We start from the raw sequence: 62275 nt of genomic DNA, 5'->3' as shown, positions 1-62275 counted from the left end.
CAGCAAACAATGAGAGTTTGACCTTTTCTTTTCCGATTTGTATCCCCTTGATCTCCTTTTGCTGTCTTATAGTTTTAACTAGGATCTCAAGAACTATATTGAGTAGATGTGAAGATAGTGGAAAACTTTTTATTGTTCCTGATTTCAGTGAAACTGCTGGGAGTTTTTCTCCATTTAGTTTGATGTTGGCTGTTGGCTTACTGTAAATTTCCTTTATTATGTTTAGGTATTTTCCTTTTAGTAATGTTTTTCTGTGGTTTGTGTATCAGGGTCATTGTAGCCTCAAAAATTAGTTTTTCAGGGTTCCTTCTGTTCCCATTGTGTGGAATAATTTGAAGAGTATTGATATTATTTCTTCTTTGAAAGTCTTATAGAATTCTAAGCTGAAACCATCTGGTCCTGGGCCTTTTTTTTTGGTTAGGAGACTTTTAATGACTGTTTCTATTTCTTCAGCAGTTATATGTCTGTTTAATTTGCTTATATGGTCTTGATTTAATTTTGGTAAGTGATATTTATATAGAAAGTTGTCCATTTCCTTTGAGTTTTCCTCAGGTCTCTAAAAGAGACTGGTCCCAGGCAGGGAGCATGTGGTTAGAGAGAGACAGAGACCTGGATAGACATGTTATGCAGAGTGAGGTTGAATATTTATTTAGTGGGTTATGGAAGGGAAGTAGAGTGGGGTAAGGAAAGAAGGTGGTAGAGCAGAGAGAAACAGAGAGTGGGGAGGAAGGGGAGAATGAAGTGAGGCAGAATGTGCATCTTCAGGGAAGAGGACTGAGGCTGGAAGCTGACAATCAGCTTGCCTCTGTAGACAGGAAAGGAAATGGGCAGGGTTTTTCTCTTAAAGGGACAGGACAGATCATTACATTCTCATCTTTTTTTTTATAATGAAAAAGAATTGAGTTTAGGTACAACAGGTTAAATAACTGGGGTGACAGAATATCAAGACTGCTTCCTGCTTATTTGTGGGTTTCATCTTCATGGGGGGGGGACACCTGAGAAAGCTGGTGCTGGTGACATTCTAGCATAACTGGTCTGTTTGTTCTCGTCTGGTGTTTGTGGTATGGAAATGTCTTGTGTCTCTTACAACTGTTTAAGATATTGGCAAACCAGAGTACAAAGTTAAGTTTAGAAAAAAAACTTTAGGACCATGGAATTGTGGGGTGTATCTGACCTGTTTAAGGTGGATCCTTCAATTTGGCTCCCTGGAACTAACAAGATTTTTTTATGAGTTCATGAATATAGAACTTTTAGATCTATACATTGTATAAACAGCATATTTATGTCAGAATGATGGTGACAGATTTTTTTTTGCACAATGAAACATATTTTTAAGGCTATGGAAAACAGTGTGAGAAAGACATTTGATAACTTGTATTTGTCCTCACACCTTTATAACTTGTAGGTCTTATATTGGTATTTTACAGAAATTTATTTGGTGAAGGTGTTCTTTTAAACTGACAAAACCTCTCAGCTGTCAAACTGCATCAGAGAGATCTTTGAAAAGGATATAATTTATTTGAGTTAATGATTAAAAAATAAGAGATAACTTACTTGGTTGGCACCTAGAGCTACTCTTCAGGGTTCTCCATTGTTGATGAAGGTTGTATTTGCCTTTTTCTGTTTAGTTCAGGGCCTGCCAGTTTCCAGAAGATCCTATGGGCTAAGAAATCTGTAGGAAGACAAGTCTACCTTGACCTGAGCAGCTAGGCTGTTGATTTCAGTGATTCTGTCCACGATTGGAGATCTTCAGTTTAGATGAAAGGCAGTTTTGCCCAGTTGTCAGTGCTTGGTAGTTGAACATTGTTCTGTGCCCATTTGTCTTCTGTCTTCTTTAGAGGAAATATAGTGATGTTGCTAGGAGCCAATCTGTCTCTTTTTGTTATGAAAAAATTTTTAATAATTAAATATTTAAATGCCATATTCCCCAGATCTCTGAGCAGTTGAAGGCTGTTTATCTGATGTAACTACAGTGTAGAATCTACCTGGAGGACTGGGTCTGAGCTTGACTGTACTGGGTCTTGTCTTAACAGATAAGATTTATACTCATAAAAAGACAGAAAGAAGAAAAAACTGCTTGCAATAGAAGATTAACGGCAGAATTGATAATAGTAGAGAACATCCTAATATACTTTAAATGAGGGTCGGATTAAATATAAAGTATTTTTGTAAGAGACTTAAATGGACATAAACATGAGAATTATTGCTTTATAGTCTAGAATGAGATGCAATGAATGGATAATTATAACATTTGAAAATAAACATAGATACATTTAAGTTACATTTATGGACACATACACACAAAGTGAATAGGAATTGAGTGAAGTGGATGCTGGTGGTGGGCCCTAACAAAGACATGCACCTGTGCAAAACACACATGAAACAGAATCAACAAGAGGAATTTAGAGACAAAAACATAAGCAAATGTGGAGATCAGGCAGGGTATACCTCAGTAATAAAGGTGGAACTAGATCACCTGATCTGGCTTTCAGTTAAGATGGTGACAAAGTCACCTGATCTCAGTTAAGATGGTGGTAAGGTCACCCATGTAAAAGAGTTAACACTGGGGAACCAAGTAGGGAATACCTCAGTAAAGATGGTGGAACTTGGTCACCTGATCTGGCTCTCAGTCAAGATGGTGGCAAAGTCACCTGGCCTCAGTCAAAATGGCAGTGGTAACATGTTGTACAGAAAAGCCACTCAATAAAGATGGCGGTAAAGTCACCTGACCTCAGTTAAGATGGTGGTAAAAAGGCATACACAGAACCGGCGAATGCCACCACTGCTCAGTATCAGGCACCTCTGAGGGTAGGCCTAGAAGGCTACAGGAGCACCACGAGGATTGAGACCAAGATGCATGCACACACCCAGTCAGGAAGGGCACAATAGCCAGCCCTTACCCTGCTCAGAGGGAGGCTCAGAGGGAGGAAGGCCAAATGGACCACACATGGGCAGAGTGAAATGCATGAGATTACAACGGAGCCCCTGATGTGCCTCACAGGAACCCCCATGGACCACAGCAGGGGTGGGAGGGGTTGACAGGGATTAGACTGGATAACCACACCTCTGTCTTCCACACACTACCAGTATCTGTGGGTAGGCTGGAGAGGTTGTGCAGGAAAAGCGAGCACTTCTGCGTTGCTGGTGGGAAGCTGGTACAGCCGCTGTGGATGTCAGTGTGGTGATTTCTCAGAAAATTAGGAAACCATCTTCCTAAAGACCCAATAATACCACTTTTCTTTTATTTTCTTCAGGTTCACCTTCTTTTTTTTAAAAATTTTATTTATTTTTTATTAATTAATTTATTTGTTTATAAAAATTTCCACTTCCTCCCCTCCTCTCCATACCCTCCCATTCTCCCCACTCCCTCTCCTCCCCCCCATTCCCTCCACTCCTTCCTCTCCAGTCCAAAGAACAGTCAGGGTTTCCTGCCCTGTGGGAAGTTAAGTTCCTCTCCTCTCCCTCCAGGTCTAGGAAGGTGAGCATCAAAACAGACTAGGATCCCAGAAAGCTAGTACATGCAGACAAAACAAGACCCAGTGCCATTGACAATGGCTTCTCAGTCAGCCCCCATGTCAGACATATTTAGAGACTCCGGTTTGATCACATGCTCGTTCAGTCCCAGTCCAGCTGGCCTTGGTGAGCTCTCATTAGATCAGTCCCCTTGTATCCGAGGGTGAACGCATCCAACACGGTTCTGAATTCCTTTTTCATGATCTCTCTTTCTGCTCCTCATTTGGACCTTGGGGGCTCAGTCCAGTGCTCCAATGTGGGTCTCCGTCTCTATCTCCATCTATCGTCAGATGAAGGTTCCCTCTAGTCCTGCCTTTCTTGCTCACGTTCTCCCTCCTTCTGCTTCTCATTTGGACCTAAGTCCAAATGAGAAGCATTAAAATTAATTTTGAGAATTTCTATAATACATTCAAATCAATTCACTCCCTTCTCAAACATCCCAAGATGCTCTCTGTCTCTACCTATACAATTTTAGTGTCCTCAGTTTTGTTTTAAACTCACATAATCTAATTTGCGTTGTCTATATATTTTTGAGTGTGTGGGAACCCACTGGAATATGGATTGGCTACAAGTCACACCACTCTTCCAGAGCCTATCATTTTGCACCAGTGCTTCAGTTAAAAATGTGATCTCATGCCCACGTTTCTTCATGCACATACTTTGTCTGGCTTGAGATTTTGGTTGTCCTATGCACACTGTTTTCAACTGCAGTGAATTCATATGTGCATCTTCCCTGTTGTTTCTGGAAAACACTTTTTTTTTACTGTTGTCCATTGTCTCTGTTTCTTTCTACCCCATCTTCTGTGATATTTCCGTTTGACTTATGGCCTGCTTCACATGATGAAACTCACAAAGGCATCATTGTCAGGATAAAGAACCTGTGGATAGACAGGATGTTTTGATTTCCTGTTGATACAAATTATTATCAACATACAATACAGTATTATGAATTGTGGACACTATGTTCCAGAGATAAGCTCTGAACTCATTCTTTCTATCTCACTAAAAGTTTGTATGGTTGACCAACATCCCTTTAATCCTTTCTTCCCATACTTAAACATTATATTTTCAATATGATCGCTTTTGCTTCATTAATATATTTTATTTTGTCTCATTTAGTTATCTTTTAGAAGCCTGTTCTTTTGTAATAATATCTACTATACAGAGAAAAACATCTTGAATACAGAGGGACAAGTAAAGGTGGGGGAATGGGAGTTGTGTAATGGGGAGAAACAATAATCAAATATATTGTATGAGAAAGGAATCTAGTTCCAATAAAAGCAAAAGATAAAATTCTGCCATCTACTCCTATGAGTTCAAATATTTTAAATTTTGCTTATAAGTGAGATCTTGCATTATTTGATAATCTGTGCCTTGTTAATTTCAGTTAACATATCTTTAAAGTTAAAAATTTTGCTGAAGATGACAGCTTTTATTTTTTTAAAGATTGAATAACATAATTCACTGCATATCATAGCACATAATTTTTAAAGTTTCATTCTTTTCTAAACATTTGCTGTAATATGTACCTTAAATAAGTAAGAATAATGCTACAATGAATATTTAAGTGCTATCATTGACAATATGGCTTGTCTATTCTGTTTTTGATAAAATCAACTAAGTAATGTTTTGGTTTGCATTTCTCTTATGAGTAATGGATCAACTATTTCTATATATCTCTAGGACATTTATATTATTTTTTGAATATATTTATATTATTTTTCAATATAAATGTCTAATCAGGGTTTTCTCCCTTTTACAATTAAGTTGTTTCCTTGTTCTTAAGATAAGTTCTTGATATATTTGGTATAGCATCCTCAGTAAGATAAATGATTTGCAGATATTTTCTCCCATTTGTTAAGCTGAAAATCAATTTACTTCAAGATCTAGTCCGTCACTCATTGCAACATGCTCAATGAATTCTACATCTTACTCTAGAAATACTTGACAATCATACATGGTCACTGCTGTACTATTCATAATAGCCAGAAATGGAAAACAGCCTAGATGTTTATCAGATGACGAGTAGACAATGAAAACATGACACATTTATACAATATAGTATTATTCAGCTCTCAAGAAAAAAGAAATGTGCAGCTGAATGGATGGAGTTAGAAACCATCATTCTGAACAAGGTAACCCAGGCCCATAGGATAATCATCACATATTTTATCTTATATGTGGATGTTTGACGTTAAGCTTTAGATGTGCATGCTTCATCTGAAAAGCCACAGAGATTAGGTAATTAAAAAGGGATCAGGCAGGAGGATACAATCTTCCAAAGAAAAGATATACAGTTTCATAATGAGATAAAAGGAAAACAGAAAAGTAGGTTTAAGTGGGAGAGAGGATGGTGGGCAGAATAAAGGTGAGATTAAGGGGAGTGATAACTGACACTAAAGACTTTTTGAAAAAGTCATGTGGAAACCTATTACTATAGAGACTATATATATATATATATATATTCTTTTATTGTAGAAAGACCTTTTATCATACACTATTTCAAGATTATAGTCTCCCCTTTCTCTTCTCCTCCCATTCTTAACTACTTCCCTTCCCTGGATAATCCACTCCCTTTCTGTCATTCATTAGAAAGGAAAGTCTTCTAAGAGATAATAACTAAACATGACAAGAATAAGATATAATAAGGTAAAGGAAAGACTATCATTTTGAAGTTGGACATGGAAAACAAACAATAGGAAAAGACTACCAAGCACAGGTATAAGAATCATAGACCCACTTCTCTCACAATGAGGAGTACTGTAATATATTAAACTAATAGTTATAACTTATATGAAGAGGACTTGTTCCTGGCCACTGTAGGCCAGGTGATTGCTGTTTCAGTCTCTATGAACTCATATGTGCTTGTTTAGTTGATTCAGAAGTTCTTGGTCTTCTAGTGTCCTCTCTCTCCTCTGTCACTAAGACCTTTCTGCCAGCCTGGTGGTGGTGGCACATGCCTTTAATTTCAGCAGTCAGGAGGCAGATTCAGACAGATGTCTATGAGGTCAAGACCAGCATGGTCTACAGAATGATTTATATGATAGCCAAAGCTACACAGAAAAGCTCTGTTTAAAAAAACAAAACAAAACAAAAAAGAAACTGAGGAATTATGGAAAGAAATTAAAAGCCATAATTATTAAGATACAAAGCACCACTGAGAACACAAATTAACAACATAAGGTTAACAATTGTCAAGTGTTACTTTGCTGTGAGAAATCCTTCAGTCAATAGCCTTTAAGATATCAACCCAGATGTGGCCTCTTATACTATTAGTACAGCTGTGAATCTTGTGCTCCCTTTTTTCCAGCTGCTTGATTTAGTTCTTTTTCCCCATTCTTGCAGAGGACAATGATCTATGAGACTATCCCTGAATAAAAGACCTTTTATTATACTCACATTTGAGCTAGTGTGGGCTTAATTTATAATATATATCTTCATTTGGCACCCACATGAATACTGGTGTAGGAGGTCTTCTGTGTTTGTGTTGCTTTCATTGGTTGAATAAAGAAAACTGCCTTGGCCTTTTGATAGGGCTGAAAATTAGGTAGGCAGAGAAGATAGAACTGAATTCTGGAAGGAGGCAGGCAGAGTGGGCCACCCATCATGAAGCTGCCAGGCCAGACATTCTGAATCTTTCCAGGTAAGCCACGATTTCGTGGTGACATACAGATTATTAGAAATGGGTTGAGTAAAGATGTGCAAGTTAGCCAAGAAGAGAGTGGAACTAATGAGCCAGGCAGTAATTTAATTAATATAATTTTCATGTGGTTATTTTGGATTTAAGCTAGCTGGGTTGCTGTGAGCTGGGTGGTACGAAAAGCAGGCCCACTCACCTTTTACTATAGGATGGTGCCCAACATGGATAACTGCATCCACATAAAGCCTGCAACAGCTTGGAAAGTAACTCTAGAACAGAACAGCATCATTACTCATGGTTTCTTGGTGGCAGCAATTTCTTGGGTCTGCTCTGCTTGCTAGAGGCAAGCAAGTGCTCTCATCTAAGAGAGGCTTCATGACTTAACTTTAGCTGTTAAACTTTGCAGCTCTCTTAAGAAGTCCTGCCATGAACACTTAAATAGTGTTTATAAAAAGCTGACCACATGCTTTTCAATTTTCAGCTGTAGCAGGAAAAAAGCTGCACCATTATAAAATGCTGGCTTTGTGGGCTGACCTGCCAGGGCAAACTTTGACTCTTTCAGGCAGTTGGTTCAACTATGGAGCATCTGAGTGTGATTTCTGAGCACACTACTGCAGCTTGCTTGCTGGCACAGACCTTGAAATGCCATAGATTTGGGCAGAGAACATGACTCTGGCTGGTACCTTCACCATGAATCTCAGGGAGCTAAGAAATGGCCTGGATCTTTCCATCAAAGCAAGGGCTTTAATCCTCTCCATACTGCTTAGCAAATTAAAGACTCATGTAGTCAGAAAATGAGGAAGATATAGTAAAGAGAGATTCAAAGACAAAGAAAACCTCTAAATGGTTTACAGTGTGTTAAAAATATGTGCAGGCTAAAGTTTAAAGTTCTTAAAGTAAAAAAGAAAGAAAGAGAGTAGTTGCCTGTGGTAGTACACACCTTTAATCTGAACACTTGGGAGGCAGAGGGTGATTGACCTCTGAGATTTCCAGGGGCAGAGGTAGATTGACCTCTGTGACTTCAAGGTGTGTTAGTACACACCTGTAATCCCAATGCCTGGGAGGCAGAGACTGACAGATCTCTGTGAGTTCAAGGGCAGCCTGGTTTACAGAAAGAGTTCTAGGACAAAGATACACAGAGAACCTGTCTCAAAAACTAGAAATTTAAAAGAAAAATTAAAACAAATAGAAGTTAATGTAAATCCACGTAAAGATGAAAAATTCACAGAGAAACTGTATGTTTTTTATGCTCAATTTGAATTGTTTGAATGCTGAGGAATGAGCAACAGCTGCCAAATGATATTTGCTTATAAATCCTGCTGAATTAATACAAGATAGATATTTTGAACATACTTTAACTTCAAAGTTGAAGTCAAAATGTACGTTATTTTGGAGAAGAGGTTTTGCTTTTTTTTTCCACAGGAAGTGAGAGGCTTTGGATTCATTCTGAGATAAAAAAAATCTGGTTTGATCAAGGAAGACCACCTGAGAAATCTCTGATAGGAACAGATGTCCCAGATGTCTGAGATGATCAAAACTCACAGGATATTCCAGTCAGGACTTTATTATAATTCTAAATTTTTTTTACGTCCCCATAAGATTACCAGCACCCTCAATCAGCAGTAAGTAGCCTGGAATACTACACTCACATTCCCCCAAAATGGACTATGGATATTTTCTTTTGTTTAAAAAAAAAGAGGGGAACTGGTGCGGGAAAACTGTCTATATTCTGTCAATCATGTTTTAAATAAATGCTGATTGGCCGGGCAGGATGTATAGGTGGGACAGCCAGACAAGAAGTAAAGGTGGAGCAAGGAGAATAGGAGAATTATGGGAATCGGGAAGCTCCCAGCACTGTTCTGCTCAGACCAGTAGAGAGGCAAAATGTAAACTGCCCTGCTGAGAAAGGTATTGAGCTGTGTGGCTAACACAGATAAAAATAATGGGCTAGCATAAGTTATAAGAGCTAATAAGTAGCCTGAGCTCAGGGCCAATCAGTTTATAATCTTATAGAATCCTTTGTGTGATTTTCTTTGGGGCTTGTCAGCTGTGGGGTGCCGGGTAGGACAGATGCCCCAACAAGTAGGCCCCTTCATGTTACAGAATGGCATCCACATGGATGGCTGCTTCCACATAAAGCCTGAGATAGGCTCATTTACTTTTGGGAGTCCAAGCCTTCAGGAGTTTTCGTTTCAAAATGTCAAATAATTTCTGCCTTTCTTTAGTCTAGGTGAAGTCACCCTTGGTGACTTTATACAGAGGTTTAACTCTTTCAGCGAACCCAGGGATCCAGAAGCCACAGAACTGAGCAGTTATAAACCTTATAAGGAGAACTGCTTAAATTCTACTCCACATTGTGCATGACACACAAAATACTGGAGCCCATAATTCTATATGAAAGCAAAAGCAAATCAGGAAAGGGAGGTTACTAAATGGAAGATTTGTCCAAAAGGCAGAATTATATGCTGTTCTCATAATATTAAGAGATTTTAAAGAATATCTCAGTATAGTTGCAGATTCACAATATGCAGAAATAGTTGTCTTGCATATTGAAATTTCTGAATTTATACTAGATGATACATATTTGATTTCATTATTCATTCAGGTTCAAGATATATTCAGGAATAGGTTTTGTCCCATATACATAACACACATTCGATACCATATGGGTTTTCCAGGTCTTCTAGCACAAGGTAAGGCAGAAATTGATTACTGATTGGAAATGTGCTGAATGGTTCAGAATTTCATAAAAAACATCACGTCAATAACAAAGGTTTAAAGAAAGAGTTTTCTATTATATGGCAACAAGCTAAGGAGATTATAAAGAGATGTCCTACTTGTTTTTTCCATAGCCAAATACTGTTGTCTACATGGAATAACCAAAATGGTACTCAAAGGAGTAAAATTTGACAGTTATATAAGTACCACTTTATAGAATTTTGAAAATTAAAATATGTACACCACACCATTGACACTTATTCAGGATTCCAATGGGCAAATGTCATGAGCTATGAAAAGGCTGATTCAGTAATTACACACTTACTAGAAGTTATGGCCATCATCTGTATACCTGCATCAATGAAAATGGATAGTCGTCTAGCATATGACACTAAGAAAAATGAAACATTTTTTTTCTTATTATACTATAAAACATATTATAGGCATACCAAGCAATTCTACAGGTCAGGCAGTTTTAGAAAGAACAAACCATACTATAAAGGATATGTTAAACAAACAGAAAGGGATGGAAAAAACCCCATAAATAGATTATATAATAGTTTTTATTCATGCTAATGAGAAATGAACACTAGCATCAGAGAGACATTGGATAATAGAAAAAAACTTTTGAATTAATTCAGCCAGTGTATTTAAATGGTGTGTTGACCGCACAATGAAACCAGGGAATGTGCTCCATTGGGCAAAGGGTTTTATTCTTGTTTCTACAGGAGAACAAAATCTATGGGTATCATTAAAACTAATATTGATTTGTGTTTGAAAAAGAGAAACATCTAGAGAAAGAGAAATGAAAACTCATCTACAGAGGTGACAAATATACAGGTGGTAAGGAAACCTTATAGGGTTTGGGGCAGGGTTCTGTTATGTTGTTTGCAGAAAATATTCATCTTCAAAAATTTGAGAGATTTTGGACATCTTCATGCCAAAGAAGAAAAGATAGCTATCTTTTTCTTTTTTTAAAGATAGCCATCCTTAAAGAATCTCTAAGCAAAGCAAAATCTGACTTGGTAATTGATATTGTTGGCATGGTAAAATTTGATTATCTGAACATGTATATATCTCTGTTTAAAAATCAAAGCTGGGTTTAGAGTTGGATAATGACTATCCTTCTCTAAATCCAAGCATGTTGTTAAAAGAAAAATTCAGAGTTTCTGTCTCATGGCAGGAGTCATTTTGTATGGGACAGAAAGAAAATGTAATTAGGAAAAAATTTCATTCTCCATACCCATTTTTTGTCTCTATCATACCTTCTTTTAACATATATTTATATAAATGATTCTAAAGTTTTCTACAATGAATGATTTATTTTTTGGTAGTAATCTTTGAAGTTTCCAGGAAGAAGATGGAACCCCATAACACTCCACCTGGTTGATATGGCATCATGGTGCTGATAGTGTTACTTTAAGACCAGTTTTATACCAGCTACTCAAGGTGGTTTCAACTTGGTCAGCTTAAATGATGTACGTTTTTACAACATTCTGGCCAGAACTTCAAATAGGAACCTCAGGAAAACCCTATTGACTATTGAGAGACTATTTTCAATCAAAGAGAGAGTAATCTTGATACTTTTTTTTACTTATTTTTATTTTATTTTATTTTTTTATTGTAACATTGTCTATATTTTTAAAATTTTATTTAAAAAACTATCATTTCTCATACCAATCCCAGTTCCCACTCCCTCTACCTCTCTCTCCCAGTTCACCGCCCACTCACTCCTCAGAGAGGGTAATGCACATTGCTTCAAGGTCCTCCCTACTATATCTATGCTGGTCAAGGTATCCCTCCAAAGAGAATGAGCTCCAAAAAGGAAGTACAAGCAGTAGTAATAAATCCTGGTCCCACTGCCAGAGGCCCTGCAGCCTGACCCAGTCATACAACTGTCACCCACAGTCAGAGGTCCTAATTTGGTCCTCTGCTGATACCATCCCTGTCTGGCTGGAGTTAGTGAGCTCCCATTAGCCCATGTAAACTGTTTCAGTGGGAATCCCAATAGGGTCTCTGCCTCTGTTTCCACCAGTTTCTGGATGAGGGTTCTATGGTGATATTTAAGATAGTCATCAATCTGACTTCAGGACAAGGCCAGTTCAGACACTATCTCTACTATTCTTAGGGTCTTAGCTGGGATCATCCTTGCAAGTTCCTGGGAATTTCTCTAGTCCCATGTGTCTTGCTAGCCCCATAAAAGCTCCTTCAATCAAGATATTTCTTTCCTTGCTCTCTGTCTCTGTCCTTCCCCGTCTCAACTATTCCATTCCCTCAAGTTTACTTCTTCCTCCCCTTCTCCCCTTCAGTTCTTCCTTCTTGCCCCTACCCCATACTCCCAATTGTTTTATTAACTGTCTGAAATTTATTAAATTATAAATGTTTCCATTTCTGCCCCTCCTCCTAACACAACTTGGTATTGGCATAAGAACAGAGAAGTCGACCTATGGAATCGAATAGAAGACCCGGATATTAACCCACAAACCTATGAACACCTAATTTTCGACAAGGGAGCTAAAAGTATACAATGGAAGAAGGATAGCATCTTTAACAAATGGTGCTGGCATAACTGAATGTCAACCATTAGAAGAATGAAAGTAGATCCATATCTATCACCATGCACAAAACTCAAGTCCAAATGGATTAAAGACATCAACATTAATCTGTCCACTTTGAACCTGATAGAAGAGAAAGTGGGAAGTAGTCTACAAGATATAGGCACAGGAGGCCACTTCCTAAGGAGGACCCCAGTAGCACAGACAATAAGAGAAACAACAAATAAATGGGATCTACTGAAACTGAGAAGCTTCTGTAAAGCAAAGGACACTGTCAGTAAGACAAAAAGGCTGCCTTCTGACTGGGAGAAGATCTTCACCAACCCCTCATCAGACAAAGGTCTGATCTCCAAAATATACAAAGAACTCAAGAAACGAGACACTAAAACTCTAAATAACCCAATTAAAAAATGGAGTACTGAACTGAACAGAGAATTCACAACAGATGAACTTCGAATGGCCAGAAGACACTTAAGGTCATGCTCAACCTCCTTTGCGATCAGGGAAATGCAAATCAAAACCACTATGAGATACCATCTTACACCTGTCAGAATAGCTAAACTCAAAAACACCAATGATAGCCTATGCTGGAGAGGATGTGGAGTCAGGGGAACATTCATCCATTGTTGGTGGGAATGCAAACTTGTGCAGCCACTGTGGAAATCAGTGTGGCAGTTTCTCAGGAAACTGGGAGTCAACCTCCCTCAGGACCCAGCAATTCCACTCTTGGGAATATACCCAAGAGATGCCCTATCATACTACAAAAGTATTTGTTCAACTATGTTCATAGCTGCACTATTTGTAATAGCCAGAACCTGGAAACAATCTAGGTGCCCCTCAATAGAAGAATGGTTAAAAAAGGTATGGAACATATACACATTAGAGTTTTACTCAGTGGTAAAAAACAATGACATCTTGAATTTTGCATGCAAATGGATGGACATAGAAAACACTTTACTGAGTGAGGTAAGCCAGACCCCAAAAGAGGAATATGGTATGTATTCACTCATCAGTAGATTCTAGCCATAATTAAAGGTCTTTGAGTCTATTATTCGTGATCCTAGAGAAGCTAAATAAGAAGGTGAACCTGAAAAAAATCATGTAGTTATCCTCCTGGAGATTGGAAATTTACTGATTTTTATTGATCTCTACATTTTTCTCTGCTCCCCTCCCTGCCTTTTTCTTCCCCCCTTCAACTCTCCCCTAAGGAGATTAGGAAACAATCTTCCTCAAGACCCAATAATACCACTTTTGAGTATATATCCAAAGGATGCTCAATCATGCCACAAGGACATATGCTCAACTGTGTTAATAGTAGCATTGTTTGTCATAGCCAGAACCTGAAAACAACCTAAATGCCCCTCAACTGAAGAATGGATAAGGAAAATATGGTACATTTACACAATGAAGTACGACAAAGCAAAAAAAAAAAAACCAGAAAAACAAAAACAAAAACAACAAAATAAAACAAAAAAGGAAAAACTAAAGCTTGAATTTTGGAGGAAAATGGATGAAACTAAGAAACATTATTTTGAGTGAGGTAAGCCAAACACAGAAAGACAATTATCACATGTACTCACTCATATGTGGTTTTTAAACATAAAGCAAAGAAAACCAGCCTATAAACCGCAATCTCAGAGAACTTAGACAACAATGAGGACACCAAGAGAGACTTACATAGATCTATTCTACATGGAAAGTAGAAAATGGCAAGATCTTCCGAGTAAATTTGGAGTATGGGGACCTTAGCAGAGGGTTGGAGGGGGGGAGAGGAGAGACAGGGAGGAGAGCAGTGAATACAAAAGTAGAGCTCAATAAAAATCAATTAAAAAAAGAAATGAAAAAAAAATGATGGTGGTAAGTCCACCTGACCTCAGTCAAAATGGCAGTGGTCACATAGTGTAAAGAGAAGTCACAATTTTTGAGACCAGGAATTTTAAGTTTAATAATAAGAGAGACCTAGAGGCATGATCTGTCCTGTCCCTTAGCCACCATGCCAAAAGCTGCAGCAGGTAGCAAAAGGCTGGAATTGCAAACAGCTACCTCGTGGATCCAACCAAACTTGTTGGCGACAGTTGCGATGGCAGGGGCAGTTTGAGGAAACTCCTTCCATTTGCCTGTGCACTGACAGTAGTTAGAAAGCTCCCATAAAAGTGAAGCCAGTGGGAAACTGGCAGAGTGAGGATAGGAGCTGAAGAAGCAGAACATTAAGGCCTGGAGATTTAGTTATCCATCCTAGGGGGAGGCTGGATTGACAGACATGGATGGCTTGCTACCTATAGCTGAAAGCGTGAAAAGCCACTTATAATGGTGACACCACAAGGTCTTTAATGGGATGCCTCCCCCTACCGGCAGGACAAAATAGAAAGAAAAATCTGTGGGATCCTGGGTTCCCAATTGTGGCAGGACCAGCCCCAGGCTGTCCGAACACAATTTTAGCTAAGGGAAACAATCCAGAGATGAATGCCAATGAAGGGCTCACCCATAGCCTTAAAGACCATGGTTGGGGGCTCTTCCCCCCATTTCTAGGAACTCCAGAAAATTTCTAGGAGCTCAATGGTCAATTTCTTGGGTTTGGAGAAATGGTTAAGCTGACCAGAATGGGGGAAACTCACCAACTGAAGTCTGTGGTGTGCATAGAAATCATGCTCAGGCATATGGAACATGTGGTTGTTGTGAAAAAAAAATACTTGGTTTCAGATCCTGACCCAAGAAGAGGGGCTTGGGATGGGAGAGCCTCCCAAGTCTAATAGCACCAATGAAATAGTAAAGTATAAACACTGCAGATCCCCAAACTGTGGCAGTGAGCAGCAGGTCCCAAGAGCAGCCAGTCTGCCCCAGGCAAGGAGCTGCGTGGTGGGTAAGAAACTTTGATTGGGCAACCAGTCCCACAAGGAGAGGTAGACAGATTGGTATGCCACGAGACCACGTCACAGGTCTCCAAAGGTGATTGGTCCCAGGCAGGAAACCACGTGGCAGGCAAGAGACAAAGACATGGATAGGCATGCCATGCAGAGTGAGGTTGGATATCTATTTAGTGTGGTGTGGAAGGGAGGAGGAGAAAGGGTAAGGGGAAAAGGGGGAAGAGCAGAGAGAATCAGAGAGAGAGAGAGAGAGAGAGAGACAGAGAGAGACAGTGAGAGTTAAGGAGGAGGAGAATGGCTCAAGGCAGAAGTTGTCTCTTCACGGGAAAGGACTCAGGCTTGAAACTTCAAACACCACTTCACTAATCAGTAAATTCCTAACTGCACTCTGAGGAATTTTTCTTGTACCCACAGGTAAGTGTAATTCTGACCCTTTAACAAGGAAAGTTTTCTTTGCAACACAAAAAGCCCATTACAGAAGTCTACAGTCAATTAAAATGTAGAGTTATGGATCCTGTACTCAATGGAAATACCTATCAAAAATTCCAGAACCCAAGGTTCAGAAAACATTTCAAAAGAGTTGGTGGAAAGATTTTAAGAGCCTGTGGATCAAGTGGTTTATGAGAGACTGTGTCTTCTAGTAATGTCAGAATTTACATCTACAGTCTTACTTACATGATGGCCAAAACATGAGTTGAACTAGGACAATAACAATGGACATGCTAAAGTGGAAAGGCAAAAGCCTAAGGTACCACATTTTACATGTGGAAGCTCCATAAAATAGAGATTTTAAAAGTAGCAGTAATTTCCAAAGATTTCCAGTGTTTACTTTGTAATAAGATTCTTCTTTAGTGCCAGGTACAAAATGTCCACAAAATGAAACTTAACTTCAGTATATGAACAGGTGTTTGTCCACACTGGGAAGTGCCAACAAAGGTATTAAGTCTAAAGGTCACATTTAATGGATGTCCTAAGGAGCCATGGTGGTATTTATTTGACATGAGGAAGGAAAGGTGATGGCATTGATGACAGAATTAAGCAACCAAATCTGATGAGGAGATCTGTGAATTTAATAATTAGTCATGTACACGTCTTGGATAAACACTTTCCATTGAGAAACCCTTGTTTCAAGTAGCCACCCAGATGGTATAATAAGCCATTCACGGCCTGCTTGAGCAGTATTGAAGGCACCATGGCCAAGCTCATTCTTGTCGCTGGTGAGTGAGTCTGTAGCCTCACTTTGTGTCTGTCTTTCTCGGGATCTCGCAACTATTAAACAGTCATTCCACTACATCTCTATACTTTTCCTTCCTTTCTTCTTACTGCAAGCATTCTTCCTTCATGCAATCAGTCTTTCTCTTGTTCTCAAAGCATAGCCACAAAAGCAAGTCTCACTGTCTTTCAATACTTGTCTTTCTCTTTCCTGTCCCATCCAGTCATTCTTTTCTCTGCACTTATTTTCCTGCAAATTTGTCTTAAATGATACTATGTTCATTTATTTCTTCATGCTCTAGAACTAACTCCTTTGGAGGTAAAATCCACAGGAATGTACATAGAGCCATGCAAGTTGTGTTTGCTCTGCTTTCTGCAGGATTATTTCTTATCTATCCTTTATAGTCCTGGTTAGGTGATGATGACATACGTGTCCCTCTGAGACATTCAATCCAATTGGTGCATTATATAGTTGTTTAGGTCCAGCTCACATCTAAAAGTTGCTATCTTCTTCACATTTGTGCTTTAGAAACTTTTATTTTTCTTCAAAAACTTTTCAAAGGGATACTGAAGCTCAACATATAAAGAAGCAGTGGCCCACTTCTCTTGACAGTGTTCAAGCTTGTGGTTTCAGTATTCAGGTGACATAGGCAGGAGGTTCTCCATGTCAATGCCAGATTGGGCTGTAGGGTGAGATGATCCTAAAAGAATGTGCTCTACTGAAGCAAGGAGCAGCTTCTCGAGCCTTGCATCACACATTCTCTAGCAAAACTTCTCTGAAGATGCTGCTAACATTTTCCTGATGCACGACTCACTGCTGTGGAGGATGTCTTATCTGTTGATGTCCTGAGGTCATATCAACTCTGGAAATGAGACACATTTGATGAATGTTCACTGAGTGCAGTGAATATGGAGCATTTTCAGTCAGCCCTGCTTCATAGATAATAGACTTCATACTTCCAAAATTTATGACCCAGAATTGAACAAAGGTAAAGGTTTTTTTTTTTGACAAACTGTAAAGTGTAGATCAAAGAATGTTTAGTGAAAAGCTTGCCTTTTTACACAAGTCACAACACATGGCAAATGGACTGAACCATAAGGCTCTTGAGTTATATTTTGAGAGGATTCAGACAGCTGGTTCAGAACAAATGTGTATTTTCTCTCACTAGGTCTGGCCCTTCTGCTGAATGCTTATCTGGGTAAGTCACAATTCCATGTTTCATTGGTTACAAAATGATTACATACCATAAAACTCAAACACCCAAATTTACATAAAACAATTGTCTGGTTAATATAATTAAAAATATACCCAGGTAAAGTCAGATTTCTGTCTCTGTGTGACAACCAGCTCTTCATTACTGACACTGAGTCTTATTATTAATTATGGGAGCCTGGCTTTTAGCTTAGGCCTGTTACCAACTAATTCTATAACTAAAATTAATCTGCTTTCATTAATCTACATTCTACTATGTGGCTTTTACCTGTCTCCCCTGCTGTATGCCTGACCCATTCCTCGACTCACCGGCGTCACTCTTGCAGGTAGATTCTAACTGCCTGAGTTTATCCTTCTGCCCAAAATTCCTGTCTTTTCTCTCCTGTCTAGTTTTTGGCCATTCAGATATTTTTTATTAATACAATCACAGTGACACAACTTCAGACAGTGTACAAATATCCAGCATCACCTCAGTGTTACTCTATTTGGAAAATAAAACAAGACATAAAACAAAGTAGAAAGAGAGTGATGGGTTTGTTTTGTGGAGGAGTAGACATTTAGCTCAGTCATTACTACTATCCTCTATAGCCTGAGCTTCTAAGGGTTCTTAAATTCTCATTCACTGAGTTTCATGGGACCACTGGACTCGAAGAACTATGAGTATTCTGTCTTAGAAGAAGTCTAAGATTTTCCAACCACTCAAAGAGAATATATACAATTTCTTAACTCATCTGTAGACGTACTCAACTGGTCACCTCCAGCTGGAGATCAGGCTTATGAGATGGGTGGGTGGGGGCATAAGCAAAGCCCAAATGTTCATCATAGTTCAGTGATATCTATACTGGACCATCATCTCTATTTTTGACCACCACAGGGTCTGCCTACAAACTGGTATGCTACTTCTCCAACTGGGCCCAGTATCGGCCAGGCCTAGGGCGTTTCACACCTGATAACATCGACCCTTGCCTGTGTACTCACCTGATCTATGCCTTTGCTGGGATGCAGAACAATGAGATCACCACCATAGAATGGAATGATGTTGAGCTCTACAAAGCTTTCAATGGCCTCAAAAACAGGTAAAAGACGGGTAAACATCTAAATTAGTATCATTTGAACAAGTTGTTGCCAAGACCTAGTTCCTTTGAAGATATTACAAGTCAATGTTTATTATCTATCTATCTTTCTATCTTTCTATCTATCTATCTATCTATCTATCTATCTATCTATCTATCTATCTATCTATCTATCATTTTTACTATTAAAAATATAATTTTTAGAATTTGTCTAATGTTTTCAAATCATGTTACTACCTTCTCAACATTCCTCAGATGCTCTCTTTTTTTCTACCTTTTCAACTTTATTGTCCTCATCTTTGTTTTAAACTCACATAGTCTAATTTGTGCTGTCTCTATATTTTTGAGTGTGTGGGAATTTCTGGAATAATGTTTGCCTACAAGGAATCATACCACTCTCCCAGTGCTTCTGTTAGAGACGTGACCTTATGCCCACCCTCTCTTTCCATGATGGTATTTAGTCTGGCTTGAGATCTTGGCAGTGAAGTGTATTCATATGTGCAACTTCCCTGTTGTTTCTGAAAAACCATGTATTGTAGTAGACCATCTCTTCTACTTTCTACCCCTTCTTCTGTGATATTTCCTTGTTTGATTTATGGCCTGATCCATATGATAAAAGTCATAAAGGCATTATTGTCAGGACCAAGAACCTGTGGACAGACAGGTTCTTTTGATTTTTCGTTGATACAAAGGGTTTTCAAAATATGATACAATGCTATGAATTGTAGATAAGCTCTGAACTCATTCTATCTCACTCAAAGTTTGTATTGCTGACCGACAACTCTTTAATCCTTTTTTTCTCTGCTTAAACATTATAACTTTAATATGATCATTTTTGCTTCATTTTATTATGTCATGTTTAGCTATCTTTTAGAAGCCTATTGTTTTCTAATAATAGTAGAAGAAACTGATTGAATACAGAGAGAAGAGTAAAGGTGAAAGAGTGGGAGTTGTTGATGGGGGAGAAATAATAATCAGGGTATATTGTATGAAATGGAATCTATTTTCAAGGAAAGCAAAAAAATAAAATTCTGCCATCTTCTCTGAGTTCACATATGTTAGATTCTGCTTATAAGTTAGATGTTGTATTATTTGTTAATCTATGCCTTTAATTTTTAATTTCAGCTAACATATCTTCAAAATTAAAAATTTTGTTCCAAACGGCAGATTTTATTCTTTTAAATATTGAATAACATATTTAATTGCATATCATAGCACATGGTTTTTAAAGTTTCATTTTTTTCTAGACATTTCCAGTGATTATGTACCTTAAATAACTAAGAATAATGTTACAATAAATATTGAAGAGCTATCATTGGCAATATGGCTTATCTATTCTGTTTTTGATGAAATCCACTCTCAATAATGTTTTAGTTTACATTTTTTTCTGATGAGTAATGGGCCAACTATTTTTATATTTCTTTAGGACATTTAAATTATTTTTTGAAAACATCTATTCAAGGTCTTCTCCCTTTCACAATTAGGTTGTTTCCTTGAAATTGAGATGAGTTCTTCATATATTTGGGATAGCATACCTAGCAAGAAATTAGTTTGCAGATGTTTTCTCCTCTTTATTAAGGTGAAAATCAATCTACTTCATGATCCAGTTGTGGGTATATACTCAGTGAATTCTACATCTTACTATAGAGATACTTGCTTATCCATGGTCATTGCTGTACTATTCATAATAGCCAGAAATGGGAAACAGCCTAATTAGCTGATGAGTAGATAACGAAAACATGACACATTTATACAATATAGTATTATTCAACTGTCAAGAAAAATGAAATTTGCAGGTAAATGGATGGAATTAGAAGCTATCATCCTGAGCAAGGTAACCCGGACCCAAAGGATAATCATCACGTATTTTTTCGTATATGTGGATGTTTGACTTTAAGCTTTGCATATGTGTGCTTTATCTGTATAACCACAGAGAGTAGGTAATTAAGAAGGGATCAGGCAGGAGGATACACTCTTCTAAAACAGAAAACAAAATATAGTTTTATAAAGAGATAAAAGGAAAATAGAATAGGAAGATTAAGTCGGGGAGGGGTTGGTGTGCTGAATAAAGGAGAGAATAAGGGGAGTGACAACCTACACTAAAGACTTTTTGATGAATTATATGGAAACCTACTACTATAGAGATTATATATATATATGTATATATTAGATTACATATTATATAAAAAGATATTTTTCTTTTATTGAAGATAGATTCTCTTATCATACAATATGTCAAGATTACAATTTCCCATTCCTTTTCTCCTCCCATTCTTCCCTACTTCCCTTTCCTGAAATATCTACTCCTTTTCTGTCTTTCATTAGAAAAGACTTCTAAGAAATAATAATTAAACATGGCAAGAATAAGATAAAACTACCATATTTAAGTTGGACATGGAAAACCAACAGTAGGTAAAGAGTATGAAGCACAGTCTCAAGAATCACAGCTCCATTTGCTTTTACAGTGAAGAGTACCATAATATACTAAACTAATAGTTATAATATATATGAAGAGAACTTGTTCCTGACCACTGTAGACCATGTGATTGCTTTTTCAGACCCTATGAGCTCACATATACTTGTTTAGTTGATTCAGAGTTTTTAGTCTTCTGGTGTTCTCTATCTCCTCTTGATCTTAGAACCTGTCTGCCAGCCTGGTGGTGATGGCACATGTCTTTAATCCCAGCAGTCAGCAGGCAGACTCAGGTAGATCTCTGTGAGGTCAAGACCAGCATGGACTACAGAATGAATACAGGATAGCCAAAGCTACACAGAAAAACTCTGTTTAAAAAACAAAACAAAGTAAAATGAATCTGCCTCTCATTTGGTAAACATTCCCTGAGCTCAGAGGGGAAGGACTTGATGGAGACCTCTCAGGTACACTCTCTCAATGTATAATGTCTGACTGTGTCTCTGACTTTGTTTCCATCTGCTGCCAGAAGAAGTCTTTTTGATGATGATTGGATAAGCTCTATGACTATAGCAGAATACTATTGGGAGTAATTTTATTTGTATTTATTTCTTTATAGATCTGTAGTGTTTTGTTTCACCCTAGTTTTTCAAACTATCTATTCTCGGGTTCTTCCCCACCCTAGAAGTGTCAGGTATGAGTTCCTTTTTGTGGAGTGGGCCTTAGGTCAAATCAGACATTGGTTGGCTTCTCACAGAAATTCTGTGCCACCATTGTCCTAACATATTTTATAGCAGGACAGATTGTAGGTTGAAGATTTTGTGCCTGGGTTGGTGTCCATGTTTGTGTTTCAGTAGCCTGCAAAGTCCTTTCCCACACCAAAGAGAATAGGAACACAGGGTTGAAGTCTACCTAGGGGTACCAGCTCATCTTCTCCAAGTTCAATGAGATGTGTGGATGTTTTCCTTGGCAATGGGTTCTCACTGTTATCTTGTTGAGTGTGGCCTTTTGTTTTAACAACATCCTGGGGGCATTTGGGGATTTTCATGGGATACCCTTGGCCAATAACTCAATGAATGTAACTGGTCCTAAAACTGAATATCTTACCTGGCTAAAAGTGGTGAACGGTCGAGATATCATATTCCCCATTATTAGTAATGCTCATGAGGGCCACCTTTATAGATTTGAGGAAATTTCCATTTTATTAGGTTTCTACTCAGCAACCCCAAATTCCCCTCCCCATTCTAACTGTGTAGTTGGGACTTTTTCTTTTCTACCAGTCATGTCCTAATGCAGGACATGGAGACTTTCCTAATTATGCAAGTTCAGTCAATAGCTTAGGCTGGTATTTAACTAGCTCCTAGATCCTAAACTAACCCATTTCTATCAATTTGCATGTTGCCACATGGCTCTTTGCCATATTTAAAGCAAACTCTATGTGGAGTTTCTTTGATGTCATTTTTCTTTTCTCAAGGAAACTGGTGCTTCCAGGAGCAGATGTGCCTCACTGTCATGAGAGGTACTATGTTAACAAAATATTTTAAATTCTGTATGCTGTAGGTCTTTGAAGTGTTTAAGGACCATCTATCTCTTTAAAACTTTTTTTTGCTTTGAAAGCATACTTTACATGGCTACATGGTTGATTGTTACAGGTGACTAACTATTAACCTGCATTTGTTTATTTACCTAAATAATTGGTCATCATAAGTTTCAAGGACTATAAATTTACATTAGGTTGTAAAATGATCTGCATAGCCATTATATCTTAAAGAGGAGGAGAAACATATGTGTGGCATATATCAAGAAAAATGACTTTAGATTTGTATCTATGTAAAAAATCCATACCAATGTGAAATATTGAAAGTGGGGTGTTCAAAAATAGATTCAACAAACCACCCTTCTATTTATTAGTTTTATTGTATAAATCCCCTTTTTCTCTTCATAAAGAGATTTCTGAGTCTAATCTCCCCTTTTTCAGTTTTTTTCCTATGACCAATCACAATATTTAACCAATACTTCTAAACAATGACAAACATTCATAATCCACAGAATGACAAGAATACACCAACCCCATTACTTACTCTGAAAACATACAAAGTTTTAAAGTTAACATACATATCTACATTACCAAAGTACGGACTGTGAATTATACACAAGCCAGTCAAAGATGATGCTTTTGTTCATGTCTGAGCAGGTAAAATATATGTCACCTGTCTTCTTATTTTAGGTTTATTTCTTTATGTCTCTAACTAAAACTTTCAGGGGTTCTTTCCTGATCAAATCTGATCTATACCAACCTTGAATGATCCTACACCCTTTCATTTTTTTTGTGGATACAAAAACATAGCCTCTTCTTCAATGTAACATATAATTTGGACTTTTATTTTGTAGTTAATGCATTTTTAGAATATATACATGAGTTTAATTTAGCAGTTTTTATAATCAATGTCTCTCAACAGGTATTATTTACCCATCATCAATCAAAAAGTTTAATGTCAATACATTACCATACTGGATTCAAAATCCCTGTGAATTTGCCATCTCTATGTGGATTAATGTTTTTGATTATTTATAAACAACTTCCCTTTTCTATGACTGTCTATACCCATTTTCTTTTCTTTCTTAACTCTATGCATATTTTATAACACACTGTAACCTGTTTTGAGGTTTTTCTGTAAGAATCTGCTTTACTCTGTATCTATAACCTTTTTGTCTGCATGAGCAAAATTTTAAACTGTCACACAGCTTAGTTCATGGCAAGCTGGGAGTTCAAGGCCACAGGCTATGGCCAGGAGATGCATCTTATATGAGAGACTGTGGGACTACAAAACCATGTTTGTCTCTATTTCTTTTGTGTGTGTGTATGTTTTGAACCTATTTTTAAAGCTTTATTAGGTTTTATGTGTAAATACATGCCCAAACATTGGGATCCATCTGTAATTTGACTTTTGTGTCTCAATAGCCAGCTCTTCATGGTCAAAACTGAAACTTATTAATTATCAAACTTGACCAAAAGCTTAGGCTTGTTTCTAACTAGCTCTTAGAACTTAAGCTAACCAGTTCTTTTAATTTATTCTCTGTCACATAGCTCATGGCTTGTTACCTCATCTCCCTCATCACCTGCTTCCTCTGTGTCTGACTGGCAACTCCACCCTTCTTCTTTCCAGCATTCTCTCTGCCCTGACAATCATACTTAGTTATTGGTCACATAGCTTTATATTAAACCAGTCACAGTGACATATCTTTCCACAGAGTAATCAACTATCTTGCAACACATTTGTCTCTATTCACATGCTCACTCTCTATCCCACCTCTCTCTTACATGATTTCTCCCCTCCCATCTTCAACCTTAACCTGTCCACAAAACCTATTCTGTTTCCCCTCCAGGCAGATGCCTGCATCTACCATAGAATCCTTTTCTTTACATAGCCTCTGTGGGTCTATGGGCTGTAGCATGGTTATCATTTATTTAATTGTTAATATTCCTTTCTAAGTAAATAAATTCGATATTTGTCTTTGTGGGTCCGGGTTACCTAACTCAGTATGATTTTTCTAGCTCCATCCATACGATGCACATGTTGTGTCCTTTTCCTAATTCCTTTATTCCCTTGTAATGGAGTAGCTTTAACTTTATGTAACTCTCGTGTTCATATTGCAGTTCCTACCCATGCAGCAGTCACAATGTAGCTATTCCAGTCATAAGAACTCCTCACTCCCCAACCACAAAGAGATTACTGCTTAGTGAATCTATCATGGACCCCTATCCATGTTCCCTATATTTCTTCTAATAGTTTTATAGTATGAGTCTTATATTTAGTTCATCAATGCACTTTAAGTATTTTTTTAATATGGTAGTGGGGAGGAGTCAAATAACTTCTGTTTGTGGACAATACTACATCTTTTAAGCTCTGGTACATTAGGGTGATGCTTCTAGTCCAGGAGCCTCACTTCAAGTATCAAGAATGTAGATAACTTTTCATATTGTCTATTGAAGTCAGCAATAATATATATGTATTACATTAAAATATTAAATTCTTTTAAATAAAATAAAATTAAGTTAAATTAATAAAAAATTAAAAATGCGTGTTTGATGATTTACTTTATTTTTCTGTCTTTGTGTAATGACCCAGGAATGTGAAAGATCATCTTGACACCCTGCAAGAAGAAGCAAGGAACAGAATATTTTAAAATTAGAAATGTTTGAGGCCAAGAATAGATGGGTTTGCTATACTTTGAAAGCATTCTCTTTGTTTTCTTTGAAGTTTTCATTTTACTTTTATATGTGCATGTGTGTGTCCATGTTGAACCAAGTTCATGTGTGTTTGGGAGTCCAAAAGTTGACATTGCATCCCCAGGAGTTGGAATTACAGATAGTTAAGTTGTGAGTCACCTGATGTAAGTGCTTGCAAACTAGACTTTAATTCACTACAATAGCAACATGTGCTCATAATGGCTGATCATCTTCTCCAGTCATTGGTTATTTGCATTGAAATTGTATGGATCTCTTGATAAAAATGTCTGTCTTCACCCTAAAACAGGGTCTCAACCTGTGTGTTGCTATTCCTTTGATGGTTGAAAGACCCTTTCACAGGTTTCCTTTTCATTGTTTTTCTTGAGCTATACATTTTTTCCTCACTCCTTTCACTTTCTCCCCTACTTCTACCTTTTCTCATGACCTCCATGTGACCAAGTTATCAGGAGATCTTGTCTTTTTCTCCTTTCTATATAGATCCTTGTATGTCTTTCTTGGTGGTCCCCTTTGTTGTCTAGGTTCTCTGGGGTTGTGGACTGTAGGCTGGTTTTTCTTTTCTTTCTGTCTAAAAACTACTTATTTAGTGAGTACATATTATGTTTGTCTTTCTGGGCCTAGTTTACCTGACTCAGTCGGACTTTTTCTAGATCTACCTATTTGTCTGCAAATTTCAAGATGTCATTATTTTTTACTGTTGTGCAGTACTCCATTGTGTAAATGTAACACATCTTCTTTATCCATTCTTCAGTTGAGGGGTGGCTGGATTGTTTCCATGATCTGGTTATTATGAAAGTGCTGCTTTGAACAGAGTTGATCACATGTTCTTTAGGTATGCTTGAGCATCCTTTGGGTATATCCCCAACAACGGTATTGCTAGGTCTTGAGCTAGATTATTTCCTTATTTTCTGAGAAATTGTCATACTGTTTCCCATTGTGGTTGTACAAGTTTGCACTCCCACCGTCAATGGAGGAGCATTTTTGAGGCAATTAGAAATATCAGATATTTCATTACAGTTTATAATACCAATACTACAGCTATGAAGTAGCAATGAAATAGTTTATGTTTGGGTGCCACCCCAACATGAGGAACTGTATTAAAGGGTCAAAACATTAGGAAGGTTGAGAACCATTGCCCTAAAGTAATATTATCAGAATATTTGGGGAAAGGAAAATAAAGCTAGAGTTTTCACGTTCTCTCACTAGCCTTGCACTTAATTCTTATGATACAATCATTTCATCACCACTATGCCCATCTATGTTTGTAACGTCAAGTCAATTAACCTATATTCATTATTATATTGTGTTCTAAAGTAATTACGCTTTTGAATAATCAATACTTTATCTGATGCAAAAGCAAGGAGGTAATTATGCTTTTAAGTTATATGTAGTACAAATACTGTTAGTACAAGAAAATAAGACTGAAGAGTTGTACAGATCTGATTTCTCTGAGTGGCTCTGACATCTTTTATGGTGATAATAAAGTTTAAGTAATGGAAGAAAATACCTCAAATAAATCTTCAGCAGACAGTACGACACCAGCCCTACTCTGCATAATTTCAGCAGACACAATACTATAAACAGCAATGCTGTTTTAAATGGCAGGACCCATGAATTTAAACATTTTTCTGTTTTTTTTTTTGCTTTAAAGGAATAGCAATTTGAAAACCCTCTTGGCCATTGGAGGCTGGAACTTTGGATCTGGCCCGTAAGTTCTCTTTAGATAAACAATTGTTCATTAAAAGTGATGTAGCTCAAGCATGATCCTTGTCCTTTTAGATTTCAAAACTCCAGATGGATATTAAGGACCTTCATTAAATTAAGGTGTAACTTAATAAAGTACCATAAAAAGTCATAATTCTTATTAGAAAATTTTAGGGTGTCTTATTAGAAAATTTTGTGACTTTCCTAGGGATCAATTTTGATGGATACTTTGGGATGCCATCCTCTGAGTTTTAGTTGCTTGCTTCTAAAGAAGCCTATTCATAAAGTATAAAAAGGGAACAAGGACCGATGAAGGTTGTGTATATCTTTTGTCTGTCTTCCTGAGAACGGAAACAGAGACCAGGTACACCAACAAGACTTACTTGAATACACATGAACTTGGAGCATATTTGAAGATACAGAATTGTCTGTGAACTAAGTTCATGAAAAACAACAAGGCAATTTGCAAAAAAAAATAAATAAAAACATCTAAGTTGGGACTGGGGATGAATGACAGGATAATGTGGATTCTGAGATACTATGACTAGCAAGAGGAATAATTGCAAGGATAGAACCCTGGAATGTACTTTAATTCTCAATCAGGTCCTGGGTAAGGACAGTGAGGAAGAAATTGAACTGCTAACTGTTTTTATTCTTGTGTGTAAAAAATGTCAATTCTTATTCTGCCTCATTTTTGTTTGTCTCAGCTTCACTACCATGGTCTCCACTTCCCAGAACCGCAAAACCTTCATCACTTCAGTAATCAAATTCCTGCGCCAGCATGGGTTTGATGGGCTGGATCTGGACTGGGAATACCCAGGCTCTCGTGGGAGCCCTTCTGGGGACAAGCATCTCTTCACGGTCCTGGTGAAGGTGAGGAAAGTAGGAAGTGGTGGTATCCCCATAATTCAAAGCCTAGTTTTTCACAAGGGCAACTGGGTGATTGCATACTTGAACCTGAGTTCAAGTTTCTAGAGCCCACATTAGGCCAAATGTAGCAATGCACATTCCTATAAAGATGGGAGGTCAAGACAGGAGCATCCCTGGAATCATGTGGAGAAGCTATCTGGCAAGCACAGTAGCAAAGAACAAAATGAACTGCCTCAAAGAAGGTAGAACATGAGACTGTTAACTGAGGTTGTCACATGTGCTTTAACTCACACATATGAATATGGACATTTTGTGTGTGTATGTATATATTGCATACATGTATGTGGGGTTTCATTCCACAGACATTGTCCACCTTGGTTTTTGAGTCAGTTTCTCATGATCCTAAAAATAATGAGTGGTACAGGGCAGTTGTCCAGTGAACCCTAGGATCTTTCTGTCTCAGTTTTGTCAGCACCAAGATTAATGAAACTGTACCACTTTGTTTCCCTTACACATTTTATGTGTATTCTGTGGGAATTAAGCTCTTGAACCTAGGTCCTTTTGCCTGCCTTTAACCATGGAGATATTTTCACAGGTTCACTTTAGCCTTTGTTCAATAGCTCCAATGATCAGAATTGGCACCTCTTTTAGTTGAAAAATGACTACTGTAAGTTATAACATCATTCACTACAGTTCTGTTCAATGAATTGACAGAGAAAAAACACAGATATTACAATATCTGTGTTTAGCATTTGAAGACCGACATAACAATCTGCTTATAATCTTCTTCTTCTTCCTGTAAAATATTTCCCTTTTTTAAAAACTGCAACCTACACAGCAATGTTCAGATGTATCCCTGGAATGCCCTCTGGAGATGCAAATAATGCCATCATCAGAGCTCAACTCAGTGTTCCAAGTACATGAGAGTCACACAGAATGCAGGTGAACTAACAGCTGGCACTGAGTTGAATCTGTCTCCCAGACATTGCCCCTTCCCCACGTGCTAATGCAGTACTTTATTGAATGATATGTTGGTGTTGTAAGGTGTATGGAAGCAACTTTCTATACTGCTGACAACTAGATAAAGGGCACCAATGAGAGTGCAGCTTCAGAAAATTTCCAACTGTCATGCATATTACATAGCTGTAATTTTTTAAATTAATGTTATCTATACTATTGAAATTATTAAGATATTGATAGACTAAATTGGACAAAATAGATGAAAGCACTTTAGAGAAGAAAGATACTGTGAAAATAAGGATTCATTTTATATATATATATATATATATATATATATATATATATATATATATATATATACATCTCTGAAATCAACTTCGAATATGCTTGCCTTGTTCTATAGGAAATTCGTGAAGCTTTTGAGAATGAGGCTAAGCAGAACCACAAGCCCAGGTTGTTAATTACTGCAGCCGTAGCTGCTGGCGTTTCTACCATTGAGGCTGGCTATGAGATCCGTGAACTTTCCCAGTGAGTGATGTACTTCTTCTAAACTTCTGCAGGAACAATTAAAGCACTGTGGTTATGCTAGAAATGTCTTGCACTCAAAAACCTTGTCTGTGAACTTGCTTTGGAAAAGGTGTCTTTGTCTGCATAGATATGATAAATAGTTATCGGAAACATTAAAATAAGTTTAAATCTTACTACCTATCAGGTACCTAGATCAAATCCATGTCATGACATATGACTTCCATGGCTCCTGGGATGGCTACACAGGAGAGAACAGTCCCCTCTACAAATATACTACAGACACTGGCAGCAATGCTTACCTCAATGTGGTAAGACCCCACAGGAATGCAGACTGGGGGTAACGTAACCATATGGAAATAAGACCGGCAATTTACACAAATTCAGCAACTGTCCACATTAGATAAAGATCTTCTTAAGTTACTGGACATATCTCATGAGCTATAACTTCATCAAAAGTGTTTGAAAAGAAAATATCAAGAAATAAATTCATTGTTTATAAAAATCATATAATTTTCCTACTAAAACAGGGAGTTAAGCAAATATAATTAAATACTGACCAGTGACTCATTGGGTCCTGTACCTAACCTACTGCCATTACAGGATTATGCCATGAAATACTGGAAGAACAATGGAGCCCCAGCTGAGAAGCTCATTGTTGGATTTCCAGAATATGGACACAATTTCCTCCTGAGCAACCCCTCCAATCATGGAATTGGTGCCCCTACCTCTGGTGCTGGCCCTGCTGGACCCTATACCGGGGGGGCTGGGCTCTTGGCCTACTATGAGGTCAGTAGATTGACTGTCTAGTGCTCTGTGAATTTCACACCCAACATTGTACATAGCCTTCAATTTAGGATCTCGAGGATCTGAATGTTCATTTTGGCTATTACCTACCTATAGTAAGCAGTTCACTCCTGCTATTGTATGTTTGGAAAACATACTTCTATATTTACTCCAAATAATGTTCCTATAAGCAAAATATCATGCTACTAAGAACAGTTACATTAGCATAGAAAAAAAATCAAATGAACATATTTATCATTCTACTATGGATTCCAATATTTTAGTGGTAAAATATGAATAAAATATAAGAACTTGTTAAATAACTCAATATGGGAGTATAGCTCAGTGCTACACTATTTACTAGAATGCCAACAGCCCTGTATATAATTTCTAGTAGCATAGGACAAAGCAAAGTAGTAACATGATATGTGATGACATTTTTTATTTATGAAAGTTTATTAATTTATAAAAGTTTCCATTTCCGCCCCTCCTCCCAACACCCTCCCAATCCCCCCACTCCCTGTCCTCCTCCCTCTCCATCCCTAAGAGCAGTCAGGGCTTCCTGCCCTGTGGGAAGTTCAAGTTCCTCCCCCCTCCCTCCAGGTCCAGGAAGGTGAGCATCCAAACAGACTGGATCCCAAAAATCCAGTATATGCAGAGGAAACAAGTCCCAGTGTCATTGTCAATGGTTTTTCAGAAAGCCTTCGGGCCAGCCACATTCAGAGAATCCGGCCACATTCAGAGAATCTGGTTGGATCACATGCTCGTTCGGTCCCAGTCCAACTGGCATTGGTGAACTCTCATTAGATCAGTTCCCTTGTATCAGTGGGTGAACGGACTCCTCATAGTCCTGCCTTTCTTGTTCATGTTGTTCCTCCTTCTGCTCCTCATTTAGACCTTGGGGGCTCAGTCCAGTGCTACAATGTGGGTCTCTGTCTCAATTTCCATCCATCAACGGGTGAAGGTTCCCTCTGGTGTTGTCTTTTCTCATATTCTCTTTCCTTCTGCTTCTCGTTTGGACCTAGGGAGTTAAGTCCAGTGTTCCAATGTGGGTCTCTGTCTCAATCTCCATCCAACGCCAGATGAAGGTTCTATGGTGATATGCACAATATTCATCAGTATGGTTATGGGTCAAGGCCGGTTCAGGCACCCTCTTCTCTGTCCAGAGAACAATCTGGGGATCTCTCCTTGGACCTGGGATCCCCTTTATAATCAAGTTTCTTGTAAGCCCTGAAATGACTCCCTTAGTTGAGATATATACTTCCCTGATCCCATATCCATCCTTCTTCCCTCCCCCCATCCCAATCCCCCGAACTTTCCCCATTCCTCCCCTACTCCCTTCTCTCTAACCCTCCCCCCTTCCAACAACCGCCTCCCCCACAAGCACCCGTGGTTGCCTCCCACTCTTGTCTAGTTGCAATCTCCAGGAGGATAACTACATAATTTTTTTCAAGTTCACCTTCTGATTTAGCTTCTCTAGGATCACGAATAATAGACTCAAAGACCTTTAATTATAGCTAGAATCCCCTTATGAGTGAATACATACCATATTCCTTTTTTTGGGTCTGGGTTACCTCACTCAGTAAAGCGTTTTCTATGTCCATTCATTTGCATGCAAAATTCAAGATGTCATTGTTTTTTACCGCTGTGTAAAACTGTAATGTATATATGTTCCACACCTTTTTTAACCATTCTTCTATTGAGGGGCACCTAGGTTGTTTCCAGGTTCTGGCTATTACAAATAGTGCTCCTATGAACATAGTTGAACAAATGCTTTTGTGGCATGATAGGGCATCTCTTGGGTATATTCCCAAGAGTGGAATTGCTGGGTCTTGAGGGAGGTTGACTCCCAGTTTTCTGAGAAACCACCACACTGATTTCCACAGTGGCTGCACAAGTTTGCATTCCCAGCAACAATGGATGAGAGTTCCCCTCTCTCCACATCCTCTCCAGCATAGGCTATTATTGTTGTTTTTGAGTTTAGCTAATCTGACCGGTGTAAAATGGTATCTCATAGTTGTTTTGATTTGCATTTCCCTGATCGCTAAGGATGTGGAGCATGACCTTAAGTGTCTTCTGGCCATTCGAAGTTCTTCTGTTGAGAATTCTCTGTTCAGATCAGCACCCCATTTTTTAATTGGGTTAATTAGAGTTTTAGTGTCTAGTTTGTTGAGTTCTTTTGTACAATGACTTTTTGTAAAAAACATTTCCAGTTTTTGTTGGTCATTCATTTAATCTGAACATTTAGGAAGCTGAAGCTGTTTGATCCTAAGTTCAACAGAGTCTACCTTAAAATGGAAGACTAGTGATGTGATGTCGCTCAGTGATAGAGTCTGTACTGAGCATGTAGATGTTCTGGGTCCTATTACCACCAATGCAATGATGAAAACAACTCATTCATTTTTTTACCACAAACAAAACTGAATCATAAAATTGAGGTAGCTCCAACTGAAGATAAGAAAGAAAAGAAATCAATGTTTTCTCTCTTTCATGAAATTAACATGTGAAGGGTTTGAACCTATTGATATTTAAAGATTTGCACCTTCTTGAAAAATGGAGCCACTGAAGCCTGGGATGCCCCTCAGGAAGTGCCCTATGCGTATAAAAACAACGAGTGGATTGGCTATGACAATATCAGGAGCTTCGATGTCAAGGTAAGGTCAGCTCCTTGGATATTCTGAGATCAGGGCACCAAGGCTCCGGAAATCAAATTAATCTTACACCTTCTATCTTTAAACAGGTTCAGTGGCTTAAGCAGAACAATTTTGGAGGTGCCATGATCTGGGCCATTGATCTTGATGACTTCACTGGCTCTTTCTGCAACCAGGGCAAATTCCCTCTGACCTCTACTCTGAATAAAGCCCTTGGTGTGTCCACAAGTAAGTGACAACCTGAGTATGCAAATGGAGTGTTTCTAATGTCCCTTTATCAATATAAAGGAAGGCTTGACATGCTCACTACCTCTGCATGGAGTATACTCTTCCCATTCCATTCCATTGTTCTTGCCCAGGTGACCCTTTCTAATTCTCAACTTCTAATGAAATTTTGTGAAACCAACCTAACTTTGGTGTGTGTGGGAAAAATTTTTATTTTCATTTTATCTTCTTGAGCTATACATTTTCTCTGCTCTCCTCCCTGCCTCTCCCTTCCCCCTCAGCCCTCTCCAATGGTCCCCCTGCTCCCAATTTACTCAGGAGATCTGGAAATTTTTTTAGGACTTTAAGATTCATAAGAGTCTGCAGAAATTGTGTTTAGCATACAAATCTCTCTGTGTGTTCTTTAATGTGTGTGTGTGTGTGTGTGTGTGTGTGTGTGTGTGTGTGTGTGTGTGTGTTATTCAATGTCTTGCTTAGGTTCCTGGGATGAAATAACAGGAAGTTAAGTACTCTTATTTATCCATCACTCAGGGAATGTCTCAATCTCTGTATCTGTTTCTAGATTTTTTTCTCAGAGGTATTAATAGTCAGATCTTAAAACCTTCTGATTGTGCTAATTCGTGAATGCCTTAGATGGCAAAAGAAAGAAAAATAGAAAGTGGGACTGCATCCACACTTTTTCTTCTTTCCTGATATGTAATTGTCTTTGAGTCTCTTCAGTTGCGAGTCTTCAGCTAATTGCATCCCCTCCTGGCAATAATGTACCTAGTTTTCTTTACTTACGTGTGAAGTTCATAGCCATAACAGGACCACCCCTCTCTGTATTTGTATATTTTAGGTTGCACAGCCCCTGATGTTCCTACTGAGCCAGGGACTTCTCCTCCAGAAAATGGAGGCAGCTCTGAAGGCAGCGGATTCTGTGCTGGCAAAGCTGATGGCCTGTACCCTGTGGCTGTTGACAGAAATGCCTACTGGCAATGCCACAATGGAATCACATACCAGCAGCACTGTCCGGCAGGCCTAGTCTTTGATACCAGCTGTACTTGCTGCAACTGGCCATGAACTTGACTCCATCACACTTTTTCAAACGTCTTTTCTTTCCTTTATGCCTTGCCAAAGATATCTTACTTCCATCTAAAGCTATGCAAATAAAATCAGTTCTCAAACCTTGGGTGTTCTTGATTTTTCGTGACTTTGTGGAAATCTTTTCTCCGTTTAGAAAGTGCAGCTCTCTCTCTCTCTCTCTCTCTCTCTCTCTCTCTCTCTCTCTGTGTGTGTGTGTGTGTGTGTGTGTGAGAGAGAGAGAGAGAGAGAGAGAGAGAGAGAGAGAGAGAGAAAGAGAGAGAGAAGGGAGGGAGAGAGAAGAGAGTATGATAACATGGTGGAATCACATTCCTGCATTGTTTTTTTCCTCTCCAATGTTCATGTGCATGATTGCCTGGGCTCTAGAAGAGGTGTGGTGATGGGTCAGTAACCTAGAGACCCTTTTCTCTAAGTCTAGAGAATACACAGTGCTGCTTGCATTGCTAAGGAATAAAATTCAAGATCGCCACACTTGCTGGGGATCTGGTGCTCTACTAGCAACTCTGGAGTTGAAAGCAGTGGCTAGCTACATGCCATGGACTCCTCTTTGGAATCCTGCCAAGCAAAGAGGCTTGCGGGTGTCTTTATCAAGAGTATCAAATTAACTCCTAATGATTTAGTGTCTCTCTAAAGCGTCACCAGAGATACCTTGTTCTGCAGTAGAATACAATTAATGCAAAGACCCATTACTTGTCAATATGTGGAACATAGGAAACTGTGGAACGGTTACTCCTAAATGAGATATCTATATCACACTCCTCCTCCTGAGACTCAGGTATAATCGTAGAAGAGTTCTCAAAAGTTTGTAAGAGTCATAATCAGTGGATAAATACAAGAGAGCAGTGTTTTCTGGACACTATCAGAAACATATAACATCACAAAAGTTGTGACAGTCTACACAAGGATAGCATGCCAGTAAGCACCATCCATAATCTCTACATCAGCTCTTGCCTCCAGGTTCCTGCTCTTTTTGTGATTTTGTCTGACTTCCTTCAGTGATGGACTGTGATGTGGAAGTATAAGTCAAATAAACCCTTACCTCTCTGATTTACTTCAGTTATGGTGTTTCATGCCAGCAACAGAAACACTAAGACAAATTCGGACCCGGATAGTGGGGTATTTCTGTGACAAACATGATTATGTCATTTTGGGGAGGACTGTGGAAGTACTTTGGAACTTTGGGCTAGAAAAGCCATTGAGTGTTGAGAGCTCACTGAGCTATTTTCTGTGATCTTGGGTGATAAGAATGTTGAGAGCAGAGCAATGATAAAGGTATGGATTGTAAAGTTTCAGAGAGATGCTTAAAGACTGTCAGGGTTATTTGTTATTTTGAATTAAGCTTCTGTGGTTCTGATCATTTGGGACTGGAAAGTCAAGAGACCAGCAATATTGAAATGAAATCTTTGCATTACTGGAAAAACTGATGCTTTTTGACTTAGAAATTAACAGTGATTAAGAAGACACTAGAATCAGTGAAATGAAATTTTCCAGAGTACGTTTTTTTCAGAGTCAGCACACAAAAGCTGTCTTCCAGAGGTGGCCAAAGTTGTGCCTCTTGGCAGTAGCCATACTTTGTAGTGTACGAGTTACCCAGGTAGTACTTGTTTTGACAGCAGGACATGAAGAAGTCATGGGGAGCAGCGGAGGTTTGGCACTGTGGGAGTTCAAGAAAACCCACTGGTAAAGGTATAGCCAGGATAGTAGCTGAAGGCCCAGGATTAAGGCAGATAAATTGAGGCTTGGTAATGTGAGAGGTTCAGGAAGAGTTTATTGGTGAAAGTGTAGCCTAGTTGCAGCAGAGATCCCAATACTTTGAAGATGCTGGTACCATGGGATTATCACCAAGAACAGCATCAAAGGCCACTGGAGTCACCTGAAACACTGAAGACAAGCTGTGTGTCAGCGAAGAGAGAAAGACCTTTAGAGGTTTTAAGAAGATCAAGAGTGAATCCCACACTTTGGACCTGGAGCTATTATTCATAATGTTGGAGTTTGATTTTGCTTTGATCATTCTGTGACTGTGTAGTTTTTTCCCTCTTGAAAGTTTTTAACATGATTTTAGTTAGTTAGTTTTTAACATGATTTAGAGCAAAATTGAGAGATTTTAAACTATTCAAAGAGATTTTGGATTTTTCAATGAGACTGGATATGTTAAAGGGAGAAAACTTTTTTAATTAATTAAATCTATTCATTTTTTCCACCCCAAAGGAAGTATTCATCCTCTCCTCCCATTTCTTTCCCCCTCCATTTACTTTTCCATTTTCAGTTCAGAAAGGGGTAGGCCTCCCATAGATAGCAACAAAACATGGTGTCTCAAGTTGCTGTAGTAATAAGTACCTCCGCTTTTATTAAGGCTAGGCTCGGCAACCCAGTATAAAGAATAGGTTCCCAAAAGTAAGTCAAAACGTTAGGGACAGCCACTACTCCTACTGTTAGGAGTTCCACAAGTAGATAAAGTTCAAAATTCAACTCCAAGTGGATGAAAGACCTCAACATGAATCCAATTACACTTAATCTGATTGAAGAGAAAGTGAGACATAGCCTTTAACACATTGTATCAGGAAACAACTTTCTGAATAGAATACCAGTAGCACAGACACTAAGAACAATAATTAATAAATGTGACTTCATGGAACTGAAAAGATTTTCAAAGGCAAAGGACATTGTCAATAGGACAAAATGACAACTTATAAAATGGGAAAATATCTTTACCAACCTCACATCAAACAAAGGACTGATTTCCAAAATATATAAAGAACTCAAGAAACTAAACATCAAAACCCAACTAATCCAATTGAAAGACAGGGTACAGTTAAACAGATAGCTCTCAACAGAAGAACCTCAAATGGTCCAAATCTCAAATCTCAAATAAAAACACTTAAAAATGTATTCAGTATCTTTAGAGATCAAGGAAATAAATTGCAAATCAAAATGACTCTGAGATTCCATCTTATACCTGTCAGAATGACCAAATCAAAATCACAAGTGACAGTGTATGTTGGAGAGGATGTGGAACATGGTGAACACTCCTTCATTGCTAGTGGGAGTCCAAACTTATATAGCCACTTGGAAATCAATATGGTAGTTTCTCAGAAAAATAAACAAATAAATGTTGTTCAAGAATCAGCTTTATCACTCTTGGGTATATATCTAAAGGATGCTCAATATACCTCAAGGACACTTGCTCAACCGTGTTTACAGCAGCTTTATTGGTAATCTCACCATTAAGTCACACTCTTTTTTTTTCTCAATCATCCCCAAGATGTCATGCTAAAACCATAAATAGCTTCAAAAGTCCCTCAGTGTTTACAAATTCAAGCACATTAAAAGTTCAATCCCTTGGGCCAGGTTTCTACCTGAACCCAAATTTTTCGCCCTTTCCAGTCATCTCTTTCAATACTGTATCTATCCCTCAACCTGATCCTTCATGTTCCCTTCTCCACCTTTCTTATTTCCACCTGTATTTCTTCCATTTCCCCTTCCCAGGGAGATGCCATTGACCCACTTTGAACCCTCCTTGTTACCTAACCTCTATGATGTGATTTTTGTGTCAAGTTGACAAGGTGTCAATTGTGCTGGAAAGTTTTATGTCCACTTGATCCAAGCCTTAGTTATCTGAAAGAAGAAAATCTAACAGAAAAAAAATGTCTTCATAAGGTCAAACTGTAGGCAAGTCTGCAGAGCATTTATTTATTTAGGGATCGATGGGTAAGGGCCTAACCTATTGTAGGTGGTGCCATCCCAGACTGGTAGTCCTGGGTTCTATAAGAAGCAAACTGATAAAGCCATGGCAGCAAGCTAGTAAGCAGGGCCACTCCAATGCCTCTGTATCATCAACTCCTGCCTCTAAGTCCCTGCCTTGTTAAAGTTCCTGTCCTGAATTCCCGCAAAGATAAACTATGATGTAGAAGTATAAGCTAAAATTACCTTCTTCTCCAATATGGTTTGGTTATAGTGTTTCATTACAACAACAGAAACCCTAATTATGACCATCCTCAACTTGACCACATGTGTTTCAGTAATCAAATTCAGAGCTCAGGTCATTAAAGTTTGGTGATAGGCACCTTTACCTGCTGAGACATTGCTCCCTGTGTGCCGTCATTACAAACAATTATTTTCTTTATTTTGTTTTTGCAAGTACCTAGCTTTTTTTTAAATATGGTATCTTTAGAAGTTTATACATTCTAAGGTCAGAAACAACTAAGTTCTCTCTTGGACACTGTATATGCCTCCAATTAAAAAGAGAGGTTGTTTAAAAAGATAGCAATAATGAATAAATGATAAATTCTGCCAACTGACCAACTTCAAGATGTGCAGGCCTCAGTGCAGAAACCAAACAAGACAAAAAATCTAAGCAATGCTATCCTTCTACAACCTCAGTAGAACTCTGAAAAACAGCTTGCTCCAATACTGAGGGGTTTTAAGAGGCGAGGAAACAGCCATACAGCAGACACCCCACTCTATAGGATCTCCTACAATTGGACAAAAACCCCAGGCACCTTCCCCAATTCCCTCAGCTTTTCTAGCCAGCCTTTGGGGAGTTTCCTGTTGTTAGGCTCTCCCAAAATCCAAACCCATCCCCTGGATCCCCCATGCTACTAGCCACACACCGTATAAGAGCTGAGAACTTGGTATAATACTGATGGGGGCAAGAGCTTGCTAAAACATTGAGGGTATTAAGAGAGAGCACCAAGAGAGCAAACCAGGAGAGAAGACCAATAGAGCAGGCGTATGGAGGCCACAGAGGTCTTTTGAGACAGGCATTGACAGTACAGAACAGACCAACAAAAACTCCCAAACACTCAGACAGCCAGAGCAAGTATTGGACCAAGAAGCAAAGATGCTGCTGGCCTCTTTTGAAGGAAGAGATGGATAGGCACAAATGCAAGAATTCGTCCAACAACCTAAAAAGCAACATAGTAACATTATAATTCAGCTGTCACACAACAGGAAGACTTCATCATTTTAACCCAAAAGAAGTAGAAGAAAATGACTTCAAATGTAACTTTATGAAAATGAAAGAGACTTTTAAAGAATAAATGAAAACTTCCTTAAAGAAATGGAGAAGACAAACAAAAAATTAAAACAAATTAGCAAATCCCTCAAAGAAACCCAAGAAAAACAACAACAAAAAAAAAACCAATCAAACAAGTGAAGGAAACAGTTCAAGACTTGAAGTCTGAAATAGAGGTAATAAAGAAAACACAAACTGAGAGAATTCTGGATATGGAAAGTATAGGTAAATGAACAGGAACTACAGAGACAAGTATAACCAACAGAATACAAGATATAGAAGAAAGAATCTCAGGCACTGAAGATATTATAGAAGAAATAGACTCATTGGGCGAAGAAAACATTAAATCCAACAAAATCTTAGCATAAAATATTCAGGAAATCTGGGACACGACGGAAAGAACAAACCTAAGAATAATAGGGGAAGAAGAGGAAGAAGAACTCTAGCTCAAAGGCACAGAAAACATATTCAACAAAATCTCTGTAGTCAAAAATTCAAAGTAAGCAAATAATATACATAATCCAGACTCTACATGTATTTTTCATCTTTTTTTTTAAAATCAACTTGCTTTATTTTAATTATGGGAATGTGTCCATGTGCTTGTGTGACACATGTTTTATGTCTGAGTAACAAGGTATTCCTTTGGGATTTCTTTTTTTTCCTTATTTATTTATTTAATGAATTTCCATTTCCTCCCCACCTCCCAAAACCCTCCGGCTCCTGTTCCCCCACTCCCTCTCCTCCTCCCTCCCCATTCCCAAGAGCAGTCAGGGTTTCCTGCCCTGTGGGATATCCAAGTTCCTCCCCCCTCCCTCCAGGTCCAGGAAGGTGAGCATCCAAAGAGACCAGGACCCCGAAAAGTGAGTTCATGCAAACGAATCAAGACCCAGTGCCATTGTCAATGGCTTCTCAGTCAGCCCCCATTTCAGCCACATTCAGAGAATCCGATTTGATCACATGCTCATTCAGTCCCAGTCCAGCTGGCCTTGGTGAGCTCTCATTCGATCAGTCCCCTTGTTTCAGTGGGTGAATGCACCCTTCGCGGTCCTATCTTCCTTTTTCATGTTCTCCTTCCTTCTGCTCTTCATTTGGACCTTGGGGGCTTAGTCCAGAGCTCCAATGGGGGTCTCTGTCTCTATCTCCATCCATCATCGGATGAAGGTTTCCTCCAGTTCTGCTTTCGTTGCTCACGATCTCCCTCCCTCTGCTTCTCATTTGGACCTAGTGAGTTAAGTCTAGTGTTCCAATATGTGTCTCTGTCTCTATCTCCATTCTTCACCATATGAAGGTTCTTGGTGACATGCAAAATATTCATTAGTATGGTAGTGGGCCCAGGCCAGTTCAGTTACCCTCTCCTCTGCTGCCCAGGGATCAATCTGGGGACCTCTCCTTGGGCCTGGGAATCCCTCCAGAATCAAGTCTTTTGCAAACCCTAAAATGGCTCCCTTAGTTGAGGTATAAACTTCCCTGCTCCCATAGCCATCCTTCCTCCCTCTCCCCCCATCCCCACAAGCAATCCCCAATCCTCCCCTTCTCCCTATCCCTAACCTTCTCCCCTTACTTCCACCCCCCCCCCCACCGTGCACCCAAGTTTGCCTGGCAATCTTGCCTACTTCTAATATCCAGGAGGATAACTATATGATTTTCTTCAGGTTCACCTTCTTATTTAGCTTCTCTAGGATCACCAATTATAGACTCAAAGACCTTTAACTATGGCTAGAATCCACTTATGAGTGAGTGCATACCATATTCCTCTTTTTGGGTCCGGGTTACCTCACTCAGTAAAGCGTTTTCTATGTCCATACATTTGCATGAAAAATTCAAGATGTCATTGTTTTTTACCACTGAGTAAAACTCTAATGTGTATATGTTCCACACCTTTTTTAACCATTCTTCTATTGAGGGGCACCTAGGTTGTTTGCATGTTCTGGCTATAACAAATAGTGCAGCTATGAACAGAGTTGAAAAAATACTTTGTAGTATGATAGGGCATCTCTTGGGTATATTCCCAAGAGTAGAATTGCTGGGTCCTGAGGGAGGTTGACTCCCAGTTTCCTTTGAATCCGCCATACTGATTTCCACAGTGGCTGCACAAGTTTGCATTCCCACCAACAATGGATGAGTGTTCCCCTCCCTCCACATCCTCTCCAGCATAGGCTATCATTGCTGTTTTTGAGTTTAGCTATTCTGACAGGTGTAAGATGGTATCTCAAAGTGGTTTTAATTAGTATTTTCCTGATTGCTAAGGATGTTGAGCATGACCTTAAGTGTCTTTTGGCCATTCGAAGTTCATCTGTTGTGAATTCTCTATTCAGTTCAGTACCCCATTTTTAATTGGGTTAATTAGAGTTTTAGTGTCTAGTTTCTTGAGTTCTTTGTATATTTTGGAGATCAGACCTTTGTCTGATGAGGGGTTGGTGAAGATCTTCTCCCAGTCTGAAGGTAGACTTTTGTCTTACTGACAGTGTCCTTTGTTTTACAGAAGCTTCTCAGTTTCAGTAGGTCCCATTTATTCATTGATTCTCTTATTGTCTGTGCTACTGGGATTCTACTTAGAAAGTAGCCTCCTGTGCCTATATCTTGTAGACTACTTCCCACTTTCTCTTCTAACAGGTTCAAAGTGGACGGATTAATGTTGATGTCTTTAATCCATTTGGACTTGTGTTTTGTGCATGGTGATAGATATGGATTTACTTTCATTCTTCTACAGGTTGACATCCAGTTATGTCAGCACCATTTGTTAAAGATGCTTTCCTTCTTCCATTGTATACCTTTAGCTCCCTTGTCGAAAATTAGGTGTTCATAGGTTTGTGGGTTAATATCTGCGTCTTCTATTCAATTCCATAGGTCGACTTCTCTGTTCTTATGCCAATACCAAGCTGTTTTCAATACTGTAGCTCTGTAATAGGGTTTGAAGTCAGGGATGGTAATGCCTCCAGAAGTTCTTTTATTGTATAAGATTGTTTTGGCTATCCTGGGTTTTTTTGCCATATAAACTTTATTATTGTTTTCTGAAGGTCTGTGAAGAAGTTTGATGGGATTTTGATGGGGATTGCATTGAATCTATAGATTGCTTTTGGTTGAATTGCCATTTTTACTATTTTGATTCTCCCAATCCAAGAGCAGGGGAGGTCTTTCCATTTTCTGGTATCCTCCTCAATTTCTTTCTTCAAAGACTTAAAGTTTTTGTCAAATAGGTCTTTCACTTCCTTGGTTAGAGTAACTCCGAGATATTTTATGCTATTTGTGGCTATCGTGAAAGGTGATATTTCTCTGATTTCCCTCTCTGCTTATTTATTCTTTGTGTATATGAGGGCAACCGATTTTTTGGAGTTGATCTTGTATCCTGCCACATTACTAAAGATGTTTATCAGCTGTAGGAGTTCTTTGGTAGAGTTTATGAGGTCACTTATGTACACTATCATATCGTCTGCAAATAGCGAAATTTTAGTTTCATCCTTTCCAATTCGAATCCCCTTGATCCCCTTATGTTGTCTTATTCCTATTGCTAGAACTTCAAGCACTATATTGAAGAGTTATGGAGAGAGTGGACAGCCTTGTCCTGTTCTTGATTTTAGTGGAAAGGCTTTTAGTTTCTCTCTATTCAATTTGATGTTAACTGTCGACTTGCTGTATATTGCTTTTATTATATTTAGGTATAATCCTTGTATCCCCAGTCTCTCAAACACCTTCATCATAAATGGGTGTTGAATTTTGTCAAATGCTTTTTCAGCATCCAGTGAATAATCATATGGTTTTTTTCTTTCAGTTTTTTTATATGATGGATTACATTGATAGATTTGCATATGTTGAACCAGCCTTGCATCTCTCGGATGAAGCCTACTTGATCATAATGGATAATTTTTCTAATGTGTTCTTGGATTTGGTTTGCCAGTATTTTGTTAAGAATTTTCACGTCAATGTTCATGAGTGAGATTGGCCTGTAATTCTCTTTCTTGGTTGGGTCTTTGTGTGGTTTTGGTATCAGAGCAAATGTAGCTTCATAAAAGGAGTTTGGCAATGACTCTCCTGTTTCTATATTGTGGAATACATTAAGGAGTATAGGTATTAGCTCTTCCTGGAAGTTCTGGTAGAATTCTGCATTGAAACCATCTAGTTCTGGGCTTTTTTTGGTCGGGAGATTTTTTTTTCCTCAAAGTTTATTAAAATACAAAAGTCTCCATTTCCGTCCCTCCTCCCAACACCCTCCCACTCCCTCCACACCCTCCCCCCCCTCTCTCTCCATCCCCAATAGCAGTCAGGGTCTCCAGCCCTGCAGGCATTCCAAACACCTCCCCCCTCCCTCCAGGTCAAGGAAGGTGAGCATCCAAACAGACTGGATCCCTAAATTCCAGTATATGCAGAGGAAACAAGTCCCAGTGTCATTGTCAATGGCTTTTCAGAAAGACTCCGGGTCAGCCACATTCAGAGAATCTGACCTCAATCAGAGAATCTGGCTGGATTACATGCTCGCTCAGTCCCATACAACTGGCCTTGGTGAACTCTCATTAGATCACTCCCCTTGTATCAGTGGGTGATCGCAGCCCTCACGGACCTGATCTCCTTCCTCATGTTCTTCCTCCTTCTGCTCCTCCTTTGGACCTTGGGGGACTCCGTCAGGTGCTCCAATGTGGGTCTCCGTCTGTATTGCCATCTGTCGTAGGATGAAGGTTCCCTCTGATCATGCCTTCCTTGCTCATATTCTCTTTCCTTCTGCTTCTGGTTTGGACCTAGGGAGTTAAGTCCAGTGTTCCAATGTGGGTCTCCGTCTCCATCTCCATCCATCGCCAGCTGAAGGATCTATGGTGATAAGCAAAATATACATCAGCATGGTTATGGGCCAAGGCCAGTTCAGGCACCCTCTCCTCTATCCAGAGAACAATCTGGGGATCTCTCCTTGGACTTGGGTTTCCCATTTATAATCTAGTCTCTAGTAAACCCTAAAATGACTCCCTTAGTTGAGAAATATTCTTTCCTGATCCCATATCTATCCTTCCTCCCTCCCCTGCTCCCAGTCCCCCAAGCATTCCCCATTCCTCCCCTGCTCCCTTCTCTCTAACCTAGGTAACCTCGGGTGCTTGGGGGTGGTGGTAGGGTTGCTGGAAGGGGAGATGGTAGGGAGATTTTTGGTAACAGCTTCTAATTCTTCATGACAAACAGGTCTATTTAGATTGTTCACCTGTTCTTGGGTCAACTTTGGTATATGGTACTTATCTAAAAAAATGTCCATTTCTTTTACATTTTCCAACTTTGAATAATATAAATTCTCATAGTAAGTTCTAATGATTCTCTGAATTTCCTCTGTGTCTTTGGTTATGTCTCCCTTTTCATTTCTGATCTTATTTATTTGCATTTTCTCTCTCTGCCATTTGATTAGTTTGGCTAGGAGTTTGTCAATCTTGTTGATTTTCTTCCAAAAACCAGCTTTTTGTTTCATTGATTCTTTGGATTGTTTTCTGTGTTTCTATTTTGTTGATTTCAGCCCTCAGTTTGATTATTTCCAGTCTTCTGCTCCTTCTGGGTGAATCAGCTTCTTTTTTTTTTCTAGAGCTTTCAAGTGTGCTGTTAATTCTCCAATGTGTGCTTTCTCCGTTTTCTTTAATTGGGCACTTAGTGTTATGATCTTTCTTCTTAGCACTGCTTTCATAGAGTCCCATAGGTTTGAGTATGTTGTGTCTTTATTTTCACTAAATTCAAGGAAGACTAATTTCTTTCTCTATTTCTTCCTTGACCCAGGGGTGATTTAGTAGTTGACTGTTCAACTTCCATGAGTTTGTTGGCTTCCTGGGGGAAGCATTGTTGTTGAATTCTAACTTTAATCCATGGTGATCTAACAAGACACAGGTGGATACTAATATTTTTTGTATCTGTGGAAGTTTGCTTTCTTAGCAAGTATGTGGTCAATTTTCGAGAAGGTTCCATGAGCAGCAGAGAAGAAGGTATATTCTTTCCTATTTGGGTGGAGTGTTCTATAGATGTCTGTTAAGTCCATTTGATTCAATACCTCCAATAATTCTCTTATTTCTCTGCTAGGTTTCTGTCTAATTGACCTGTCCATTGGTGAGAGAGGTGTGTTGAAGTCTCCTACTATTAGTGTGTGTGGTTTGATGACTGCCTTGAGTTCTAGAAGAGTTTCTTTTACTTATGTGGGTGCCTTTATATTAGGGGCATATATATTCAGGATTGAGACTTCTTCCTGATGAATTGTTCCTGTTTTGAGTATGAAATGTCCGTCTCCATCTCTTCTGATTGATTTTAGTAGGATGTCGATTTTGTTAGATATTAGAATGGCCACACCTGCTTGTTTCTTAGGTTCATTTGCTTGGAAAACCTTTTCCCAACCCTTTACTCTGAGTAGGTGTCTTCTTTGTGGTTAAGGTGTGTTTCTTGTAAACAGCAGAATGTTGGATCCTGTTTTCTTATCCAATCTCTACGTCTGTGCCTTTTTATAGGTGAGTTGAGTCCATTGATATTAAGTGATATTAATGACCAGTGGTTGTTGTCTCCGGTCAATTTTTTTTGGGGGGGGCATAGTAGAGTGTATGTGTTTTCCTTCTTTGAGTTGTGGTTGTGAAGGGTCGCTTGATGTCTGAGTTATTGTAGGTAGTGTTGGGAATGTTGGCTTCCTTGGGTTGTGATTTTCCTTCTAATATTCTCTGTAAGGCTGGATTTGTAGCTACATATTGTTTAAATTTGTTTTTATCCTGGAATATTTTGTTTTCTCTGTTGATAGTGAACAATAGCTTGGCTGGGTATTGTAGTCTGGGCTTGCATCCATGGTCTCTTAGTTTCTGCAGTACCTCTATCCAAGGACTTCTGGCTTTCATGGTTTCCATAGAGAAGTCTGGTGTACGTCTGATAGGTTTACCTTTATAAGTTACTTGACCTTTTTTCTTCGCAGCTCTTAACATCCTTTCTTTAATCTGAATACTTTGTGTTTTGATTATTATATGGTGAAGGGATGTTTTTTTCTGATCAAGTCTTCGGTGTTCTGTATGCTTCTTGGACCTTCATAGGAATATCGTACTTTAGGTTGGGAAAGTTTTCTTCTATAATTTTGTTGAATATATTTTCTGGATCTTTGATCTGCAATTCTTTTCCTTCTTCTACTCCTATTATTCTTTGATTTGGTTTTTTTATTATGTCCCAGATGTCCTGAATGTTTTGTGATGAGAATTTGTTGGATTTGCTGTTTTCTTTGGTCAGAGCGTTTATTTTCTCTATGGTATATTCATAACCTGAGATTTGTTCTTCTATCTCTTGTATTCTATCAGTTATGCTTGTTCCTGAAGTCTCTGTTTGTTTACCTAGCTTTTCCATATCCAGCCAGCCCTTGGTTTGTGTTTTCTTCATTGCCTCCATTTCAGTTTTCAATTCTTGAACTGATTCCATTACCTGTTTGATTGTTTTATCTTGGTTTCCCAGGGTATCGTTTACGAATTTACTCATTTCTTCAAACTTTTTGTTATATTTCTCTTCTATTTCTTTACTCATTTTTTCAATCTTTTTGTTATATTTCTCTTCTATTTTTAAGTGAGTTTTTCATACCCTGTTTAAGAGACTCTATTGCTTTCACAATGACACTGTTTTCCACTTTTTCCGGAATAGGGTGTTCAAGTCCTTCTGTTGTAAGATCGCTGGGATCTGGTGTTTTCATGCTGTTTTTCAGATTGTTGGAGGAATTCTTTCCTTGGCGCCTGCCCATCTCTTCCTTCAGATGCTCTCCAATGGCTCTTCCCTTCGCTGGGTATTCTGCTACAGGATCAGTGCCACTTGCTGGTCAGAAATCTCCCTGCCTGCAGTCCTACCTTGCTGCAGGCAGACTATTAAAACAAATGAACACCCTCCCATTTGCGCTCACTGCCCTGTCTCGGTGGTGCCCACCCAGGCTGAGTTGGAGGATTTTATGCCCTGAAAAAGGGAGAGAGGAAGGGAAGGGGTTCCAGGCTGAAAGCAGAGAGTATTTTTAATCTTTTTATGACTTATTTTTCTTTACTCCTTCAATCTATGACTGTCTATACTCTGCTATTGCTTTTAATATTTCTTTAAAGACTTTACTTCTTTTTATTACTGTCTATATTCTTTTTTCTCTCTCCCAAGCCTATGTACATTTTTAAAACACACTGTGTGTTGTTTAGAGGTCTTTTATGTCTTAATCTGTCCTAATGTGTTTCTGAAATCCTTTTCTGACAAGGAGCATTTTAAAATGGTGAGCAGTATGGTTGCAGCAGCCCTGGACTTTTGTGGAGGTATGTTTACTGCTAGCTCTGGGGCTGCTGGATGGGAGCCATGATCACCACCTCAACTCTAGGCAATACTGTGAAGCACACAAACCCTTTTTATATAAGCAAAAGCTAAAACTGCCAGGCGGCATGCCACACAGCCTAGAAATGTCTCCATATAGTGGTGGGAAACAGTCATGTTTTCCTGCCTGTGCACACCTAGCAAATTCCAACCAGCTGTTCACACAGGTGGAGATGCTAAGTGACAGGTGTGCTCTCAGCTACTTTTCTCCTAACTGTTGGGGACTGCACCAGAGTATTGGAATTCCACCAGAGTTGGAGGTTTGGGCCAATTGAGATGGAAGAAGGAGGGACATAGGGTATGCCCTGGGGTTTAGGGCCTAGAGAGTAGGGTAAATTTAGCTGATAGACCAGTAATTAACCTCTTATTCCAACTGATATAGGTGGTATTTGTGCCTATAGGAGCTGCTCATGTTGCTGGGGTAGGTGGGGATGTTTGGCAGATTGGGTCTTGTGGGAAGAGTCCAGTGGGTGGCAGCAGTGGTGGTGCAGACTGCCTATAGGTCTCTCACCTGCTAGTGGGCTACTGGGGTCTGCACCAGAGTAGTGGGGTTCCAACTTATGTTTCTTATTCTTTGTCTATCTCTACTATTTTAAAATGTGTCTTTTGATAATGTCCCAGGTAACCTGCATGTTTTCTGCCAGAAGTATTTTCAATTTAACATTTTTTTCTGACTGATGTATCCATTTATTTTATTGTGTTTCCAATACCTCTGTGTCTTTCTTTCATCTCCTGTATTCTGTTGGTAGTTTGCCTCTGTGGTTTCTGTTCAAGTTCCCAGAATTTTAATTTCCAGATTTGCCTCAATTTGGATGTTCTTCATTGTTTCTATTTCCACTTTTAGGTCTTAAAGGGTTTTATTTATTTCCTTCCACTGTTTGTTTCCATTTTTTTCTGGATTTCTTTAAGGAATTTGTTTCCTCTTTAAGTACCCCTATCATATTCACAAAATTTGTCCTAAGGTCTTTTACTTGAACTTCAAATGTGTTGGGATACTCAGGGCCTGCTGTGGTAGGATAAAAAGGCTCTAGCAGAATTATATTGTTATGCTGACATTAATTGTGTTTTTACTCTGGTGTCTAGGCATCTGAGCTTGGAACGATAGATCTGTAATGATTTATGGGTTTGTCTTTGTTGGGTGTGTGTTCTATTTCTTCATTTCTGGTTCCTCTCTACTTCTTAGGGAGTGTGGTGCTGTGTGTTTCCTGTGGGAAAATCTTCTGGGATCCTGATAGGTATGGCCCCTGGTGGATCCATGTAAAATGTGTTTCTTGTATGAAGACCTTAGATTTAAAAATGAGAATGGGCTATTGTGGTAGAACAATTTTGCAAGACGGAGTAAAGCACAGTTGTCCACTAATATCTACTTAATTAGTCTCCTGAGAATTGTGGCGGTGTATGAAGAGAGGCCAAAACTGAAGGTCTTATGTTGAGTTTGAGATGAACCTGAGGGATTGGTCTTGGAGTACGGGTGGAGAGGTGGGATCTGAAGTTAGCCTCCCTGCTTCCTTGGCAGGAGCAGCCTATGGGGTCCCAGGGATCTCCCTCTGGTGTTGGGGATGGGATGAAGCAACAAGTGGGGTAGGGTGTTCTATAATAGGCAGATCTGTAGAACCCACTGGAGACTGGGAGAAGCACAGACATGTAGTGTATTTTTTTTAAAAAAAAACATTAACACTCGTATTTATTTATTTTTTTCCAATTAAACTTTCAGTGATCTCCTTCCTATTTGAAATATGGCCTCTTCTACATTAATTTTTTCCCTAGAATGACACAGTGGGTTTGATTATTTAAGCTCACATGCATCACAATTATTGCAAGATCACAGATGAAGGGATTTCAGGAGAATTGTCACGTTACTGGTGGGAACATTGTCAAAAGTGTCTCTTCCTTCACCATTGTTTCTGTTGGAACGTGACCCTCCTACATAGGCTTATAGGTTTGAACACTGTTTCAACAGCAGGTGGAAATCTTTGGGAAGTTTGTTGAACTTTTACAAGTTGAATTCTGGAGAGAAAAAGTACATCACCAGGGCTAGTCCTTGCGGTTTTACAGCTCAGCTGTAACTGAATACTTCCTGTTCTTTGGTTCCAGAATGTGACTGCTGTGTGACCAGCAGGTACCTGATGCAATGTTCTCCCTGCACTCTGTCTTTTGAGAACTGTAAGCAAAAGAAACCATACTTCCTCAAGGTTGGTTTTTCTCAGAGTTGTTTAGCAAAACAACAATACAAATAGCTCAGACAACAATTAGCTATCACCATACATGAATTTTCAGTGGAAGGTGGATTCTCATGATGACCCCCATTATTATGAATGATTCCCTATGCGAACTGTTAGTACCTGTAGTATAAAGAATAACCGCAATACAAAAAACTATGGAGAAATAAATAACACCTTTGTTGATTAATAAAGCCTCAAGAGATACTCTTTCAAATTAGCAGAAATTATACACTATATATTATATATATTGTTGACAATGGTTCTTATTGTTCACACAAGGAACATTGGTTAGCCTAGAAACCATATACATACAACAAAATGGACTCACTTGAGCATGCATAAATATAATCAAATGAAATTGGATAGCAGTATGAGAGGTGATAACCCAGGGGAGGGCTTGAGGGAGGATAACTGGTAGGGGTTGGAGGAAGGGCAGGGAGGAGTGAAGTGATATAATGTATCCCGACCAAAAGCACTAAAAACCCCTAAAGAATATAAAACATCAGTTATATTTTGTCTTTTAAATGAATAATAAAGAATGCAAACAATTTTCATGATCTGACAGGCACTGAAGAAAGTGATTGACAGTGTTAACATATTGAGCTGTATGTCAAGGGAAGGCAGCTCATCTTCATCCTCTCCTTATTCATGAGGAAGGAGGCACAGAGAAACCAAAAATCTGAGCTCACAGCCGTAGTTTGTGACAAATCTTGTCACTATCTGATCTATTGTTAATCATTCCACAGTATGGTAAACTTTGGACAACTATGCAAAGTGACCACAACCACCCAAAAAAAGGAGAAAATGTTTAGTTCCTCCAACAGGAGATTCATATATTTATTCTTGCTCAACAGGATGGGCTATGAAGAATTGGAGATTCAATATTTTATGACTATTACTGTGAATTTTTAATAGAGTTGAAGTCAATAAGATGAAAATAAAGGGAAAATAGTGAAACATCTAGTTGTCTGCTCTGTTGTGGTGTTAAAACACTGACAAAGACTATCTTTGAAGAAAAAAGTTTATCTCATCTAATATGTTACAGTGTATTATTAAGGAAGACAAGTTAAGACAAGTTGGATATGAATCAGAGGCCCAAAAGGGACACTGTTTGCAAATTGATACTAAAGGTCTGCTCAGTTACCTCTCTTACATAACCAAGGGCCACTTGCCTAAGGATGCGTTGCCCACTTTGGGCTCACATCAATCAGGAATTACCAAATTATCACACAGACCCATTGTATGGTAGCTCTTTCTCAGCTGTGACCTCCTTTTCCTAGATATGTCTAAATCAGAACTACATCTAACTGCTTGGAAAGCAATATGAGTACAATTTTACTATGACCTGCATGCTGAAGAATAGCTGAGAATCTCAACTGGGAGTGGTTTTGCCATAAACCACCATGGAGAAAAGGTGGATGCAGCCTGATGAGTGAATCCAGATCAGTCAGAAAAGTCAAGGCAGTTAGGACGGAAGATGGCAGCTACTTTTATAATTTCTTCAAGAGGGACTTGTGCTCATGAGAATGCCAAGCAGAACTGCCCATCTTAGAGTCCTGAAGTGTAAGTAACATCTTTCATATGATGGAACTAGACAACAGACTTTTTCTGTAAATGTTCTTATTCTGCCATGTGCCCAAATCAGCAATATTCCTTTCCAGGGTCTTATCCATCATGGCTGTTGACCCAGTTAAATAGAAGCATGTATGACTTTGAATTCAGTTCATCCCCATTAACTGTCTTTCACCTCTCTACACAATGCACAAATGCCATTTTTACATCTGTGACAGAATATAGCAAGCTAAAATTTCAAAGACATAGATTTTGATATCTCATTGTATTCAACAGTGTTAGGAAAGTTTATTTTGTCCTCACAGTGAAGACTGAAGAACCATAAGAAGCCTGGGAAAGGGGACAGGTCAAGTTCGGTTCTGGCTGCACAATCATAGCTTATATTGCACACAATGCCTTCATCACATTTCTCCTGAAATGTGATTCCTGTTAGGTCATTCCAGAAGCTACTGCTGTCACTCTTCATGCAAGTGACACAGAATCAACAGTCCCAAAGTGACAGTTCCTACCTATTCCTCGAGCAGTAGCTACTAACAATACATCAGAACAGAGGGCCTGCAACTGAAATACACATCACAAGGAGCATGGAAGTGAGCTTCCAGTGCCACCAGCTTCTCCAGAAGAAAAGCAACTATGTTTGTGCTGTCTAGAAGAGAGATGTGAGCTATGCCAAGAAGGGTCCCTTAGATGAAGAACTTGAAGCTCTGAAGGTAACTTTCTCTTTTAGAAAGACAGGTTGAAGTTAGATTAGCGTTCAATTCAATAGATTCTGCATGTAGGGTGAGGGTGTCATGAAATTTACACAAAACTGTGCATTTAGCCAGCCTACTGACTGACATAAAGTGGGCCAAGATCCCAAACTTCCTAGTGTAGGCATCTCAATATTTATAAAAACCTACCTAGTAGGAGTGAAACGGAATGTAAGAAGGTCTTTTGAACTCAAATATTCTGACAAGGAAATTATACCCAGAATTTGTGAAAGCCTGTAAAACAAAAGATAAAACTGAAGAGTGAAAGGTGGAAGAAGAGGGAGCTAGGAGAAAGTGGGAAAGAAACAAGAGTTTGTAGGCAGAGACTGTTCGTTTGTTTCCTGCCTGCCCAGACTCTAAATAATCACACAGAAACTATTTTAATTATAATAATGTGTGGCCAGTAACTTGTGTGTTTCTAGCTAGCTATTACATCTTAAATAAACCCATTTCTATTATTTTACTACAAGGCTTGCTGTTTACAGGTAAGGTTTCTGGAGTTTGTGTCCTTCTGCTGCTACACGACATCTCTCTGATTCCACTTTATTTCTCCTAACATTCTTTCCTTCCATAGGCCAAAGGAGATTTATTCATCAATAAAAGTAACACTTATACAAAAGGACTTCCCACACCAAGAGTTTGGTAAAGGGGAAATAACATCAAATAGTGGGAGGTGATGAAAAGATTCTGAGACCCAAGGAGAGATTAAAGAGTGGCCCGGACTTTACTGGTCAGCAAGACATTCATCTTTGCATATGTGCTGTCTTGTAGTCACTGTGACACCTTCTGGAATTTGGTCTCAAACTGAGAGATGTAAATGATCCAAGTCTTCCTTCATCCCTGCACCAATACCAAATGCTTATCTTCCAATCTCCATCCATTAGTCACAAAAATGCTGACAGATAAAAGACTATGAGGTTCATGGCTCTACAACTTCTTAACACATGTCTTCTTGTATTACAGTCCACACAGATACATAGAACTACTGTTTTCACCTGTCCAAAATATTATATTTCTACAATCTCTCTCTCTCTCTCTCTCTCTCTCTCTCTCTCTCTCTCTCTCTCTCTCTCTCTATTTATTTTTCACACAGACACACACACACACGATGAGAGAAATAAAGACTCGTGTTCTGAATGCTGACTTTATTTTAGTAATTTAGGGAAGAGCAAGGGAGCTTTGCAGAAAGCAAAGGTGACTGTTCTGTTCAGAGTAATGAGAAAAGCTGAAAGGCCAAGCTCATGCCATGTCCCCTCATCACAGGTGGATTGAGGACAAGGTCCACTTAAGATTTGTGCAGGTATTAGATTGCATTAAAGCAGTACAGGAAGGCATCTTTATTATTCTCTTGGCACAGAAGGCAGAGAATCCACTGGCTCAGTTGTGTTCTTCTGATTTCCACTCCCACTGTCTAGTGGAGCATTTACCTGATGAAGGTCTGAAGTTGAGACCATGCAACCTGAAAGACACAGCACAACAGGATGAGTAGAAACTTTTATATAAAAAAAACCTTAGGACCTTCAGATTATGGAGATGGTGGGACTGATCTAATGGGAGCTCACCAAGTCCAGCTGGACTGAAACTGAACGAGCATGTGATCAAACCAGATTCTCTGAATGTGACTGACAATGAGAGCAGACAGAGAAGCCACTGATAATGACACTGGATTTTGATTCTACTGCATGTACTGGCTTTTTGGGAGCCTAGTCTGTTTGGATGCACACCTTCCTAGGATGGAGGGGGTTCTGGACTTCCCACAGGGCAGGGCACCCTGACTTCTCTTAGGACTGGAGAGTGAGGGGTTAGGGGGAGTGGAGGGAGTGGGAGGGAAATGGGAGGATGGAAGGAGATGGAAATCTTTAATAAATAAAAAAAAACCTTTCCTAGAAGTGAGGTGTGGACAAGATACACTAGAGAGGAGAGGGATGATTATGTTGTCTTCCTCACATTAGATCAGAAGATTTCTCTACCATCAGATGTTGAAAAGGGATGTCATATTGATTGACCCATGTTCTCATGTGATTGCCTGTCTTTGTATCTTTCTTCAATGACACCCTTTCCATTTAATATTTCTTGCTTTATAAATCATATATGACACTACATGCTGATGAAAGCCACGTATATAAAAGCTTCTTATACAAAAGATCTTGTTATAAACAAAAATTAAAAGGTCATTCCTGTAAAAGAACTAAAGTATTCTTAATTCATTCCTGTCCTGTTTCCCCAGGAAGATAGAGTGAGGAGGTGAAGATGGCCTTCACAAGGAAGCAGATATGTACAGTGAGAGTCAGTACAGTTTTTAAATGTTCCTGCACATCATAAAATTTAGGAATCTCTACATTGTCCTTTGAATGCTAAGATGATACTATTTCTCTTGAGTAATCCAAGACAGTAGCAAGGAACTTTGGGTACCAGACAACATCAGTATATTTATCCTCCTGGGGATGAGCAATGGGATGAAATGGGAAGATTCTCCCCATGCAAGGGTGATACTCATGTCAAGGGTGCCTTTGACTCAGCGAAGGGACATGTTTGTACTATTGCTTAATTTTGCTGTCACTTACTTGCGCTGGTCACCTTGAGGACTTCCTTCACTGTAGAGGTCAGAGGGAACTTTCCCTGGTTACAGAAAGAGCCAGTGAAGTCATCCATGCCAAGGGTCCAGATCATGGCACCTCCAAAATTGTTCTGCTGAAGCCACTGGGCCTGGTTCAGGAGAGAAGGTAAGAGTCACTTGGATTCTTAATTTTGGGGCCTCTGTACTTCCAATGGAATGAACATACCTTGATAAGAAAGCTCTTGACATTGTCATAGCCAACCCACTCATTCCCTTTGTAGGCATAGGGAACTTCCTGAGAGCCATCCCATATCTGAATGGCTCCTCTTGTGAGGAAGGTACAAATCTTAAAAAAAAGACAAGAGGTCAAATTCTTAAAATATTATGCTATGAAAGAAAAATGTATTTTATCTGGTATTCTTTGTGCCTCATTTTAAAATGAGTGTTATTTGTAATTAAAGACATTGAGTTACATTTTAACTGAGCAGTGCTCCCTGTGAGGGAAAATTCTCTACAACTAAACTATATCAAAGGTCCATTTTCTACTTTTATTCTTTCCTTTGTTTACAATTTTCCCCATTTTTTAGTTTTAGGCACAGTCTAGGTCTGTAGAACACAGTAAGTTTACACTATTGTCTCTCCTGCATTTGTGACTTGAAAGATGTTTACAGGTGTGAGGCATCAAAGTTATCAAAATTATTCAGTCACAATTTTTCCCCAAACCCTAGTAAATGAACCCAGTCATTTTCATCAAGAAAAGAGCTGGATCACAGAGAAACACCCAGCTAGTGCTATCTTCAGATGCTCATCTAAGGTTCAGATTTAAGCACAGGATTTAGAGAATCCACATAGTAAGACACATTCTTTAATATAACTTTCCTCTGTGCTAATGCAGACACACATCAGTATGTGGTCTGTTACATGAAGAAATAGTATTTAATGTTAAGCGCTATATATTTGTGTGACTGAAGAAGTATAAATTAAAACATCTTATAAATTTGTAAAGACATTTATTAGATCTAGTAGGAACTGGACAGAATGAATGTTCAAATTCAGCTGATTTCAATCTTCCACCCTCTGGCTATACCCTAGTTCTCAGCCTAAAATTGAAACAGCACAGGAGGGCCAACCCACTGACCTCATAGTAGGCGAAGATCCCAGATTCCTGTGTGTAGGGACCTTCAAGGCCAGGGCTTGAGGTTGGGGCACCAATTCCATTGTTAGAGGGGTCAGTCAGGGAGAAGGTTTGTGCATATGTTGCGAATCCAGCAATAAGCTTCTCAGCTGCAGCTCCATTTTTCACCCAGTACTTCATGATGTAATCCTGAAACACAGCAGGAAATTAAAAGTCCCAGACAGCTGCTGATGACTTGTGGTTATATATGTTAACTTCTCAATAGCACAGATTTGGTGATTAAGATAAATTTTAGAGGTTTTTCAAAAACATATATCTAAATTTATTGTTAAGGATTTATGACCAGTAGTTTGAGAAGCTGGGTATGCTTCTAGTTATTTCTTGTATTAACTTACTCATCATTTATATTGTCTCTAGTATGGTCTGCATTGCATTTTTTCAGGGGTTTACCATATTAAGGAAGGCATTGGTGCCAGTGTCAGTTGGGGATTTGTAGAGAGGACTGTTTTCTCCAGTGTATCTCTCCTTAAAGTCATGAAGATTGTAGGTCATGACCAGGATGTAGTCCGAGAACCTTGAGGAAAAGAGACTCTTAAATAATTTATGATGAATATCTTCCACATTTATTAAGGAAAAAGACATAATTTCCAAAACCTGTACATAAAGCATTGGAGCAACAAGACCCCTAAGGGTTAGGGTCCTCTGACTTAATTCCAAGGGATGAAGAAAGAGTAAGAGGGATCACTTACTGGGATAGCTGGGGTATTTCATATGCAGACTCAATGGTGGAAATGATACCAGCTACTGTAGCAGTGACCATCAGCCTTGGCTTCTTGCTTTGCAGGGATTCTTGCTGAAAAGCTTCAAACATTTCCTACAGAACATTTATGTATACTTCACATTCCTTTTGCCTATTCAAATATATTATGAATGTATACATAATTGTATAATAATTAATAAAATGCTTTTAATATTTTGTCTCTTCTTAACATGATACTGTATCAAAAACTCATGATATATGACATTAAAGAATTTGTCAGTTATTTAATAAACATGGATATTAGAAAATCTAACTATGCTCCACCTCAGTTTCTTATCCAGTCACCTACAAAATGTAGGAGTCCATGTTTCTGGTCAGAGCTTCCCTACCCATCAGTACTCTGCCTGAGAAATTTCACTTGCAAGTTTTTCTCACAGCCAGTTTTCTATGGTGGAAAAAACCTGTTTCTGCTTTCTCAGTAGCTGAACTATGTCATAAGTTCCAGATTTTATGGAATAAAATGTATAGTTAGCATAATCTAAAGAGGAAGTTGGTAAGAAATTGTTCATAAGTATAATTAAGTTACAGAGGAAATCAACATGTATTTAGGTCAGCTCTAATACACAAATTATTTTGTTATGCAAATTACTTTGAACCAATTGCTACAGACATTGCCATTTAGATCAGTGGTCATTTGACTAAGAATTTTTACTGGATGGATAGACCAAATAAAATGGGCTTACCACCTCACCTCAAATAATAAACCCTTACATATTGCATTATATATGTATTGATTTTGTGTTTTTCCAAGGGCAGATCGAGAAGCAAGGACTAGGAATCGTAGCAGTGTCTGGAGGCATGGTTCCCTTGAAAACAGAGGAGTTGTGTTTGATGATTAGTGCTATTAAATAAAAGTAACCTAAGGCTGACTTAGTGTCTTACGTGAAACTATTCAGAGGGGTTGAAGATCTGGCATTGGTGGTGTGAAAAAGAATCTGTCACTGGAAGCATATCCTATTGGCATAACGGTCTGAGTGAAAAATGAAAGACTAGGAAAATAAATCTAGGAAGTAAAGGTTCTGACTTGCAAGGGGATAGATATAACAAAAGCATCTGTAGTCTTAGACTTCACACTATTTACTCATTTTGCTTCCTAATCACCTACGGTTGCTGATACCACCAGTAATGTGCATTATCTCAGGTTCTTTTGCATGAACTCTTAGTTATTATCTATTCAAGATGTTTTGGGCTTCTGGATTTATCACACCCAACAGCTTTATGGATATTCATCAATTTCTACTCAAAAATTTCCTTTTCTGTGTTAACCATCTTACCTAACATTGTAAGGGTCAAATGATCTCAGCAGGAACATGTAGCGCTCAAACTTCTTCACATTAAAATGTTCCCCTGGTCCTATTGATAAGGTCTCTGTTATAGTCTCATGTATCTGACATCCTACCTTTGTGTCAAACCCCTGTTTAGTATGGATTTAACTTTTACATTGTTGACTGACTTCTATGGCTTTCTGTCCTAACATGCCCCCTCAGATTTTTCCATCCTTCATGGTTAATGTCTGAATAAATACCTAAACATACATATGTCACAATTTTACACTCTAATCCTTCAAATAATTCCATAGAATTGGATAAGAATTCCAAATATTTTAATATACACAAAGTGCCCCATGATCAGATGCTAGTCATTTTTGCAAACTCACCTTTTCTATCTTACTCTTTGCTAATGAAGATCCCTATGTGTCATCCTATCCTGATCTAACTGAACACTCCCTGAATTTGTCCAGACTGAGATCAAGCATCAACATGAGAAGTTCTTTCTCATCCTACCATAGCATAGACTTGGGTAAAAACTAGATGCTGAAATTTGGTCCTGTAGGGACTTTTATCAAATCAGTTATTTAAATGAGCTTGTAATTGCAACTATGGCTTCAAGATTCCACCTCAGATATACATTACTCAAATCTAATTATGCTTAGTCATCTCAGTTTTTATATAGTCCAAATATTTTCCATATACCTTCCTTACTTATTAACAACAAACAGTCTAATATAATTGTTGCATGCATTGAATGCTACAATCAGATTTCACTGATGATTATAACATCCAGTGTCTTTGGACTCTTGGATGAGATATTGTCTGCTATAGTTAGTTATTTGTGAAATAAAGACTCATGCTTAAGGTACCTATTTGACAGAAAATATGAAGATGAATCTTGATTGTTGTAAAGCACACAGAGTAATGCCTAGCACATAACTTGCTGCAGTAAGGTGTGGTGATATCTAAGGATCTTGGTAAGCCTAATATTCTCAAATATTCTTAACTCTAAACTCTTTTTAGACTTTGCTCTGCAACAATCCTTAGAAATGATAGGTTTTGTATCTTCTAGGACTCAAAACACTTTATCCTTTTTTTCACCTGCACCAGGACAGTGAAGAGATGCTTGTCCTCAGCATGGCTTCCAGGAGACCCTGGATATTGCCAGTACAAGTTCAGCCCATCAAATCCGTAGTAGCGTAGGAAGTCAATAACTGACTTGATGAAAGTCTTGCGGAACTCAGGAGTGGACACCATGTATGAAAAGCTGAGGAATACCAAAAAATAAGGTAAGACCATGATACAAACACATTAGAATCAAACTTGTGAATAACTCAATCTCTGCCTCTGAGTCCTTCACCTGGCCTCTCTGGTTTTCATCCTGCCTCCTTCCAAAATTGTGACTTTTCTCAGACATGGTACGTTAGTATGGTTTCTTTTTTCTACTCCATGATTCCTGAATTTCGTGTGGTGTTTTCACCAACCAGATATCTGAGCCAACTCTGTTTATTTTTTCAAATGTCTTCTAAATAGAGGGACATTAAAGAAGTCTTCTTATGCATAAGCTTCCCTTTCATTCTTCTTCTTCAGAAGACAGAATAATGGAAAGACATTTGTCACACCTCTGTCCATGACAGTTTTAGAAACAGGATGTTTAAGAGGTACTAACTCACAGCTCAGAGGACCCTGTCCATTTGCATCATTCTAAAATTAAACACGTGAAAGCCAGGGTATCCTTTTCAATATCTTCCATTTACTATTTAGGCTCTAGTGAAAGATTTAACTAAATTTCAAAATTCTTGAAATGACATCTTTAATGCCCATGATAATGTTGTGAAATAACAGACCTCATATAGAATAGAACTAGCTTGTTTTCATATAAATGAACCAGAGACTCTGGACAGAGCACTTACGGGGCAGATCCAGTATTACTGCCTCCAACAGCCAGGAGAGTTATCAGCTCATTGTTCCTTTAAAGAAAAAGTTAAAGATGAGAAATTTTATAGTCTGTGGGTCTCTCTTTTTTAAAAAGTTCAGTTATCTGTACTAAGACTGTTATTATTTGGTGTTGTCTAACATAATCCATCATACTATAGGTTAATAACATTGCATGACTGAAAGATTTATTTATTTATTTATAATATGTACATTATATGCTTTATATATACATATACAAACTAAATATATATTTTAATAAATGCAGTTTAAGCCCCTTATGCCATAATCCAATTTTTGATTTGATTTTCTGGAAGTAGTGAACTGTCAGGTATTTATATTCCTATAACAAAAAAAGTTAAAATTAGCTCCTATTCTCTCCTACAACTAGTTTTGTTGAATTTTCAAATACTGTATACCATAGTAATGTGAAATGTTTTCGAAGTCCTTGTCACCTGATAGTTGACTCCTAAGCCAAAAGGGGTGAGTATTGTATGCAGTAATCTTTCTTGAAATAATGTCTTATGCAATACATAACAGAAAGCTGTCCTTCTGCATCACACCATATGCTAAAATTATTTGAAACTGAAATTATTGAGTAAATATTAGATGTGACTTTATCAAATGATTGCAATAAAGCATGTGGTAAGCTCCATAATAGTGGCTGTGCATGATTTTTCTTGATATCAAATAAAAACAAAGGCAACAAATTTAAAAATGTATACTAGGATTTAATCTGTAAGGCAAAGACACAAAGAGGAACCACAATAATAAAGGATGAAGTTTGGAATGGAAAAAAACTTTTGTAAGCCATACATATAATAAGGGATTATAATAATGATGTGAGGAATATTTGTGATCCAAGTTAGAGGAGGAAAGGTAGTCCCTTGTTGGAGCCCACAGAAGTGGGTCTGCTTCACCTTGACTATAGGTCAGAGAGTTTAAGTCCATTCTTGTTACTTCAAGGTTATGTCAGGAGGTTTGACCCACGGTGTTGCTGCCTGTAGGACATTTGGCCTAAGGTATGGTTGTTGCTTGTTCTGAGTAACAACAGAATAGTAACTCGGGATATAATTACTTGGTGTTTCAGGTATTGAAGAGGTAATTACTCTGTTTGTTCTTTGTATCATGCTAAAAGAAGTCTTTTACCTTCTTCCCCCCTTTTTGATTGGGGTATATAAACATATGGAAAATAAATGTGGGAGGATTCAGTATTTACTGGGTTGCCCTCCCAACAATATTCTGTGTCTTTTTGTTGATTTCTTTTGTACCTCCATTTTTTCTACCTCCCTTTTCTTAATTTTCAGATTTCCCTCTAAGTATGAAGTAATAAGCCGGGTGGGACCCAGCTGATTCTGTCACCTGGATGCGGGATATGGCGGTCCCTCCTCATCTACCATTTGCAAACTCTTATGCTTTTCAGTCTGCTAGAGCTACAGTTCCCATTTAAAGATCAGGACAGGGTCTGTTAGGCAGACCTTCAACACTCAAAACCTATAATCTTTCCTGTCTCCCATAGTCTGCTTGAACCGCTTTTCTTGAGTCAGATAAGATGAGAAAGTCAATCCCTCGAAATTCCATGTCTTTAACTCTGTGGAATGCTGGAGATTACCCACACTAGTGACCCAGCCCATCCCAGATCACAAAACACTTAATGTCCACTTGCAGTGTCTTTTACCCACAATCCCTTTGTGCTTTCACATATTGAAAATTATTGTCTGAATAGAACTCTGGCAACATAGAAAATAAGACCAATAATAAACAAATAAGATTGCAAGAAAGATTCTTATGAGAGAAAACGTTTGCTAGGCATCCATCACTTGGATGACTAGTGACTACAAAAGGCAATGAAAGAAAAAAAGAACAAATCTTAAATTTGAAGAAAATCAAATAGGTTAATTAAACAATGCAAGGGGATTGTTCGTACATACAAAAAGGAATAACAAAGAACCAAGAAACACTTAAAGAAGTGATCAACATCCTTACCCATCAGGAAATGTAGATGAAAACTACTCTAAGCTAGAGCAGTAGTGGTGCAAAGCTGGTGGAGTAAACAACCCATATCTGATTTTATTTAGGACCATGCTATGAGATGAAATCAATCCCCATCATTGGTTAGGTGGCCAACAGCCTGAGACCAGAAAGGTCTGAGACACAAAGGCAAACAAAATACAACTGTTCTGCTAAAGGAATAAAGTCATAAGACAACTAATGACATTCTACTGTACTCATAGGGAAGTGCCTTGATCAATCATCATCAGAGAAGCTTCCTCCTGCAGTAGATGGGAACAAATACAGAGGTACAGAGCTGGACAGTGTGCCCATGTGCAAAGAGTGAGAGACCTTGAAATACTTAGTTCTAAGTAGGATAACCTCATCAAGTTCCTCCCCTCCCCAAACCCCAGGGTAGAGGGAGCCCTGCAGAATAAAGGAAGAAAGTTTGTA

General features: G+C 38.6%; 2 protein-coding genes across 2 annotated transcripts in view; one reads left to right on the top strand and one right to left on the bottom strand.

The window, feature by feature from the left end:
- Positions 1 to 16434: 16434 nt before the first annotated feature.
- Positions 16435 to 34334, top strand: LOC148119402 (acidic mammalian chitinase-like). Its single transcript, XM_087897428.1, has 11 exons — positions 16435 to 16507; positions 17672 to 17701; positions 18590 to 18791; positions 27099 to 27155; positions 27859 to 28024; positions 29385 to 29509; positions 29694 to 29817; positions 30110 to 30295; positions 32827 to 32946; positions 33033 to 33171; positions 34007 to 34334. The coding sequence occupies exons 1-11, from the start codon at positions 16483 to 16485 to the stop codon at positions 34228 to 34230; spliced, it is 1398 nt and encodes a 465-aa protein (XP_087753554.1). The 5' UTR covers positions 16435 to 16482; the 3' UTR covers positions 34231 to 34334.
- Positions 34335 to 53242: 18908 nt separating this feature from the next.
- Positions 53243 to 62275, bottom strand: part of LOC125406388 (chitinase-like protein 3) — a 14307-nt gene continuing 5274 nt past the window's right edge. The window contains exons 4-11 of the mRNA XM_085677862.2: positions 59809 to 59865; positions 58997 to 59162; positions 56554 to 56678; positions 56255 to 56378; positions 55808 to 55993; positions 54896 to 55015; positions 54677 to 54818; positions 53243 to 53571 (exon numbers count right to left, since the gene is read on the bottom strand). Coding sequence (XP_085533988.2) covers positions 53453 to 53571; positions 54677 to 54818; positions 54896 to 55015; positions 55808 to 55993; positions 56255 to 56378; positions 56554 to 56678; positions 58997 to 59162; positions 59809 to 59865 — 1039 coding nt within the window. The 3' untranslated portion in view covers positions 53243 to 53452. The remainder of the gene's footprint in view (positions 53572 to 54676; positions 54819 to 54895; positions 55016 to 55807; positions 55994 to 56254; positions 56379 to 56553; positions 56679 to 58996; positions 59163 to 59808; positions 59866 to 62275) is intronic.

This window comes from Myodes glareolus, chromosome 17 (assembly GCF_982192425.1).
Source record: "Myodes glareolus chromosome 17, mMyoGla1.1, whole genome shotgun sequence".
NCBI lineage: Eukaryota > Metazoa > Chordata > Mammalia > Rodentia > Cricetidae > Myodes > Myodes glareolus.
Note: the sequence above shows the minus strand (reverse complement) of the source record. Positions and strands in the feature narration are given on the sequence as shown.

What these genes read in the sequence shown, in the direction of transcription:
- LOC148119402 (XM_087897428.1), top strand. Translation starts at nt 16,483, where the DNA reads ATGGCCAAGCTCATTCTTGTCGCTG. An exon ending in GCAATGCTTACCTCAATGTG is followed by an intron (nt 29,818 to 30,109) that starts GTAAGACCCCAC and finishes CTGCCATTACAG; the next exon opens with GATTATGCCATGAAATACTG. An exon ending in AGCCCTTGGTGTGTCCACAA is followed by an intron (nt 33,172 to 34,006) that starts GTAAGTGACAAC and finishes TGTATATTTTAG; the next exon opens with GTTGCACAGCCCCTGATGTT.